Below are 72089 nucleotides of genomic sequence, written 5' to 3'. Positions count from 1 at the left end.
ATTATCCCGGGGCGCTGGTTCTTGTGTGGCAGTGCCTTCGGACGAGCCGGGTTGGGAAGTTTGGAATGGGGATAAAGATTTTAATAGAATAGTGGCAAAGTCAGGGAAAATGGAGGTGGATTTTGTCTCAACAGTCGTTTTCCTTTTTCTTTTTGGTAGGAAGGCAGCAAAATTGCTGCCCTTCCTTTTCTTTGAAAGGGAGGGCTTTTTTCTGGGGACAGGGTTTTCCGGAGGGGTAAGAATTTGAGATGTGGACCTTGTCCGTGGTCTGGAGCCTGCGACTGCTAAGGTTTTCTTCTTTTTCTTAACGGGTGAAGAAGGGGGTGTTAGAGAATCGTCACTAGGGACTGGAATAGTGGGGGCAGTTGGCTCTGCTAGATGAGGCGAGTTCGGGGTTGGGCCAACTGGAGAATGCGGAATTTCTTCCTGTTGTTCTTCATGAGGAATCTCTGGAATGTCATGAGGACTTTCAGATGGTTGAGGCATTTGGTCCTGCTGAGGAATTTCCGGAATATCCTGAGAATTTTCGGGTGGTTGGGATATTGGGGTTTGTTGAGGGATTTCGGGCGGCTGGGGAATTTCAGGTACTTGTTGAGGAATTTCGGGTGGCTGGGGAATTTCAGGTGGGGCATGCAGAGGGGGATTTTGCTGAGCAAAACCCCTCTGTATCAGCAACTGGCATAAACGGCGATGGGTAAGGGATGAAATTGGAGATTTGGCTCGTTTACAATAATAAGACATGTTTTTAATACAACCAAGCAGATAATAGGGGATATTAATCAGTCGTCCATTCCTCAAGTGATTCATCAAAACAAAATCATGATTGTACACTACCTGATAACGCCCCTCACATGTTAAGTAGTGTTTGATGAACTCTGCCACTGATGGCCATGGTTGAGGAAGTGAGTGCAGACTAACCCCGCGGCCTCTGGGTTCCACTTGCTCGTCCGGGTGCAGAAATTCTTGCTGTGCGTTAAGAACGACCTGCTTCCTGCTAAACCAGCGAGTGCCCTCAGCTGGCAACCCTGATACTTGCACTATGTCATCCTCTGTTACTGAAATGCGAACCCCTTGGACCACTGAAAAATTGTCTTCAAGGTTTTGTGCAAATTCTAAGACTTGTTCCTCGTTAAATTCCCCCAACCTTTCGAAATATACTGTCCATCCCGCTTGTTGGAAGATCTGATAGACTTCAGGAAACAATTGAAGAAGACTTATGGAGCCGGGCTCATGTCTAACGGCCGACCCTCCCATGGCTGTAGCTTTGAGTTTTCCGCAGAGGCACAGACACAGTAAACACAGACCCTGATCGCGCTAGTCGTTGCAACAGAGGCTGCATAGTCTAAATGACGGCAGAAATAGATATGACAACGGGCGGCTGCTTGGTTCATGCGAAATGATTATTCTATTTTCGGAATTCCCCCCCCCCTACGTATGGTGTAATAATGATTGGACGTGTAAAGATATGCAATCATTATGAAATGAAATCCTCTCTTTAATATGATTTAACCGAATTACATTAAAACCTTATACCTTACATTTTACCTTTGATTTAATAATTCGAAGTGTCGGTTGCTTCAAAATAGCTTTAATGTACATGGAAGAATTTGTAGATTTTTAGAACGGAGGTGTAATTGAATCTGGTACATGCTGAATAGTTTTCACCAAAAGGATCTGAAGTATAATCGTGGAGAACCAGAAAGCTCATATGACAGCAAAGAGAGATACTGCTTTGATGATAACAAGTTGCTGAGACTACTGTTTGAGCAACTGAAAAATGAACGATACGTTGCTGAAACAGGTGTTTCAGCAACGGGAGAAATCGATAATACATTGCTGAAACAGGTGTTTCAGCAACGGGGAAATCAATGATACGTTGCTGAAACAGGTGTTTCAGCAACGGGAAAGTCAGATAAATGGGATAACTGACTTAGGTCCGTGAATGATAAGGGATTATTTCGGCAGTAAGGGGTGGGAAATACTGACTGAAGGAGGATATTTCAAGGGTGGTGGGAGTGGGAATAATAGAAGTAATGTGGGTATGGAGGGATATTGCTTTAAGAAAGAGGGTAAAATGATGGGAAGAAGCTTCTTGATTTAAAGCTTCAGATCTTCTCATGATGAATCTGTCCTCCTTATTGCTTTTTCCAGAATCTGCAAAATTCAATTGTAATATGCCAATCCTTGACAGGGATTATTAGTGCTAAATCTAATCTAATACTAAAAATATAGTGCAGAAAATTAAGTACAGTGAGGAGCAGAAGACTCCCCTAGAAAAAGATAATGAATATCAGTCATGCAAGCAGTCTTGAAATCCTCTTTAGAAACAGGGCGCTTATATAGACGGAGCCTATGGCCATTGACTAGTAGAGGTGTTTTAGCATCATCAATTGTTACAAGCCTTACCGTTCCGTTTGGAAAGACATCATCTACTTCATATGGTCCAAGCCAACGTGTACGTAGCTTTCCCTGAAAATTTTCAAACCGAGAGTCATACAACAAGGCCCAATTACCTTTTTGGAACTGCTTGTGTTTGATAATTTTGTCATGCCACCTCATCCTTTGTTGCTGAATCATGTTTGTTTGATGAATGGCATCTAATCTCTTTTCATCCAACTCCAAAAGCTGCTGCAATCTAGCTGTCTGCACATCATTCAAATCAAGATTAACAGCTAAAGCAGTCCTTAAAGTTTTAATTTCAAATTCCACAGGAAAAACAACATTTTTACCATAAACCAATTCATAGGGGGAAAAACCTGTAGTGTTTCTCCAAGTAGTCCTGTAAGCCCATAATGCCTCAGGGAGCCTTTGGGACCAATCCTTTCGGTTGTCCTTCACTGTTTTAGTTAGAATGGCCTCTAAAACTTTGTTTGTGCTTTCCACCTGCCCATTGGCCTGGGGGTGGTATGGTGTAGTCATTCTATGTTGAATATGATATTTGTGAAGGGTAGATTTAAAACCATGAGAATTGAATGGAGGTCCTCCATCAGTAACTAGCTCTCTGGGAATTCCAAATCTAGTGAAAATTTCTTCAAATAAGAAGGCTAGAACAGCCTCTTCATTGGCTCTAATAAGTGCTTTGGCCTCCACCCACTTAGTCATATAGTCTGTGCAGACTAATATATTGGTTCTTTGATTGGATGGAGGATTAATGGGTCCTATGAAGTCCAAGGCCCATCTTTCAAATGGTTCAGAAACTACCTGGGGATTTAATGGCATTTGGTCTCTATGATTGGGTTGACCCATTCTCTGGCAGCTGTCACAAGCCCTTACATACTTCTTTGCATCCTTAAATAATGAGGGCCAATAGTAACCCATCCTCAGAATTTTATGCGCTGTTCTTTTATCAGCAAAATGGCCTCCACAAGGGCCATCATGACAAGCTTTCAATATGTCATACACTTCATCTTCTCTAATGCATCTTCGGATCTCCTGATCAAGCCCAGTATAGAAGAGACACCCGCTTATCCAGCTGTACCTGGCACTTTGTTGAACAATTCTTCTCTTTTCTCTATATGACAGGTGTGCTGGTAGTTTTCCTGCAACCAAGTAATTAGCAATATCTGCATACCATGGAGAATGAGCAGAGACTGAAAACAAATATTCGTCAGGAAAACTATCATCTACTGGAATATCATTGTCAGTTTTTAACCGTGAAAGAAAATCAGCCACCACATTTTCTTTACCAGGCCGATCTACAATTGTAATATCAAATTCCTGCAATAGTAATAGCCATCTGGTAACTCTAGCATTTGTGACAGATTTGTTCATTAAGTATTTAATAGCTGAATGATCAGTGTGCACAAAAGTAGGATAACCAGTAATATAGTGTCGGAATTTATTAATGGCGTAGATTACTGCAAGGAACTCTTTCTCGGTAACTGTATAGTTAAGCTCAGCAGAGGTCATATTCTTACTGATAAAGTATATAGCATAAGGAAGATGATTTTCCTCTTGTCCCAAAACCGCTCCCATAGCAATGTCTGAAGCATCAGAAGATATGTGAAACGGAAGATTCCAGTCGGGCCCCCTCAAAATAGGAGCAGTAGACAACTGATGCTTCAGTTCTTCAAAAGCTTTCTGACAAGAATTAGTCCACTTGAATTCAGCATTTTTCATAAGCAATACAAATAATGGAGAAGCTATTTTAGAGAAATCTTTAATAAATCTCCTGTAATAACCAGCATGTCCTAGAAAACTTCTCACATCAGTTTGAGTTTTAGGAACAGAAAGATTCTGAATGACCAATATTTTAGATGGATCTACCTGAATACCTTGAGATGAAATGAAATGTCCAAGCACTATTCCCTCACTCATCATCATATGGCATTTTTCGGTACTTAGGGAGAGGTGAGCTTGAATACATCTTTTAAGTACTTTCTCAAGGTTTTGTAATGCCTCTTCAAAAGACACACCATAGGGGGTAAAATCATCCATAAATATTTCCATACAATCATTCAGCATATCGGAAAAAATTCCTATAACAGCTCTTTGAAAAGTTGCTGGTGCATTGCACAACCCAAATGGAAGAACTCTATAGGCGAAAGTTCCCCAGGGGCTGGTGAAAGTGGTCTTGTCTTGATCTTGGGGTGCAATTCTTATCTGATTATACCCACTGAATCCATCTAGAAAAGAAAAGAATTTCTTCCCTGCAAGACTGTCCAACACCTGATCAATGAAAGGTAAGGGAAAGTGATCCTTTTGAGTAGCTTTGTTTAAAGCTCTATAGTCGACACATACCCTCCATTTCCCGTTTTTCTTAGGAACAATTACTAATGGGGAAACCCATTCACTGTCAGATATGGGGTATATAAATCCTGCGTTAAGCAGTTTTTGAAGTTCTTCTTTAACAATTTCTCGTAAATTAGGATTCATTCGTCTTTGGGGTTGACAAACAGGTAGGCATCCCTCTTTAATGTAGATTCTGTGAGTACATAATTCAGAAGAAATACCTTTCATGTCCGTGTAATCCCAGGCAAATGCCTCCTTATATTCGTGTAATAACTTCATTAGCTGCTGTGTTTCAGCATCTGTTAGATCAGGATTTATGTTTAATGTCTTACCGGGTTCAATTTCAACTGTTATGCTTTTAGATGAGATCGTGGTCAAAGTTTGAGAGGAATCTTCAGATTCAATCTTTTCTTGTGCATCAGTTTCAAAAATTGCAGTTAATTGATTGTGTGTTTCAGCAATGACAGAAGAAGGCTCACAAATAAAATTATTGATTATCTCATCTTATGTATTGTCTTTAAGAGTTAAAGCTTGTCCTATAGTTAGAATCGGCTGAACATCATTATCATCATAATCCATCCATATAGAATCTTCATTATTGACTACTGGCGTAGCGTGAGGATAAAGAGTTAATTGTTTTGTTTCATAACCATTAGAAATTGTCATTGAACCAGATCTGCAACTAATAAATGCATCAGCTGTGGCCAACCATGGCCTTCCTAGAATTAAGGGATGTCCCTCCAGCTTTGTTTTAGTTTGCAATACAACAAAATCAGCTGGATATTTCCAGGATTCAACTGAAATGAGTAGGTCTTCAACAATCCCTTCTGGCTTAATTGTGGAACGGTCAGCTAACTCTAAGATGGTGGGTGTATCTCTGATTGTGTTATTCAGCTGTAACAATTGTGAAGTTTCTAGAGTCATTATATTAATTGCTGCACCTAAGTCTACCAGAACTCGGGGAATCATTGCTTTACCAATCTGAACTGTGACAATAGGATGGCCAGGATCACCATATTTTACAGGAGGGGATTTTCCGGACATTAATGTAGACAAGTCTCCCATCACATGTACTGTAAGGGGATCCTTGGTTTTCCTACCAGGTTTCTTAACACAAATATCCCTTAATGTTTTGGCATAAATTGGTACATCTCTTAATGCTTGTAAAAGTGGAATTTTAATATACAAATTTTGCAATTCCCCCATAAAATTAAAAGCAGGTGTTTCAGCTGTTTTGGTTGAAGGGGGGGTAACTTGTTTGGCCAAAAGCAGAATAATTGTTCCAACGATTAAATGGCATACCAGAGTTCGTACCTTGCCCTTTAGGTTGCCATTGTCTTCTTTGAGTTAGCAGGTAAACTGCCTCAGCTTCTTCTTCCGTTGGCTGCAACGCTGCTTTTATTCCTGGTAGAGATGGACACTGTTCTGTCTCATGATCTTTCTCACAAAGGGTGCAAACTGGTACTTTATCTCTTGGGCATTCCCTTAGTGGATGCTTGTCTCTACATTTCGGGCAAAAGACAGCCAGAGTTGCTTCTGCTTCGGCCTGCTTCTTCTTAACCTGCAAAGTGTCAATCTGCGAAGCAAAAGAACTTAACATTTCGGTTTTAAATTCTTCAAGTAAATTACCTATTTCTGCTCTTGTTGCTCCCCCATTGGCCGATTTCTGCACCCTTGAATAGGTGGAGTCTCTTATTCTGTTTCTTGCAGCTCCCCTAGAGCACCTTTTAGCAAGTTCACAAATCTCATCATATGATTCTTTGGATATATCTCCCTTAGCAAGCATATTTAACATATTTAAACAATCATCCCTTAAACCTCTAAGTAATATTGTTTTACGAATTTCCTTACTTATATCCGGATGATCGGATCTCTGTATGTTGTATTGCAGCCTTTCTATGTAGTCCTCCAGACTTTCATCCGATTTTTGTGCCATATTGAATAGTTCATCCTTCTTCTCTCTCGTCCGGCAGTAGTCTTGATATTTAAGCAGAAACTTTTGTTTCATTTGTTCCCATGTTGTGATTACCTGACTTCCAAGGCTCATGAACCACCTTAAAGCATTCCCTTTTAAGGTGGCTGGAAACAGCTTCAATTTTTGAGCATTAGTAACATAATCATAACTTCTGCATAAAATATCAAATTCAAAAAGAAATTCGTCAGGATCCTCAGTGGATAAACCATGAAAGTTAGGTAGAGCAGACAATGGGATATTTTTCATTGTTCCTGCAGGAAGATCACTGATGGGAAATCCTAAGGTAGAAAGGGAATTTTCATCCCTTCTTTCTTCTTCAGGACCTGCACGTCCTCCTCCAAAGAGGAATGCATCATTGTTATCTTCCATCGTTGGCCTTCCTACTGCACTTTCTCGATCGTCAGAATCCTCTATTGGTTCTTCAATGTTTTCTACCGGTCGTCCAACGCTTTCTACTATTTCCTCAATGTGTTCTACTGATCTGCTAATACTTCCCTCTGACTCTTCAGCGCTGGCTGCTGGTTCTTCTGTATTTTCAGGACCCACAACTTCCTCTGTTCTGTAATCTGACTGAGGAGAGCGCTGGAATTTTGATTTCCGAGAAATTAATCTTTGTGATGATTCAGCCTTCGATACAATCTCGTCAATAAAAGTTTTTCGTCCTCCCCAGCCCTTGCCACCTGTGCGGTTATTTTTCTTCTGGTTTCCTCGTCCTCTCATACAATCTGCACATTAAAAAGAAAAGATGAATGCTTTTGAAATCTATAATTACCTTCCCCGGCAATGGCGCCAAAATGTTGGTCGCTCTAATTGTTTTCACAATTCGAGCTCCACATAAATTGTCAACCCGAGAAGGTCTTTTTATTTCAAAGATAATAGCGCACTGGATATGCTCAATTTCAAAAGCGGGATCGATGTTGTAGTGAAAGAAAGACACACACCTGCTGAATTCATTAATCTACTAATTCACACTCTACTTAATTAAAGTTGAAGTCAATTAAATTATAGCAGAAACGATTTCTCAGTTATAGCAAAGGAAAATCAATCTATAAGGAAAGAAATCATTCAACCATAGCAGGAACAGGACCCTATTCCCTGGTGAGGAACTTCAGCACCTGCTGCCTGGCACTTAATCACACTGTAAGAAAAGTAACTTCAAGAGATCAAGACCCTATTCCCAGGAACAGGAACCTTCAGCACTTGTCCTCTTGTTTCTAATCACACTGCAGGCAAAGGAAAGCAATCAATGGGAGCAAGACCCTATCCCTTTATGCAGGGATCTTCAGCACATGCTCTCAACATCATTCACTCGTGCATTCAATACGTATAGCGCTAAGAAACAGAGTATTGCAAACCATGTAACTAGTGTTTCAACAACAGAATTAAGGGAAGTGCAAACACATAAAGAGATAAACAAACTACAGGAACCAAAAGGGTGAATCTTGTGAGGAAGGCGGGCCCTTTCCTTCTCACAAGATTCCCCAGGAGAAAGAATTAAATTGGAACGCTCAAAAGAAGTTTTTATTCATCTGTCAAAGTAACTGATACATTACAGAAGGAGACTAGCTCCAGTTCTCCACAATACTGTCTTGTAACTTACAATTCAATCCCCCTCTAATGATGATGTCTCCTCTTTTTAAAGAGGAGACATCATTTACAATTTACATGAGAGCGAATATCTCGATTCTGTTTTCTTCTCCAAAACAGGACTATTCTGTTCTTTTAAAAAGAGATACTGTTACAACCGAGACAACAGAGGTGCTATCTTCAGGATAATCCAGGTAACCGTATCTTCGGGCTGCTGCTACTATTCCACAAAAAGTTCTTCCAGAATCGCAAATTACGCATAACGGGATTTGCGTGCTTGATGGCTGTTTCAGCAACTGAGTTAGCTGTTTCAGCAACGGGGTCAGCTGTTTCAGCAACGGAGTCAGTTGTTTCAGCAACGGCCGCTTGTTCCCAACAAGGCATATAACTTATCTGTGATCTTTGACTTGTGTTAGCAACAATGCACTTCAATTAATGATGAAATATAAGAGTATTGCGGAATTAAATGTAAGACAGATTAATCATATAATAAAGAAGAGGTTTCTATATACCTTGGGATAAAGTGGATGAAAAAGACATTGAAGTTCATAGTTTAAGAGTAGAGTGGTGTCAAAATATATAGCAAAAATGGTACATAGTGGAGTCCTAACAGTCACTCGAGCGATACACTGGGTACATGGCCCTGGTTGGGGAGTGTGTAGAGTCCGAACATTCTTCATTCGAGGAGGCAGTGTAGCAACCAGTCTAGGTTGATGCAATGGTAGAGGAGTACAACTCTATCATTTGGAATAGTGTGTGGGATGTTGTCCCAAGACCTCGGGACAAGTCAGTGGTTAGTTCTAGATGGCTTTACAAGGTAAAGCAGGCAGCTGATGGAAATGTTGAGAAACATAAGGAAAGCTTTGTTGCCTGTGATTTCTCACAGGTCGAGGGGATCGACTACGATGATACCTTTGCTCCCGTAGCAAGGTACTCATCTATCAGATCGATGTTGGCACTATCAGCTCAGATGGGTTGGAATATCCATTAGATGGATGTGAAGACAACATTCCTCAATGGGAAGATTGAGGAGGAGGTGTACATTGAGTAACCAGAGGGTTTCGAGACCTTCAATCGTGAGTCGCATGTGTGCCAACTCAAGAGGGCTTTGTATGGGCTGAAGCAAGCACCTTGTGCTTGGTACACCAGGATCAATAGCTATCTCACCGGGTTGGGCTTCACCAAGAGTGAAGCAGATGCGAACCTTTACCACATCATGGTAGAAGGTAAGCCATTGATCATTATTATTTATGTCGATGATCTGATTTTGATAGGTGATGCTCAACTGATTCAATCTTGTAAGGAGGACCTTGCAAGAGAGTTTGAAATGAAAGACATGGGTCTTGTGCACTACTTTCTAGGCATGGAGGTGTGGCAGAAAGATGGTGAAGTATTTGTGTCTCAAGGCAAGTATGCCAATGAGATACTCAAGCGTTTTCACATGGAGAAGTGCAAGCCTATGCAGACTCCTCTAGTTGGGAACTGGAGGAAGGAGGATGCTACTTCAAGTGAGGTAGTAGCTGCTACTGTTTATCGGCAGCTGGTGGGTTCACTTATGTATCTGGTGAACACATGACCCGACTTATGCTTTGCGGTGAACCAACTGAGTCAAGCTATGGTTCAACCTACCAAGCTATTTTGGAAGGCAGCGAAGCATGTGCTGAGATACCTCAGAGGCACATCTCAATTCGAATTGTGGTACAGACAGATAGAGGGAGTGAAGCTTCAGGGCTTCACAAATGTGGATTGGGCAGGGAGTCCATCAGACTGAAAGAGCACTTCTGGAGGAATCTTCAACCTTGGTTCTGCTGCAGTTTCCTGGTACAGTAGGAAACAAAGATCAATTTGAATTATCTCAGCAGAGGTTGAATACATGGCTGCTAGTCAGGCTTCATGTGAGGCCATCTGGATGCAGAAGATTCTAGTGGGATTGTTTGGTCAAAAGATGGATCCAACCGTGATCTATTGCGATAATCAGAGTTGTATCAAACTCTCTGAGAATCAAGTTTTTCATGACAGGTCCAAGCACATTGATATCTGATATCACCATCTTCAAGACTATGTGGTCAAGAGGATCATGTTGTTGTTGTATGTTTTGACCGAGGAACATGATGCATATATATTGACGAAGGTGTGAAGTAGGAAAGTGTTCCCTCTGCGGACAGAGGCAACCCCTCTAGCCCTAAAGTGGGTCTAGTCACAGCAAAGACAGATCAACAATATATTTCCTTAAACAGTCATAGTTGGGGGCCTACCTCAACCGTTGGTCGATGGAGTTCCGTTGCGCTGCTCTAGCTTCCGCTTCCTTCTCCTCAACGAGTGATCAACCTGAAACAATGCAAAGGAAATACAACAAAGCACATAACCAGAAAACAACAATGATCTATTTACTCACAAAGTCAAGAAGTCATGAGCTATCAAGTAAATTACATACAAGACATAGGAAAACATCAATGATTGTATTAATAATGAAATGAGAGAAAGCTTACAACAAAAGTCTTGATGTCACAAGCCTCCTCAGAGAAATATAGCCAGCATGTTCTCAGGCATTCACTCTTTGAAGATGGATCTCCCAACATACAAAATTCTCTCTCACTCATAAGTTTTACACAAAGTTAAGGGCACTTCATAACCTTCCACAAGCTATCAACAATCCCCCACTTGTCACACTCACACCAGCTATTTAGCAAACTCACAAACACTAACAACACTGCTCAATCCAAGAATTTACGAACTAGCCAACTAAGGAACTAGCTGATCATATCAAAAGTGAGTGTTTAAATAGGATAAGGAGTCACCATGAAAGGTGGAAGAGAGAGCTTATCCACAAGGAAGGTAGCACAATTGACGGAATTTCCATACCAGAGAAGGAAGGGTGACACAAACTATGCCAACAACCAGGTCTGAAGTCATCCAGAAGGCTGATTGTTGGAATGAATTCGCCCAATCTGGATCATTGCAGGTTCATCACTATGCTTTAGTGATGACATTGTTGGTGAGCAATGTAGTCATTTAGATCATCGCTAAAGATAGAAATAGACTCACGACGAGACATGAAATCGAACTGGCGCGGAAAACAGATGTACTTCCACGCTGGAAGCATGGCTGGACTATTTATGAGCGCCATTCAGCGCATATATTAAGCCCATAGTCACGATGAGGCAGATAACTTAGGAAAAGTGGGTCAATTGGTAGCATAAGACAACATTTGTTCAGTATGAGCATGTTTGACTTGTACACATGACACAGTAGAAGGATTGGGAATGAAGGCAGTGACAAATTACTGTGTAACAGATGCCCCCTAAAGTATGAAGCCCGAGAGAGTGGGAGGGGTGAAATGATTTACGAAACTGACTAAGCTGGAACACCATCTAGAAGAACCTGCAGGCACAAGTACAACTGATATCTCTGATAGTGAAATACATGTAGTCTAGGCATGGATGCAGCCATCCAAAAGACATATGAACTAGGTTTGTGGTATGGACGCAACCATCCAGCTAATAAGACCACGATAATGATAAAGGTATGGTCGTAGCCATCCATGAAGACTCAACTATGGTCGCAGCCATCCATCAATGGGTCATGTAATCATGAACCAATCCACGCAGCCCGAACATGTGTAATCTGAGTTCGGGGTCTTGAACCCAACCAATCATAGTACAAATTATAGCATGCGAATAGATGTGCTGAAGTCGAGCATGATAGAAAGTCACTTGATTATCGGTCAATGAGTAAAACCGTTAACAAGCGCGAGAGAAACCACCAATAATGCCAATGGTTCTCAAGGTACTATCTAGTACAATCCACGAAGTGTGAAGAAGGAGATGAAGTCGAACACTCATGGAATCACCCAATCGACGACCAATGATGAAAGTTGACCGTCAGGTGTGAAGAACTTGCCACTGAGGCATGCAAGCTCTAAGGTACCAAAGGGGATCTCTAGATCAATCTCCTAGATAATGAGTTGATGTCGACAGGAGATGACCCGTTGCAGGAGGGCCATAACGTTCCCCCCATCAAGGACACAAGATAAGGAACAAGCGATAGATGGTGAAACAGAGTATCAGAGGAGGAGGCAAGGATGTAAAATGCAGAAGGACTATACTCTTGAACATTTTGGCGACACGAATCCAGAGGGTGGTAGCATTCAGGTACCAAGGGACCAGAGGCTCGATGGAGACAGCATGGATTGGATGGAATGAAGCGAAATATCAACCCAAACCCATAGAAGGCCAAATGATGATGTATGGATATCCCAACCCGACAAGAAGCAAAAGTGTCGATGTTCAAGAGTGACTAGCTACCAATGATGATTTCCAAATTTTCCCCCACCATTACTGGTGAGTACCCCAATTGTTTTTGAAAACAAGCTTGAAGGGGATAGCATATGCTTGTAATATAAGTTTGACTGCTAGTCAAATCCAACCTAGTAATAGTTTAACGAGCCCTAGGGAGGAGAAGCTCGAGTCTCATCATGGTGAAGAGTCCAATGTCGTCAGGGTTTAACGAGTTCGACATAGGTAAAACTCAGAGTCTTTTTCATGTTTAGAGTGTTTGAAAAAGACACGGAAAAGAAAAATCCAGGGGGTCCTTTTTCGTAGATTTGTGTCCCTCGAGCCCGAAAAAGTATAAAACGATACCCGAAAGAACCACTCGACCATTACGATCGAGGAATACTTTTCATGATTAGTGACCTTGACCCAAAAAAGTAGAAAAGTGATCAAAATGACGTCATTTCATAACCAATAACGAAATCGAAACAACCAAGGCCCGACAATCTTTTCGTGTTTACACGGTCGGAAAAGAGCTTAAAGCCGACCACCTCTTGTTCCTTTTAACGAGTCAAAAGGAATGAATCGACTATCTTTTCATCTTTTAAGTTGGTAAAGAGCGTTAAAGAAGACTTTACGAATCAAGTGTGCATGAAACATAACTCCACTACCTGTAGTTCTACACAAAACACGTCAAACGTAAACCCATTCGATGTAAAATGATCAACATATGTGGGAACATAGTTAAAAACCCAAAACTTCAATTAACCATGTGATAAAAATTGAGGAAAGAACCCACATTTTAGAATATAATCTTTTAATTTTCAAAAATTACTATAAAAAAGGGGGGTAATCCATTTATTTTTACCATTGACACTGTTTATTTCACCTTGGAGTGTTTTGAAGCACCAACCTGAGCAAAGATGGCGAGCTTCGGCCTCATTCGTCCACTATTCATCCTGAAACTTCTACCAAGTAAGTAGACTTCTTCCTGTGCTTCATTTTAGTAGCTTTTTAATGCATTTTAGCGTAAGACATGTAAATTTAGACGGATTTTTTGAATGGGAGTTCACCGCTTGGTCATCGCGAGTATGCCGCTTGGGTCCGCGATGATCGAGCATGATTTACACGTAATGCCTTCCAATCATCGCGAGAATATGATGTATTCTCACGATGACCGCGAGAAAAATGAACTGTCAACTTCACGCCATCGCGACTGTTTTAAAAACAGTCGCGATGGCGATGCAAAATCATTTTTTGTGCAAATTATGGATTAAAATTTGTAAACGAAGTTCTAATTCATTTTTTCTCATCATGCAGGGCATCATGGCATTTGTTTGGCAGGAACGAACTCACGATGATAATGATGTGGAAGCTTTTGCTGATGCTGGGTGCCGAAATTCTTTACGTGCGTGCGGGTTGCTAAAATTCTTCCTTACTCCACACATTCAGGCCCAACCCGATTTATTAGAGCTGATAATTCGTGTCTGGAATCCAATGGATGAAAAATTCATAATCCGAGGCCGAGACATTGAGTTCGATGCCACGGACATATATTTCTTGACCGGATTGTCCCGTTGCGGTGAGGGGCCAATTCTAGAGGGGCAGCGACCCGAGGGTGAATCTCTAGAGATGTTGATGGCACGAGTGTGCCCACGGGCACGCAAGACAAAGAGCGAGAAGGAGGCAATCCCGATGGTGGAAGACGTGGTTCTTCATGCAGTGTTATTTATGGTGATGACGGCGGCAGGCTCCCAAGCCCAACCTGAGGCGTCGAAGACCCATCTTCGATTGGCTCTCGAATGCCTCAATCCGACCATGTTCAACTGGGCGGAAACAATGACAGCCAATATGAAGAGACAACTTACCAACAGCCGTCGAGGAGAGACAAAACAGTTTGGCTACGGGTCCATTGCTCATTCTAGAGTGGGTGCCATCATTACAGTTATAGGACATGGACCTAGATGTGCCCAGACCACGGGAGACCAGGATCACCCGTTGGGCTCACGTTAGGCCACGAGGAGGTGGCGGCTGTCCAGTGTCATGGGGTACACTGTTCCGTGAGTGGCTGGAGTGCTAGACGATCTTCATTAAGGACTGTCCATACGCTGGCATGGACTTTCTACAGCTGCCTCCTGGCGAGCAGTGGGATGATGGCGGTAAAACACTTGATCACATGATTTTTGTATTTTATGTTTTATGATGCCCTTTTTTTTATTTTTCCATGTATATGTCCTAATGATGTACTCTATGGTATTTGCAGAAGTGGGACCAATGAGGCCTGTTGGATTGGCTCCAGAGGCGCGGAGGGATCCACAGGGAATTAGAGAACTAGCCTTGGCTCTTCCAGCCGGCGATTCTATAGAGATAGTGGCCTGGAATCTCAACGGTTTAATGGCGGGGATCCCTGATTACATTGGGATTGAGGAGGTCCCCATAGAGTTCGTGATACCCAGGGTGCACCTTCTGTTGAGGTGAGTGGCACGAGCGGTGGTGTGCTATAGGGAGCATAACCCACCATAGTAGACACCTAGGTTTTATTTCCTGCTGATTTTTTGAGAGACATGTGTCTCGGATGTACGGAGAACACAGACTCTATTTGGACATATACACTTATTTTTTGAGCGCCTCGGTGCACCACACGAGATATATATATATATATATATATATATATATATATATATATATATATATATATATATATATATATATATATATATATATATATATATATATATATATATATATATATATTCCTATGGTTCATTATTGTGTTTTGCATGCTTCCATATGCTGTTTTGATTACATTTTACACAAATGTCTGTCTAATACATGGTTTGCTAATGCATCAGTTAACGTGTTTAATCTTCTGCGAATGTGTTGATATGTGATAAAATCAAAATTCCTCTCTAACAATTTAACACGTAAATACAACCTTAAAATCTGATGGTCTCTGACGGAATAATGCTGATTAAGCTGATGGACAACAAGCTGAGAATCCAGATTCACAACCAATGTACGAATACTGAGATTGATAGCCTAAGTGAGTAAGTCAATAACAACACTATATTCAGTGACATTGTTTGTGGTACAACCCAGACAAACAACTTGAAGGTCTACTAACTCACCGTAAGGATCGTAGATCACCCATGCCGCAGAAGAAAGATTGTGAGTACTGCAGCAGGCACCATCAGCGAAACCAACGTAAGGTGTACTGGACATCTGTACAAGAAGCAAAAGACACAATAAGCGGCAATTATGCCTACACACCAAGCCAAACATGAAAACACACACACAACACACCTTCTGAAAAAACACGTATGTACAAATCAGAGTGCATGGAGTTCACGCATAATAATTTTTCAGGTAAAGCCCATTTCGAGGCTTATCTAGAGGGTTCCCTTCATAATCAATCAGCTCATAGGCCCCTTTTTGCAACAACTTGCTTTACAATATAAGGCCCATGCCACATGGGCTCGAATTTGCCTGCCCCCAACTTATCATTTGCTTGATCATAGAGCAGGACTAAATCTTCTTCAACGAAAGAACGAGGATGAACAGTATGATCGAAGTGAGTTTTCACTCTCTTCTTCTCTGCTTCAACAGCTAGAGAGGCTAGTCGACGAGTCTTGTCTAGCCGCTCTAGGTAGAGAAGACGTTCTTCTACCGAAGTAGTGTTAGGGAGTAATTCGACGACTAATTTTAAAGAAGGGATCTCACACTCAATCGGAAGGGTAGCCTCCAACCCGTAAACCAATTGGAATGGGGTGAACCTGGTGGTATCCTTCACTAAAGTTCAGTAGGCCCATAAGGCAGAGAATAACATCAATTGCCAGTTTGACTTGTGCATGCCAATGGTGCGTTGAAGCATCGTGACTAGAACCTTGTTAACAAATTCTACTTGGCCATTGGCCTAAGGATAGTATGGTGTCGATATATCATGTCGCAAGCCTAGCTAGGTTGTTAACTCAGTCATCATATGATTATGGAAATGTTTGTCGTGATCAATGACGATAGCCTAAGGGACTCTGAACCATGAGATAACATGATTAAATAAAAATTGCATCGTTGTGTGACCGTCTTCAGATAGTGTAGGCATCGCCTCGGCCCATTTTGTGAAATAATCAAGGGAAACGATGATATATCCATGCCCCCCGGCCGAGTGAGGGTTACAAGTCATATAATCAATGCCCCATTTTGCAAAAGGGTCGACGGTAATGACAAGGTGCAATGGAGCAGGAGGCGTGCGCATCTTCCATTGGTAGATTTGGTATTCCTGACAAGAGCGGATGGCAAGAATGCAACCCTTGAAGATGGAGGGCCAAAAGTAACCAACACAGAGGATCTTCTGAGCAGTAGCATACCCGGACATGTGACCACCACAGGCGCCAGAATGGCAGTCATTTAGAACTCGTTCGACTTCCTCGAATGTTAAGCATTGGCGGAGAACAGAGTCGGCGCTGAGACGGTACAGGGTGTCCCCAATAATGTGATAAGGTTGGGAATGATGGCGAATCCATCGTCGAGCATCCTTAGACAAATCTGGATGAAAAGAGGACGTCTGAAGATAGACAATGATATTCCCGTACCAAGGATTGAGGGTGCTAATTAAGAACAGAGTTTCATCCAGAATATGGTCCTCTAACCGAGATGGCGTGGTAACAGATGGCAGAGAGCAAAGCAACTTAGCAAATACGAGGGAATTCTTAGACTTGGCAGTGGTGAACTCCAAGTCTAACTCTTAGAGGATGAAAATCCATTTTGAGTACTTGCCCCCAGTAACTGACATGACAGAATGTATGTCATCGGGTTGCAATCAGAAACCATCGTCGTGGTGCGCAATAAGATATAATGGTGGAAGTGTTGGATGGCACAAATGATGTCCAATGCCAACTTCTCAACATAGGAATATCGAGTTTCTGTATCTAGTAAATTGCGGCTGAGATAATAAATGACATACTCTGTGCCATCATCATCATGTTGAACTAGAACCATGCCAATAGTGGTATCAGCAGCAGTGAAATACAGAGTGTAGTCACGATGATAATCAGGGGGACGCAACAATGGAGCAGAAACAAGGAGAGCCTTGAGGTGCTCGAATGACTCTTGTGTAGTGGCATCCCAAAGAAAAGGGGTATCCCGCTTTAATAACCATGTATAGCCTTTGGCCACTTCGGCATAGTTCAGAACGAATCGTCGTAAAAAATTTGCTTTACCCTAAAAACTCTACAATTGTTGCAAAGAAGTAGGGGGAGGGAGATTCAGGATGGCTTTGACTTTAAGGGGATCCAGACGGATACCCTCTCGAGAGACCAGAAGTCTGCCTGACTCAACGCAGAAGACACACTTATGAGGATTAAGCCGGATACGGTAGTGTCAACAACAGAGGAAAATTTCACGAAGGTGAGATGGATGGTCCTGGCATTTTGCTGAATGAGCCCGAAGATCATCCAGGTAAGGCTGCACAATGTGTCGAATATCATCGAATGCATAAGACATTGCACACTGGAAGGTGGCACCAGCATTTTTTAAACTGAAGGGGAGCTTTTTATAGGCGAAAGTGCCCCACGGATAGATAAAGGTAGCCTTGTGTTCATTTGTAGGCACAATATTAATCTGGTTATAACCAGAAAAGCCGTCCATGAATGAGTACATTTCACTCCCAGCACACTCATCAATGAGTTGGTCAATGAAGGGTGTAGGGTAGTTATCTTTGGGACAAGCCCGATTAATATCATGATAATCAACACATACCCTAATAGTGCAATGTTTTTTAGTCACGGGGACAATATTAGAGACCCAATCTGTGAGTGGGATGGCGTAAATAAAACCAGCCTTAATAAGCTTTTCAACTTCCGCTTTAATAGCTGCAGCCTTTCGGGGTGCACGGGGCATAAACGTTGCTGAACAGGCTTAGCACCTGGATATGTAGGTATCTCATGCACCACAATGCTAGGATCAATACAGGCATCTCTTTGTAAGACCAAGCAAACACGTCACAAAATACGCGAAAAAAGATCAGTATAAAGCTGAATCTCCTCCGGAGTATAGGTTACTCCGACATGGATGTGCTCAACAATTCCTGGTTTAATAGAGATGTCGATTGGCTAAGTTTGCGTGATGTTTCCCATGTTCCCTTCAGAAGACACTTGATGAACTTGAATGGGTGTCTGAAGGGGTTGGGATGGGAGACAAGGAGCAAGCCGCTCGAGACAGGTAAGCGTTTCCCGGTAGGTCGAAAGAAACGATGAACGATGGTGATGATCGGACAAAGGAGTCTCCTCGAAAGACATGGTCTCAATAATGGCTTCATCAGAAGGAAAAATTTCCCTTAAAGGGTCTGAAGAAGCGCCATCTACAAGCCAAGGGGAATGAGTGTACGAGTCGAGAGCTCTGCTTGAAGGAGCAGATTCAGAGGGTGGATCCAATGCAAAACGATTTCAACATAGTTGAGCTCGGCAGGACTCAACGACATCTCATCGCCCCAGGATTCTATCTGATCGGCGAGGCGAAGAACCTAAGGATAAGAGTGAACAAAAATCATATTAATTGGATCGATGTTGGGAGGTGGGAGTGAAAAAACACCCATGAGGATCTTTAAAGAGTCTAGCTCCCACACTCTCACATGGAATGGCGGTATGCTCCACAAAATGAAAATTTCCATTAGAGGAGGAGGAGGCGAAGAAGGACAGCTGGTCTACTGTGACAATCTTCCCTTGATGAGGGAAACGAATGACACGAAATAGAGATGAAGCCACGGCTCACATGGCATATGTCCAGCTTCGTCCCAAGAGGAGGTTGTAAGTTAAATTAGCATCAACGACTTCAACCTCTACTTCGACCGTCTTCCCTTCCAAAGTAATAGGCAAGTGTTGGAGTATACCGTAAGGACGAGACTCTCTCCCATCAAAGGCTTCCAAGGTCGTAGGAGACTAGCTTAGAGTCGGAGAACCGATAGCCTTCCAACAAGAAACAGACATTATGCACGTAGAAGCACCTTCATCAATGTCGGTACGATGAATCGTTTTAGAATTGATGATGACCTGGATAAGGAAGGGAATTTGGTGAGGCAGTCTCGGTATATGACTGTCTAGGTCAAATGTGATCAAATCCGAGTCAGCCTGGTCAATGCCACCGATAGCTGATAGCAAGGAATTCCTCTGAGAGGGGCATCTCTGGAGAACTTCTAAAGCGGACATAGCTAACAGAGCCCGGGCCAAGTCCTCAACGATGCTATAGTGCTGAGCAGCACGAGGATTAGGGTTTTAAGAAGACTTCTAGAGTACACCTATAGGAGGGGGTCGGATGGTCGTTTCAGTGCTAGGTCTCTCGATATGAAGGGGACCAGAACTGGACGAAGGAGCGCTAGAGGGGACCTGAAGCTCTTTCCTAGTAGGTGATGGATACTCTTTTGCCCGAGTACTAATGTTGAAGGGAATCGTCCCAGCCATAAACACCTGAGAACCAAAGGGAGAAGAGGATTGGGATGGATCAACCACCATTTGAGTTTGGTGTGAGGGAAAAGTCTCTTTGAGTACAGCAGGAGTCCTGGGGGTACCTTTCAACAAATGACTAACTTCAGACCGCCTTGGGCAATCTTTGGTATAGTGATCCTCGTCACAGATAAGGGAAGGATACTTAGGCTTGCGTTTGGTACCTTCCTTGGGTGGAGGTTTAGGGGAATCCTGCTTTGGTTGATAAGCTTTATTCTTCCCTTTTCCCTTCTTTTTCCATTTTGAGGCCTTGTCCACCATGGTGGACTGGACGACATTAACCTCGGAAGTATTACCAGAATTGGATACAACTTGAGAAGTATTTTCATTCGGAGCATTCGACTTTTGCTTCCCAGGGTTCGCGGAATATTTCTTAGAGGACAGATTAACAAAACCAATGATGCCGTCAACAGATGGTGTTGGCGGGGCTTTAGAAGTTCTGGGTCTCGTAGCATCAGGCAAATAATCATATAGTGTACCAGACTGGGAGTAAACCAAGTCTAGGTACTGAGCACGCGCAATGGCCTGCTCTTCAGTTACACATTCCCCCATAGCAATGTCCCGAGCTATCAGACCAACAAAATAGGTCGTGAACCAGTCTGTCAGGAGCTGATCGGGAATCCAAAACTGAATCAAACGGCGATGCCGTCTCCATTCATGGATATGATCGGAGATATGTGTGGCCATAGTCTGTTTTAAGGATGTCAGGAGATGTGTGCCTATTTCATATCGAATCGGCAACTGAAAATGAGTTAAAAATGCCATAGCCAAAGAGTTACAGTCCTGAAAAGATCTGCGAGCTAACTCACTATACCATTTAGCAGCAGAGCTAGTGAGAGTCTGTTGGAAAAGGCGGAGCTAGATTGAATCATCAAGCCATGAATTTGACGAACACCATAGATGATAAGCCATGACGTGGGTTTGGGAATCTTCTCCAGCTTTACCGTCAAACTTGGGACAATAACTGGGAATTTTAGTTTGAACCGGTGGCCAATACAAATTATGAAGACTAGGATGATTTGTCAGTTTAGACACATCCGGTAACTCCAACATTGCTAAAAAGGGTAATTGAGGGTTAAAGGACATCTGAGGCCACAGGTAGGAGGTACCACCAGAGTTCCACCCAGCTGCTTGTTGTCCCCATGGATTTTGTCCAGACGGATTTGGCCCAGAAGGGTTTTGTCCGTAGGGATTTTGTCCATAGGGGTTGTAGTTGTAACTAGACGGTTGACCTTGGATCTGCCCCCCAGCATTCCATTGATTACCAACTTTACCTACAGGAGCAACATATGGTTGCTGGTAATTCTGATAAGGGCTCACCTGCAGTTGTTAATAATTTTTGTACGAGGAAAATTGTGTTTGCCCTTGGGATTGTTGGAAACCATAAGGCGGCTAGGCTCCAAACTGAGTCTGGGGGCCAAGCTTCGGCTGATAGGTAGGTTGAGATTGGGATCCAGCCTGCATTTGTGGACTGGATTGGGTCTGGAGCCCAGACTGGGATTGAAAACCGGGTGGAGCTTGAGAAGCAACAATCATTTGAGTGCCCGGTGTAGCAGGCCCATATGGATGTCCGTGAGAGAACTGAGGCTGAGCCGTCTGGCTAAAAGGTTGACCTAGTTGAGATTGAGATTGACCCATTTGCCCAGAAGGTTGAGCTTGCTGGGTATTAGGTTGTCCTTGCACAACTGAGGGATGTCCTGATTGACCAGAGGGCTGAGCAAACTGGACAGTTGGTTGGCCTGGTTGGATTTGAGACTGACTAATTTGTCCAGATGGTTGACTAGATTGGACAGTGGGTTGGCCTTATTGAACGTAAGGTTGACCGACTTTCCCAGAAGGGTAACCTTGTTGGACACCAGGTTGACCTTGTTGTATGTAAGGTTGTCCCAGATTACCAGAAGGCTACCTGAAATAGGTAAAAGATGAACCACCAGAGGCCGAAGGTTGTCCCTGGAAGGGTTGTCCTTGTGGGCCTCCAGGTTGCCCTGGATAAGGTTGTTCGTAATACTGTTGTCTATTAGAGGGTTGCGCGCAAGACGGCTGACCTTGATAGGGTGGTCCTTGAAAATTGGCAAGGGGTACTTGGCCACCATGATAAGCGGTAGTACCCAGGCAACAGATAACGGGACAGAGACCTCAACCGCAGGTTGAGATGGCAAAGGTCCAGGGTAATAAATATGAGCTCCTCGAGAATCGTAATAATGAAATGGATCTTGGGGATCCGGATTCTGAAGAGCTTGTAAATATTGATCGTATGCCCCCTGCTGGAATGGAACCAGAAGAAGGTGGGGAATTTAGTGTAGGATCAACAACTCTAGATGTAGATGCCGATGGGCCAATATTTGTAGACCCGGACGAAGGTCCAGCAATAGTGGTGACAACTGAGGATGCAGTTTTGGAACTAACAATAGGGGCTGAAGAAGACACACAAACAGTTGGAATAGTCGGGACTGAGGTGACAGACACATTGTGAATTTGAGGGGTAAAAGGCTCCGAAGTCGAAGTGATGGTACGTGACCACTTGGAACTCGTAAGGGAAGTTCTATAACCCATAACATCCCTTAAAGCCTTATAGCGTAAAGGTAGCGTGACACCGAGAGGGGTGACACGGAAGGGTGAAGTTTCCATTGGAATAGGAATTTCACCAATCGTCACAAAGGATTCTTCACTTGTGACAGGGGATGTGTCATCCATGTCAGACGAAGACATTGGGACCGAGACACTAGGAGAAGTAACAGGGATATTTTCTTCAGAAGGCTCCCAAACAGGGTTCCAATGAATGTCGTAAGAGTCGTCCTCTGGAGCACGAGAATTAAGCGGTTGGATGCTCAGAATAACAGGAAGAGTATCACGGTGCCTCAGGAGCAACAGAAGATGGAGACCCTTGGTCACTTGGAATGGGAGACGAGATCGGTGATTCTGCTAGGATGATTCAATTCAAAAATCCTAGGAAAAATTAACGAGAAAGAACCCTACACAAGCTATAATGCAAACAAGATCTAACAGGGTAAATGCGAACGTGGCTGAATAAATTTTAAGACACAGGAACAGAACATGACCTTTTCATCTCTAAAGAGTCGAGAAAATGAAAAAAAGATGACTCTAGTCATCTTCGAATATTTAATGAGCCTGAAGTGACAAGTGCTTAGATGGACCTTTTCTTTTAGGGAGTCCGAAAAGGAACAAAAGTGAATAATGTGGAGAACTAGGCAAAAGGTTTACCAAACAACCCGTAAAACTGCATATACACCTTAGCAGTCGTATGAAAACCAAGGACTTTCCGTACGGCAGTCAATCTTCCAGAATGTTGTGTTCAGTGCGTTACGGTTTACAAGGCGGCAGAAATGGCTTTCTAAGGATAAAGGATGATAACCTAGTGGGGTCTCCCAACATATACTCGACGGTACATGGGAGCACAATTCCGTACTAGACTGCTATTGAGTCACAGAAGGAGGAATCACCCAACCTTGAGTGCAAACAATAGTGACTAGCTTTAGCGACGCCGGAGCACGTCTCTAGCCTAGACCTCTAAATAGTGTGCATTATTTTCCAATGCGTTGTTAGGTTTATTCAGTTCATTTTAAAGTTGATCTTGAATTATGTTTCAGTTTTCAGGTCTTACCGTATGTATACAAAAAATCCTAAGATGCAACTAGAATGAGAAAAATATCCTTTTACTTCAATGAACACCTACCTACGGGAGGGTAGAGAGATCATTCCCAAACCAAGAAAACCAAGACAAACAAATACAGTCACTTAGTGCATACAAACATCAATTCCTAAAGTGCACTGATACTACTAATGAGAGATTTAATCATTTGATTTCCAATATGCAAACTTGAAATGCAAATTCACTTTCACTTTCGTATACTAAATAAATGCAATATTTTCTATTTTTATGTCTTTAAATCTAGAAGAAACAAATAAGCAAACAAGCAAGAGCGGAAAAGACACGGTTGATCCAAACAATTGTGATCTATGTTTGGTAGTGAAAAGAAATCGAATCAAAACCAAGGATTGGTTCAATAACAGTCACTAAACAATCAACCAAAAACGAGCAATGAGGAAGGCTCAATCAAACTAACAAAAAGCTGCAAACGGACCTTGGGCAAATCGGTATCCAAGCCAATTGATTCAAGAAATTTGAAATAATGAACTAGGTCACACAGGCAAAAATGCAAGACTCATTCAACAAAGTCAAAGAAAGAGTGCCTTAACCATAAACAGAGAAAAACAAGCTACTGAGCGAGCAAAAAAAGCAAGGGACTGGCAGGACTGATGGACTCAGGAGGCAAAATTGAGAAAATCAATTCTACAGCAATCAGTGAGGGTAATACACAAGCAACTAGCGCTGATAAAGAACTAACTGCAGCAACAGAGTGATGTCGTTGTGGAAGTACACGACTTTTCCACGGTGGACGGGTTTTCAGAGTCATCGCGACTGTGAGACGTTATTAAGGGACGCACAGGATCTTAAAAAGGGTGAGCGCAATGATAGCACGACTGTTAAATTTTTATCCGCGATGACATTCAAAACAATGACAGGTGAATGAAAACTCCCAAACCAAAACCAATCAATCCTTCAATCAAATAGAGGTATTTCTCAAGTCAACCCAGGAAACTCAAAAGATTGATAGTTAATCCCCAAACTTCAAGATTGACCAAATCAAAATCAAAACAAGAGCAAACAAGAGAAGAACATAGCACTAATTTCCTAGTGGATTCACCAACTTGTGAAGCAGGAAAGTGTTCCCTCTGCAGACAGAGGCAACCCCTCTAGCCCTAGTGTGGGTCTAGTCATAGCAAAGACAGATCAACAATAGATTTCCTTAAACAGTCATATTTGGAGGCCTAGCTCAACCGATGGTAAATGGAGTTCTGTTGTGTTGCTCCAGCTTCCACTTCCTTCTCCTCAACGAGTGATCAACCTGAAACAATGCAAATGAAATACAACAATGCACGTAATCGGAAAACAACAATGATCTATTTACTCACAAAGTCAAGAAGTCATGAGCTATCATGTAAATTACATACAATACATAGGAAAACATCAGTGATTGTATTAATAATGAAATGAGAGCAAGCTTACAACCAAAGTCTTGACATCACAAGCCTCCTTAGAGGAATCCAACCAGCATGTTCTCAAGTATTCACTCTTTGAAGATGGATCTCCCAACATACAAAATTCTCTTTCACTCATAAGTTTTATCAAAAGTTAAGGGCACTTCACAACCTTCCATAAGCTATCAACAATCCCACACTTGTCACACTCACACCAGCTATCTAGCAAACTCACAAACACTAACAGCACTACTCAATCCAAGAATTTACCAACTAGCCAACTAAGGAACTAGCTGATCATATCAAAATTTAGTGTTTAAATAGAAGGAGTCTCCATGAAAGGTGGAAGAGAGAGCTTATCCCGAAGGAAGGTAGCACAATTGACGAAACTACCATACCAGAGAAGGAAGGGCGACACAAACTATGCCAACAACCAGGTCTGGAGTCAGCCAGAAGGCCAACTGTTGGAACGAATTCGCCCAATCTGGATCATCGCGGGTTCATCACTATGCTTTAGCGCTGACATCACTGGTGAGCAATGTAGTCAATCATATCATCGCTAAAGATAGAAACAGACTCGCAACGAGACATGAAATCAAACTGTCACGGGAAATAGATGTACTTCCGCGTTGGAAGCATGGCTGGAGTGTTTATGAGTGCCATTCAGCGCGTATATTAAGCCCATAGTCGCAATGAGGTAGATAACTTAGGAAAAGTGGGTGAATTGGCAGCATAAGGGAGCATTTGTTCAGTATGAGCATGTTTGACTTGGACACATGATATAGTAGAAGGACTGGGAATGAAGGCAGTGACAAATTATTGTGTAATAGATGTCCCCTAAAGTATGAAGCCCGAGAGAGTGGGAGGGGTGAAATTCTTTACGAAACTGACTGAGTCGGAACACCATCTGGAAGAACCTGCAGGCACAAGTATAGCTGATACCCTGATAGTGAAATACATGTAGTCTAGGCATGGACGCAGCCATCGAAAAGACATACGAACTAGGTTTGTGGTATGGATGCAGCAATCCAGCTAATAAGACCATGATAATGATAAAGGTATGGTTGCAACCATCCATCAATGAGTCATGTAATCACGAACCAATCCATGCAGCCCGAACATGTGTAATCTGGGTTCGGGGTCTTGAACCCAACCAATCATAGTACAAATTCTAGCATGCGAATAGATGTGCTGAAGTCGAGCATGATAGAAAGTTGCTTGATTATTGGTCAATGAGTAAAACCATTAACAAGAGCGAGAGAAACCACTAATAATTCCAATGGTTCTCAAGGTACTATCTAGTACAATCCACGAAGTGTGAAGAAGGAGTTGAAGTCGAACACTCATGGAATCACCCAATCGACGACCAATGATGAAAGTCGACTGTCAGGTGCGAAGAACTTGCCATTGAGGCATGCAAGCTCTAAGGTACTAGAGGGGATCTTTAGATCAATCTCCTAGATAATGAGTTGATGTCGACAAGAGACGACCCGTCGCAGGAGGGACATAATGTTTCCCCCATCAACGACACGAGATAAGAAACAAGAGATAGATGGTGAAACAGAGTATCAGAGGAGGAGGAAAGGATGTAAACTGCAGAAGGACTATACTCTTGAACATGTTGGCGACACGACTCCGAAGGGTGGCAGCATTCAGGTACCAAGGGACCAGAGGCTCGATGGAGATAGCATGGATCGGATGGAATGAGGAAAAATGACAACCCAAACCCGTAGAAGGCCAAATAACGATGTATGGATATCCCAACCCGACAAGAAGCAAAAGTGTCGATGTTCAAGAGTGACTAACTACCAATCATGATTTCCAAATTTCCCCCACCATTGCTGGTGTGTACCCCAATTGTTTTTGAAAACAAGCTTGAAGGGGATAACATATGCTTGTAATATAAGTCTGACCGCTGGTCGAATCCAACCTAGTAATAGTTTAACGAGCCTTAGGGACGAGAAACTCGAGTCTCGTCATGGTGACGAGTCTAATGTCGTCAGGGTTTAACGAGTCTGACATAGGTAAAACTCGGAGTCTTTTTCATGTTAGAGAGTTTGAAAAAGACACGGAAAATAAAACTCCAGGGGGGTCCTTTTTCGTACATTTGTGTCCCTCGAGCCCGAAAAAGTATAAAACGATACTCAAAAGAACCGCTCGACCATTACGATCGAGGATTATTTTTCATGATTAGTGACCTCGACCTGAAAAAGTAAAAAAGTGATTGAAATCACGTCGTTTTGTAACCAATAACAAACCCGAAATGACCAAGGCCCGGAAATCTTTTCGTGTTTACACGGTCGTAAAAGAGCTTAAAGCTGACCGCCTCTCATTCCTTTTAACGAGTCAAGAGGAATGACTCAGCTATCTTTTCATCTTTTAAGTCGGAAAAGAGCGTTAAAGAAGACTTTATGGATCAAGTGTGCACGAAATATAACTCCACTACCTGTAGTTCTGCACAAAACACATCAAACGTAAACCCATTCAACGTAAAATGATCAACATATGCAGAAACATAGTTAAAAAACCAAAAATTCAATTAACCATGTGATAAAAATTGAGGAAAGAACCCACATTTTAGAATATAATCTGTTAATTTTCAAAAATTACTATAAAAAATGGGGGTAATCCATTTATTTTTACCATTGGCACTGTTCATTTCACCTTGGAGCGTTTTGGAGCACCAACCTGAGCAAAGTTGGCGAGCTGATTTCGGCCTCATTCATCCACGATTCATCCTGAAACTTCTACCAGGTAAGTAGACTTCTTCCTGCGCTTCATTTTAGTAGCTTTTTAATGCATTTTAGCTTTAGACATGTAAGTTTAGACAAATTTTTCAAATCGGAGTTCGTCGCTCGGTCATCGCGGGTATGTCGCTTGGGTCCACAATGATCGAGCACGATTTACACGTAACGCCTTCTGATCATCGCAAGAATATGACGTATTCTCGCGATGACCACGAGAAAAATGAACTGTCAACTTCGCACCATCGCTACTGTTTTAAAAACAGTCACGATGGCGACGCAAAATTATTTTTTGTGCAAATTATGGATTGAAATTTGTAAACGAAGTTCTAATTCATTTGTTCTCGTCATGCAGGGCATCATGGAATTTTTTTAGCAGCAATGAACTCACGATGATAATGATGTGGAAGCTTTTGCTGATGTTGGGTGCCGAAATGCTTTACATGCGTGCGGGTTGCTAAAATTCTTCCTTACTCCGCACCTTCAGGCCCAACCCGATTTATTAGAGCTGATAATCCGTGCCTGGAATCCGACAGATGAAAAATTCATAATCCAAGGCCGAGACATTGAGTTTAATGCCACAGACATATATTTCTTGACCGGATTGTCCCGTCGCGGTGAGGGGCCAATTCTAAAGGGCAACGACCCAGGGGCGAATCTCTAGAGATGCTGATGGCACGAGTATGCCCACGAGCACGCAAGACAAAGATCGGGAAGGTGGCAATCCCGACGGTGGAAGACGTGGTTCTTCATGCAGTGCTATTTATGGTGACGAGGGCGGCGGGCTCCCAAGCCCAACCCGAGGCATCGAAGACCCATCTCCGGTTGGCTCTCGAATGCCTCAATCCGACCATGTTCAACTAGGCGGAAACAGTGATGGCCAATATGAAGAGACAACTTACCAACTGCTGTTGAGGAGAGACAAAAGAGTTTGGCTATGGGTCCATCTTGATTCCACTCATGCTGGAGTAGGTGCCATCATTACAGTTGCAAGACATGGACGTGGACGCGCCCAGACCATGGGAGACCAGGATCACCCGGTGGGCTCACGTTATGCCACGAGGAGGTGGCGGTCGTCCAGTGTCATGGGGGACACTGTTCCGTGAGTGGCTGGAGCGCCAGACGATCTTCATTGAGGACTGACCATACACTGGCATGCACTTTCGTGGAGACCCTGACATGCAGCTACCCCCTGGCGAGCAGTGGGATGATGGCGGTAAAACACTTGATCACATTATTTTTGTATTTTATCTTTTATGATGTTTGTTTGTTTTTTTTTTTTCCTTGTATATGTCCTAATGACGTACTCTATGGTATTTGCAGATGTGGGACCAGTGAGTCCTGTTGGATTCGCTCCAGAGGTGCGGAGGGATCCACAGGGCATTAGAGAGCTAGACTTGGCTCTTCTAGCCGGTGATTCTATAGAGACAGTGGCCCGGAATCTCGACGGTTTAACGGTGGGGATCCCTAATTACATGGGGATAGAGGAGGTACCCATAGAGTTCCAGATTCATACAGTAGGGCTAATACCCAGGGTGATTTTTTGAGTGCCTTTGTGCACCACACGAGATATATATATATCTATATATACATATATATATATATATCTATATATATATATATATATATATATATTCCTTTGGTTCATTATTGTGTTTCGCATGCTTCCATATGCTGTTTTGATTACATGTTCCACAAATGTTTGTGTAATACATGGTTTGCTAATGCATCAGTTAACGTGTTTAATCTTCTGGGAATGTGCTGATATGTGATAAAATCAAAATTCCTTTCTAACAATTTAACACGTAAATACAACCTTAAAATCCGATGGTCTCTGATGGAATAACGCCCATTAAACTGGTGGACAACAAGCTGAGAATCTAGATTCACAACCAATGTACAAATACCGAGATTGATAGCCTCAGTGAGTAACTCAATAACAGCACTATATTCAGCAACATTGTTTGTGGTACAACCCAGACAAACACCTTGAAGGTCTACTAACTCACCGTGAGGATTGTAGATCACCCATGCCGCAAAAGAAAGATTGCGAGTACTGCGGCAAGCACCACCAGCGAAACCAACGTAAGGTGTACTGGACATCTGCACAAGAAGCAAAAGACACAATAAGAAGTAATTATGCCTACACACCAAGCCAAACATGAAAAAACACACACAACACACCTGCTAAAAACACACGTATGTACAAATCAAAGTGCATGGAGTTCACGCATAATATTTTTTCAGGTAAAGCCCATTTCGGGGCTTATCTAGAGGGTTCCCTTCATAATCAATCAGCTCATAGGCCCCTTTTTGCAAAACTCGCTTTACAATATAAGGCCCGTGCCACATGGGATCGAATTTGCCTACCCCCAGCTTATCATTTGCTTGATCATAGAGCAGGACTAAATCTCCTTCAACGAAAGAACGAGGATGGACAGTATGATCGAAGTGAGTTTTCACTCTCTTCTTCTGTGCTTCAATAGTTAGAGAGGCTAGTTGACAAGTCTCGTCCAGCCACTCTAGGTAGAGAAGATGTTCTTCTACCAAAGTAGTGTTGGGGAGTAATTCGACGGCTAATTTCAAAGAAGGGATTTCACACTCAATCGGAAGGGTAGCCTCCAGCCCGTAAACCAATTGGAATGGGGTGAACCTGGTGGCATCCTTCACTGAAGTTTGGTAGGCCCATAAGGCGGAGAACAACATCAAGTGCCAGTTGGACTTGTGCATGCAAATGGTGCATTGAAGCATTGTAACTAGAACCTTGTTAACGGCTTCTACTTGGCCATTGGCCTAAAGATAGTATGGTGTCGAGTTATCATGCCACAAGCCTAGCTGGGTTGTTAACTCAATCATCATATGATTACAGAAATGTTTTCCGTGATCAGTGACGATAGCCTGAGGGACTCCGAACCGTGAGATAACATGATTAAATAAAAATTACGTCGTTGTGTGACTGTCTTCAGATAGTGTAGGCATCGCCTTGGCCCATTTTGTGAAATAATCAACGGCAACGATGATATACCCATGCCCCCCGGCCGAGCAAGGGTTACAATTCATATAATCAATGCCCCATTTGGCAAAATGACCAATGGTAACGACAGGGTGCAATGGAGCGGGAGGCGCGCACATCTTCCATTGACAAGAGCAGACGACAAGAATGCAATCCTTGAAGATGGTGGGCCAAAAGTAACTAGCACGGAGGATCTTCTGAGCAGTAGCACACCCGAACATGTGAGCACCACAAGCGCCAGAATGGCATTCATTTAGAACTCGTTCGGCTTCCTCGAATGTTAAGCATCGACGGAGAACAGAGTCGGCGCTGAGACGGTACAGGGTGTCCCCAATAATGTGATAAGGTTGGGAATGATGGTGAATCCATCGCCGAGCATCCTTAGACAAATCGGTACGAAAAGAGGACGTCTGAAGATAGACAATGATATCCCCGAACCAAGTATCGAGGGTGCTAATTAAGAATAGAGTTTCATCCGGAATATGGTCCTCTAACTGAGAGGGCGCGGTAACAGATGGCAGAGAGCAAAGCAACTTAGCAAAGACGAGGGACTTCTTAGACTTGGTAGTGGTGAACTCCAAGTCGAACTCTTGGAGGATGACAATCCATTTTGAGTACTTTCCCCCCAGTAACTGACGTGACAGGATGTACGTCATCAGGTTGCAATCAGAAACCACAGTCGTGGTGCGTAATAAGATATAATGGCAGAAGCATTAGACGACACAAACGGCGGCCAATGCCAACTTCTCGACATAGGCATATCAAGTTTCCGTATCTAGTAAATTGCGGCTGAGATAATAAATGACATGCTCTGTGCCATCATCATCATCTTGAACTAAAACCATACCAATAGTGGTATCGGCAACAACCAAATCCAGAGTGTAGTCATGTTGATAATCAGGGGGACACAAAAACACTATAGAAACAAGGAGAGTGTTGAGGTGCTCGAATGACTCTTGTGTAGTGGCATCCCAAAGAAAAAGGGTATCCCACTTTAATAACCGCATATAGCCTTTGGCCACTTCGGCATAGTTCGGAATGAATCATCGTAAAAACTTTGCTTTACCCTGCGAACTCTACAATTGTTGCAAAGAAGCAGGGGGAGGGAGATTCAGGATGGCTTCGACTTTAAGGGGATCGAGACAGATACCCTCTTGGGAGACGATGAACCCAAGAAGTTTGCCTGACTCAACGTAGAAGACACACTTATGAGGATTAAGCCAGATACGATAGTGTCGACAACAGAGGAAAATTTCGCGAAGGTGAGATGGATGGTCCTGGCGTTTTGCTAAATGAGCCAGCAGATCATCCAGGTAAGGATACACAATGTGTCGAATATCATGGAATGCATAAGACATTGCGTGCTGGAAGGTGGCACCGACATTTTTTAAACTGAAGGGGAGCTTTTTATAGGCGAAAGTGCCCCACGAACAGATAAAGGTAGTCTTGTGTTGATCTGCCGGCGCAATATTAATCTGGTTATAACCAGAAAAGCCATCCATGAATGAGTACATTTCACTCCCAGCACACTCATCAATGAGCTGGTCAATGAAGGGTGTAGGGTAGTTATCTTTGGGACAGGCCCAATTAATATCACGATAATCAACACATACCATGATAGTGCCCTATTTTTTAGTCACAAGGACAATATTAGAGACCCAATCTGTGAGTGGGATGGGGTAAATAAAACCAGCCTTAAGAAGCTTTTCAACTTCTGCTTTAATAGCTGCAGCCTTTCGGGGGTGCACGGGGCATAAATGCTGCTGAACAGGCTTAGCACCTAGATATGTAGGTATCTCATGCACCACAATGCTAGGATCGATGCCAGGCATCTCTTCATAAGACCAAGCAAACACATCACGAAATTCATGAAAAAGATCAGTATAAAGTTGAATCTCCTCCGGAGTACAGGTTACTCCGACATGGATGTGCTCGACAATCCCTGGTTTAACAGAGATGTCGATTGGCTGAGTTTGCGTGATGTTTCCCATGTTCCCTTCAGAAGACACTTGATGAACTTGAATGGGTGTATGAAGGGGTTGGGATGGGAGACAAGGAGCAAACCACTCGAGACAGGTAAGCATTTCCCGTTGGGCCGGAAGAAACGAGGAACGATGGTGATGATCGAACCAAGGAGGCTCCTCGAAAGACATGGTCTCAATAATGGCTTCATCAGAAGGAAAAATTTCCTTTAAAGGGTCTGAAGAAGCACCATCTCCAAGCCAAGGGGAATGAGCATATGAGTTAAGAGCTCTACTCGAAGGCGCATATTCAGAGGGTGGAGCCGATGCAGAAACGATTTTGACATAGTTGAGCTCGGCAGGACTCAACGGCATCTCATCGGCCCAGCATTCTATTTGATCGACATAGGGAAGAACTCAAGGATCAGAGTGAACAAAAATCATATTAATGGGAGTGATGTTGGGAGGTGGGAGTGAAAAAACACCCATAAGGGCAGGATCTTTAAAGAGTCCAGCTCCCACACTCTCACATGGAATGAAGGTATGCTCCACGAAAGGTACATTGCCATCGGAGGAGGAGGAGGCGAAGAAGGACAGCTGGTCTACTGTAACGATCTTCCCTTGATGAGGGAAACGAATGACACGAAATAGAGATGAAGCCACGGCTCGCATGGCATATGTCCAGCTTCGTCCCAAGAGGAGGTTGTAAGTTAAATTAGCATCAACGACTTCAACCTCTACTTCGACCGTCTTCCCTTCCAAAGTAATAGGCAAGCGTTGGAGTATACCATAAGGACGAGACTCTCTCCCATCAAAGGCTTCCAAGGTCATAGGAGATTGGCTCAGAGTCAAAGAACCGATAGCCTTCCAACAAGCAACAGACATTATGCACGTAGAAGCGCCTTCATCAATGACAGTACGATGCATTATTTTAGAATTCATGATGACCTGGATAAGGAAGGGAATTTGGTGAGGCAGTCTCGGTATATGACTGTCTAGGTCAAAAATGATCAAATCCGAGTCGGCCAGGTCAATGCCACCGATAGCTAATAGCAAGGACTTCCTTTGAGAGGGGCAGCTCTAAAGAACTTCTAAAGCGGACATAGCTGACGGAGCTTGGGCCAAGTCCTCAACGATGTTATAATGCTGAGTAGCACGAGCATTAGGGTTGTAAGAAGACTTCCAGAGTACACCTTCAGTAGGGGGTCGGATGGTCGTTTCAGTGCTAGGTCTCTTGATATGGAGGGGACCAGAACTAGACGGAGGAGCGCTAGAGGGGACCTAAGGCTCTTTCCCGGCAGGCGACGGATACTCTTTTGCCCGAGTACTAATGTGGACAGGAATTGTCCCAACCATAAACACCTAAGAACCAAAGGGAGAAGACGATTGGGATGGATCAGCCACCATTTTAGTTTGCTGCGAGGGAAAAGGCTCTTTGAGTACAACAGGAGTCCCAGGGACACCTTTCAACAAACAACTAACTTCAGACCGCCTTGGGCAATATTTGGTATAGTGATCCTCGTCACAGATAAGGGAAGGATACTTAGGCTTGCGTTTGGTACCTTCCTTTGGTGGAGGTTTAGGGGAATCCTGCTTTGGTTGATCAGCTTTATTCTTCCCTTTTCCCTTCTTTTTCCATTTCGAGACCTTGTCTGCCGTGGTGGACTGGACGGCGTTAACCTCAAAAGTATTACCAGAATTGGATACAATTTGAGAAGTATTTTCATTCAGAGCATTCAACTTTTGCTTCCTAGGGTTCGCGGAAGATTTCTTAGAGGACGGATTAATAGAACCAATGATGCTGTCAACAGATGGTGTTGGCGGGGCTTTAGAAGTTTTGCGTCTTGGAGCATCAGGAAAATAATCATATAGTGTACCGGACTGGGAGTAAACCAAGTCTAGGTACTGAGCACACGCAATGGCCTCCTCTTCAGTTACACATGCCCCCATAGCAATGTCCTGGGATATCGGACCGAAAAAAGAGGTCGTGAACCAATCGATCAGGAGTTGATTGGGAATCCAAAACTGAATCAAACAGCGACATCATCTCCATTCATGGATATGATCAGAGATATGTGTGGCCGTAGTCTATTTTAAGGATGTCAAGAGATGTGTGCCTATTTCATATCGAATCGGAAACTAAAAATGAGTTAAAAATGCCATAGCTAACGAGTTAAAGTCCTGAAAAGATCCGCGAGCTAACTCAATATACCATTTAGCAGCAGAGCCAGTGAGAGTCCATTGGAAAAGGCGGAGCTGGATTGAATCATCAAGCCATGAATTTGACGAACACCATAGATGATAAGTCATGACGTGGGCTTGGTGATCTTCTCTAGCTTTACCATTAAACTTGGGACAATCACTGGGAATTTTAGTTGGAACCAGTGGCCAATATGGATTATGAAGAATAGGATCATTTGTTAGTTTGGACACATCCAGTAACTCCAACGTTGCTAAAAAGGGTAATTGAGGGTTAAAGGAAAGCTGAGGCCACGGGTAGGAGGTAGCACCAGAGTTCCACCCAGCTGCTTGTTGTCCCCATGGATTTTGTCCTGACGGATTTGGCCCAAAAGGGTTTTGTCCGTCGGGATTTTGTCCATAGGGGTTGTAGCTGTAACTGGACGGTTGACCTTGGATCTGCCCCCCAGCATTCCACTGATTACCAACTTGACTTGCAGGAGCAACATATGGTTATTGGTAATTCTGATAAGGACTCACCTGCAATTGTTGATAATTTTGGTACGGGGCAAATTGGGTTTGCCCTTGGGATTGTTGGAAACCATAAGGTGACTGGGCTCCAAACTGAGCCTGGGGGCTAGGTTGCGGCTGATAGGTAGGTTGAGATTGGGATCCAGCCTGCATTTGTGGACCGGATTAGGTCTAGAGCCAAGACTGGGACTAAAAACCGGATGGAGCTTGAGAAGCAACAATCATTTGAGTGCCCGGTTGAGCATGCCCAGATGGATGTCCTTGAGAGAACTGAGGCTGAGCCGTCTGGCCAAAATGTTGACCTAGTTGAGATTGAGATTGACCCATTTGCCTAGAAGGTTGAGCTTGCTAGGTATTGGGTTGTCCTTGCCCAACTGAGGGCTATCCTGATTGACCGGAGGGCTGAGCAAACTGGACAGTTGGTTGGCCTGGTTGGATTTGAGGCTGACTAATTTGTCCAGATGGTTGACTAGATTGGACAGTGTGTTAGCCTTGCTGAACATAAGGCTGACCGACTTGCCCAGAAGGGTAGCCTTGCGGGACACCAGGTTGACCTTGTTGTATGTAAGGCTGTCCTGGATTACCAAACGATTGCTCGAAATAGGTAAAAGATGAAGCATCAGAGGCCGAAGGTTGTCCCTGGAAGGGTTTTCCTTGTGGGCCTCCAGGTTGCCTTGGATAAGGTTGTCCACAATACTGCTGTCCATTAGAGGGCTGCACGTAAGATGGCTGACCTTGATAGGGTGGTCCTTGGAAATTGGCAGGGGGTACTTGGCCATAATGATAAGCGGTAGTACCCCAAGCAATGGATAATGGGACCGAGACCTCAACCGCAGATTGAGATGGCAAAGGTCTAGGGTAATAAATATGAGCTCCTTGAGAATCGTAATAATGAAACGGATCTTGGGGATCCGGATTCTGAAGAGCTTTTAAATATTGATCGTATGCCCCCCTGCTGGAATGGAACCAGAAGAATGTGGGGCATTTAGTGTAGGATCAACAACTGCGAATGTAGATGCCAATGGGCCACTATTTGCAGACCCGGACGAAGGTCCAGCAACAGTGGTCACAGCCAAGGATGCAATGACGGCACTAACAATAGGGGCTGAAGAAGACATACAAACAGTTGGAATAGTCGGGACTGAGGTGACTGACACATTGTGAATTTGAGGGGTAAAAAGCTCCGAAGTCGGAGTGATGGTACGAGACCACATGGAACTCGTAAGGGGAGTTCTAGAACCCATAACATCCCTTAAAGCCTTATAGTGTAAAGGTAGCGTGACACCGAGAGGGGTGACACGGAAGGGTGAAGTTTTCGTTGGGATAGGAATTTCATCGCTCGTCACAAAGGATTCTTCACTCGTGATAGGGTATGTGTCATCCATCTCAGACGAAGACATTAGGACCGAGACACTAGGATAAGTAATGGGGATATATTCTTCGGAAGGCTCCCAAACGGGGTTCCAATGAATGTCATAAGACTCGTCCTCTTGAGCATGAGAATTAAGCGGTTGGATATTTGGAATAACAGGCATAGTATCACTAGCAACCGGTGCCTCAGGAGCAATAGAAGATAGAGACCCTTGGTCACTTGGAATGGGAGACGGGATCGGTGATTCCACCAAGATGATTCAATTCAAAAATCCTAGGAAAACTTAACGAGAAAGAACCCTACACAAGCTAAAACGAAAACAAGATCTAACAGGGTAAATGCGAACGTGGCCGAATAAATTTTAAGACACAGGAACAAAACTTGACCTTTTCATCTTTAAAGAGTCGAGAAAAGGATGAAAAGATGACTCTAGTCGTCTTCGAATATTTAATGAGCCTGAAGTGAAAAGTGCTCAGATGGACCTTTTCTTTTAGGGAGTCCGAAAAGGAATGAAAGTGACTACTCTGGAGAACTAGGCAAAAGGTTTACCAAACAACCCATAAAACTGCATATACACCGTGGCAGTTGTATGAAAACCAAGGACTTTCCATATGGCAGTCAATCTTCCTGAATGTTTTATTCGATGCGTTATGGTTTGCAAGGTGACAGACACGGCTTCTAAGGATAAAGCATGATAACCTAGTGGGGTCTCCCAACATATACTCGACGATACATGGGAGCATAATTCCGTACTAGACCACTATTGAGTCACAGAAGGAGGAATCACCCAACCTTGAGTGCAAACAATAGTGACTAGGTTTAACGACACCAGAGCACGTCTCTAGCCTAGACCTCTAAATAGTGTGTGTTATGTTCCAATGCGTTGTTAGGTTTATTCAGTTCATTTTAAAGTTGATCTTGAATTATGTTTCAGTTTTCAGGTCTTACCATATGTATACAACAAATCCTAGGATGTAGCTAGAATGAGCAAAATATCCTTTTACTTCAATGAACACCTACCTACGGGAGGGTAGAGAGATCATTTCCAAACCAAGAAAACCAAGACAAACAAAGACAGTCACTCAGTGCATACAGACATCAATTCCTAAAGTGCATTGATACTACTAATGAGAGATTTAATAATTCGCTTTCCAATATGCAAACTTGAAATGAAAATTCACTTTCACTTTCGCATACTAAATAAATGCAATCTTTTCGATTTTGATGTCTTTAAATCTAGAAGAAACAAATAAGCAACTAAGAAAGTGTGGAAAAAACCCGATTGATCCAAACAATTGTGATCTATGATCGGTAGTGAAAATACATTGAATCAATACCAAAGATTGGTTCAATAACAGTCACTAAACAATCAACCAAAAACGAGCAATGAGGAAGGCTCAATCAAACTAACAAAAAGTTGCAAATAGACCTTGGGCAAACCGGTAACCAAGCCAATTGATTCAAGAAATTTGAAATAATGAACTAGGTCACACAGGCAAAAATGCAAGACTCATTCAACAAAGCCAAAGAAAGAGTGCCTTAACCATAAACAACGAAAAACAAGCTACTAAGCGAGCGAAAAAAGCAAGGGACCGTCAGGACTGATGGACTCAGGAGGCAGAATTGAGAAAATTAATTCTACAACAATTAGCACGGGTAATACAAAAGAAACTAGCGCTGATAAAGAACTAATTGCAGCAACAGTGCGATGTTGTCGCCGAAGTACATGACTTTTCCAAGATGGACGGGTTTTCAGAGTCGTCACGACTGTGAGACGTTATTAAGCGATGCACAGGATCTTACAAAAGGGTGAGCGCGATGATAGCGCGACTGTTAAATTTTTATCTGTGATGACGTTCAAAACAATGACAGGCGAACGAAAACTCTCAAACCAAAACCAGTCAATCCTTCAATCAAATAGAGTTATTTCCCATATCAACCCAGGAAACTCAAAAGACTGATAGTTAATCCCCAAACTTCAAGAGAGACCAAATCAAAATCAAAACAAGAGCAAACAAGAGAAGAACATAGGACAAACTCCCCAGTGGAGTCGCCAACTTGTGAAGCAGGAAAGTGTTCCCTCTGCGAATAGAGGCAACCCCTCTAGCCCTAGAGTGGGTCTCGTCATAGCAAAGACAGATCAACAATAGATTTCCTTAAACAGTCATATTTGGAGGCCTACTTCAACCGGTGGTCGATGGAGTTCCGTTGTGCTGCTCCAGCTTCCGCTTCCTTCTCCTCAACGAGTGATCAACCTGAAACAATGCAAAGGAAATACAACAAAGCACGTAACCGGAAAACAACAATGATCTATTTATTCACAAAGTCAAGAAGTCATGAGCTATCAAGTAAATTACATACAAGACATAGGAAAACATCACTGATTGTATTAATAATGAAATGAGAACAAGTTTACAACCAAAGTCTTGACATCGCAAGCCTCCTCAGAGGAATCCAGCCAGCATGTTCTCAAGCATTCACTCTTTGAAGATGGATCTCCCAACATACAAAATTCTCTCACTCATAAGTTTTACATAAAGTTAAGGGCACTTCACAACCTTCCACAAGCTATCAACAATCCCACACTTGTCACACTCACACCAGCTATCTAGAAAACTCACAAACACTAACAACACTGCTCAATCCAAGAATTTACCAACTAGCCAACTAAGGAACTATTTGATCATATCAAAAGTGAGTGTTTAAATAGGAGAAGGAGTCTCCATGAAAGGTGGAAGAGAGAGCTTATCCCCAAGGAAGGTAGCACAATTGACGGAACTGCGATACCAGAGAAGGAAGGGTGACACAAACTATGCCAACAACCAGGTCTAGAGTCATCCAGAAGGCCGACTGTTGGAACAAATTCACCCAATCTGGATCATCGCGGGTTCATCCTTACGCTTTAGCGCTGACATCGCTGGTGAGCAATGTAATCAGTCAGATCATCGCTAAAGATAGAAACAGACTCGCGACAGGACATGAAATCGAACCGTCATGGGAAACAGATGTACTTCCATGTTGGAAGCACGGCTAGACTGTTTATGAGCACCGTTCAATGCTTATATTAAGCCCATAGTCGCAATCAGGAAGATAAGTTAAGAAAAGTGGGTCAATTGGCAGCATAAGAGAGAATTTGTTCAGTATGAGCATGTTTGACTTGGACACATGACACAGTAGAAGGACTGGGAATGAAGGCAGTGAAAAATTACTGTGTAATAGAAGGCATTGTCAAAATGCAAGTTCGAGTTCCACAGAGACAGGATTGGAGTTACTGATAATCCCTTTCTTGTTGAGAGGGAGTGTTGAAAATAGCAACAAGAAATTCTAAAAATAGAAGTGCTAAATTTAGCATTGCTATAAATAGAATTTCGGGATACCTTCCTATTTTAGTTAGTCCCTGAACTAAAATAGAGAAGTAAAATTCGAATTTGATCTTAGCAGTTGTTTGTAAAATAATTAATTAATTCATCTTGAGTTAATTGGTTGTAGAAAATCAAACATGAAGTCTATGTGAATACATGCAACAGTTTCTCCATTCATTGAGGAATTTATCCATCAGTTAAAGAGATAAGGATGACTTGTAATTAGTTAGCTCAGTTAACTGAGTTAAGTCTAGTTAGATTAGTTCAAATAGTTTGTTGAACTAATTGTGAGTTCAGTTAGTTAATGCATGCATGCATGTAACTACTGCACTTCAGATAACTGAATATTCTCTCATAAATAACTCATGCATGTCAATTCAGTCAAAAACCCAGTTGAGATAATATGGAGGGACAATGTACTATTAGTTGTAGGAATATTCCATTGTGAATATCTCTTGCACGCAGAAAGAATTCATTCCTTGAGGATTGCGCAGTTACTTCTTCAGTTTAGTGAGTGTGTGACGAGGCCAATCACACGGGTGGCATCATTAGACCCCAAGAAAAAGTGTGCAAGGAAATAGGAGGCTTGGAGGGCTGAGGGAAGGCATATCTTGTGTCTATTCAATCTGTAAGCTGTATTGTTTGATTGCAGAGAGAGCAGGATAGCTTGTGAGTTGATTCTTTTTGTAATTTGAACATATTTCCAATTGTATGATAATACAAAGATTGGGGTTTTAGGCTGAGGCTTTCCCCAGGTTATTCTTCTGTGTTCATGTGTGATTGATTTATCATTCTCAATTATATGAGTTCTATTTGATCTTGCTCATATTCGATTAAGCTTCCACAAAGTTTGTTGTAGAAGTAGATCTTGTATTTTTCTTTAGTATATTGCATAATCTGTTGATCTACAGTGGGGATTTCTACACAAAGTCACCACCCACTAAGAATTGCAACAGTTTTTTCAAGTGGAATCTCGATGCACAATTTTTTAACATTAAGCATAAGAGGTTATTGTGCAGGTTTGAAGTAAAGGTATTCCAATTTGACAATTTAAAATTATGAAATTAAATCTTTTCATGTGCATGGGTGGTTATATATTAACAAAGCTCTTGAGATTTTTTATTTTGGAGATATTTGAAACATTTGGATTAAAGTTATTTATAAGGTTAATCTTCATGGAAAATTTTAGGGGCTAATATTTGCAAGTGGGATAATTTTCCATGATTTTTCCAAAAAAAAATGCCAATTTCCATTTTTTCTAAAAAAATTTCACCCAAATTTTACAATATGAAATTATTTTACCTTAAAAATCACCAACATTATATAGAGACTATATATAAAATCATCATAAATTTAAATAATTTTACAAATATATCAATAAACATTTTATAGTTTGAATATTAGGGACTAGTGAGATTCGCCAATGTTTTTAAACTTCAAGATAATTTTTCATCCTTAAATTCTTCCCTGATAATCTTTAGAGATCTTTTTTGAGTAATTTTTTAATTGGTATTTATGAAAGTGTTTTTTGAAAAAGGAAAAGTCTTTTTGGTGAAGTTTGTTTTTAAAATTGAAAAAGGAAAAAGGTAGAGATTTTTTTGAAGATTTCAACATGGCTTCAATGAGCTTTCAGACGCAACATCCATCGTTTACAAGGAAGAATTATGATATGTGGGCCATTAATATGGAGTCTATGTTACGGGCTCACGGCGTTTGGGATTACATCACGATTGGATTTGCTAAACATGTACATGAAACGGCGGAACAAGCTCTCACAAATGCACAAAAGGACACGTTTGTTACACATTATTTTGTCACATCTCCTGCACTTCCCCGTGACATACTCTAAAGTGCCCGAAACATGACCATAATGCAGTGTACTCATTCATATATGCAACTCAGATGCTCCCTAAGACATTGATTGGAAAATTCCTTGAGCTTCCCCTGAAGGAAATGGCTCTTAAATCCTAATTTGAGAATCGTCGCTCTTATGAGGCTAAAAACTGCGATGGTCACCTGATGCATTATACCAGACCCACGATGGCATCACTCTGTTTACTTGTATACCCACGATGATCCCAAAACGGAAATTTTCCCAAAGAGGATGAAAGGCTTCGTGATCTAGAAGCTTCCAGAGTGGCGAGCTGGAGGTTGTTCAACGTAGATAAGCTCGAATTCTCCCAACTTGGCCTCTTGGTCTTATCCCTGTGAGTTACCTCCTTGAGATAAGGGCCTAATACTATCTTTGGAGAGATCCTAACTCCCTTTCCCAACCTATATATTCATCCTCTCCCATTCCCAAATGGTTGGTCAGGTTAGAGGTTGGTTGATCTATGTCTATTTGCACCCTTATGCTAAGCTTGTGCCTAGAGGCTATTCATTAGACTTGGGGAAGGAGTGCTTGGAGAGTTCTTGGCTTGGACTTGGATTACCACCTAAGGAGAGCCTTTTAAAAAAAATGATTTGGTTGTAAGCTTCCCTTTATTTCCTAATAATATACAACTGTCGGTTCATCTTCCCAAAATGTATATGTTCATGTATTATTTAGCTTGGCATTCCTTGATTAGTTAAGTAGGTTGTTATTGGATTTGCTATTGGTTTTGGAATGATTTGTTGTCTCTTGATCACTTATGCATGTACATAAACACTAATAGAAGCAGGAAAAAGTCTGTGACACAAGCGTTTTGAGGCCCTCAACAAAGGAAATCGAAATAGCATCAAAATGAGGTAGGCCATCTCCTTCATTCTTATTTTCAATTATAACCTAGGAAGATGTCTAGTTGATTGCCACTTTAGTTGGTAGACCCACTCATTGGGCTAGAGGGATCGTCTATGTCCATAGAGAGGATTAACCTTGTCAACAAAATGGCGACTCCATTGGGGACCCTATGATCATTTCCTTTCAATCCTTCACCCTGATCTTTTGTCTAGTTTGAACAACTATCAATTTTTCAGCTTGTATGCATCAGTATGGGTGTATACCATCACTAATTGTTGCCTTAGAGTGCTAATTTTGGATTGTTTCTTGGAATATTTTTAGTTTTTTCCCATATTCCTCGCCCATCGTGAGTTTAGCCTTAACAGTCGCGATGAAATTTTTTTCTTCATTATTTGGTTGTGATAAAATCATCACTACTTTTTCTATATGAAGTAGTGATGCCATCACAGTTTTGCCTATGAAAAGTACCGATAATCGTGGGTTTGGGTATATAAAGTAGCAATGATCCTTGAATGTGAGAATTTTTTAGGTTTCTTCCTCAGAATCCAGCGTGTCTTGGCCCCTAAGGTCTTTTCCCATCTTGTATGCTTGGATTTGTCAATGTTTTGATTGATTACCGTGATTAATTTGTAAAATTTGTCTCGTTGGCTTCAAAGTGAATTCTGACTGAATTCTAGGTTTCTAGTCAACGGATTACTTCTTGTTGATGTCATTGAGATATTTGTTTTTTTGATTGACTGAGTGTTGTTTTCTATAGAATTCACTGAAAACATCATTTTGCATTTTTTTTAGCCTGTATTTCAAAATTTACTTTTTGTGAAAATGCATTAGATTAATTGCATTGAAAAGTTATTTTTTGAAATTCATCATTGAAAATAGATCACATTTTTCAATGGTTGAAAGGTAAAAACTTTATTAGGTGCACAAATCATTCAAAATGAAAAGAAAAGCATAATTCGTCCAAATGCATCTTAGTAAAGTAAAACCATTTTGTTGTTGAAAAAGTTTCATTTAGGATAGTGAAAACTGAAAATCATTTTTACTTTTGGCATTGCATTTGGAAGATGAAAGTGAAAGTTAGTGGAAGGAATTTTGCATGATGCATTATTGATTAAAATTCCTTACCTTGATTAGTCTAGCTTTCATTGAATCGAAAGTTTTATTTTTCTCATATAGTTGCATCATAGGTGTTCAACTGACATCGTTTTAGGGTCAAAATTGAAACATAATTGAAGATCAACTTTAAAATATATCAATTAATCTAAGGATAATTTGAAACATTAACGTTCATACTTAATTTTATATGCTAGAGACGTGTTTCAGCGTCTATAAAACTTAGCAGATGTCGTTCGCTTTTGCATTAGACAGTGCTAGCGCGGACTTGTGCTCCTTGTACCGTCGAGTATATAAAGGGAGACCCTCATAGGTTGAAAACCTTTATCCATAAGAAGTCGATTCTACCACCCTATAAACGTGATACACCAAACACAACATTCAGGGAGATTTCCTGCACGTACGTCAAGTCATTGGTAAATTTATTTGTTGAGGTGTATATTGCAGTTCATGGTTACTTGGTAATCCATTTTGCCTAGAGTATCATGAGTAGTCATTTCGATCTTTTCTGACTACTTAAACTTGAAAAGATCATCGAGTACTTGCCCCTTCAAGCTCACTAAACCAACGAAAGCGACTAGAGTCACCTTTTTCATCCATTTCTCGACTCTTAAAACATGAAAATACAAAGTTTTTGTTTCAAATTCTAAAATTAATTAACCATGGAAAAACATCATTCCTGTGGAAATACTCCTTAGTAGATTTTAGGTTGATAACAATGGAAACATTTCCTGAGTCTACTAGTCAAGGAATCCCCTCTGATGGGAATTCTAGTTCTTTTCCTTCTTTTGGAAATACTGGTACTCCTTATATGGCGACATTGTCCCTCCCTGGATTGACCATTGGTCTTCCAGTTTGATTATTTTCAACCTCGGTAGTTCCAAGTGTCCAAATTTCTTTTCAACCAAGTTCTCCTCCACCTGAACAACATCAACCTCAAGTTGATCCTAAGGTTGAACCCTCACCTTCTTTTCATGTTTCTTCACCCCATTCTTCCTCTTCTCCTAGTGAAATTATGGATTCTAGTAACCAAGAAGCTAAGAAGAAGAAGAAGAGGATGAAGAATAAGAAGAAAAATAAGCAAGGGGGCAACCAAGCAACCATTGCTACGGATGGAACTGATGTAGAAAAATCTTCCAATCAGCCCCGGAAAGTAAAATTCCCTTGCATGTTATCTAAGGGTGGCCACCTTCTTCGGAATTGTCCTGGTATTCCCAAGGTCTTAGAAGTGTGGTCTACAAGTTCACATCGAACTTTGCCATCAACCTCTAGCGATCATGCTGGTGATAAACCTTCAACTAGTAAAGCACATGGAAAAAAGGGAAAAGTCAAATTTCCTTGTAAGTTGTGTGAAGGTAATCATCCCATTCACCTTTGTGCTCTTGTGGATGAAGCTTCCAAAGAGTTGGAAAACCTTACAGCTTCTCAACCTTGTCTTCCGATTGGCTATCGAAAGCTTTCCCTTGATCCTTCATTAGTTGATCCTGTGATTGATCAAAAGTCATCTTTGGTCAACCCCACTCTCTCTGAAAGTGAGTCTCATGAGTCTATTCTTGATCAACCATTGCTCGAGAAAATGGTAGAATTGGCTCCACCTTCAGTTAACTGTACCTTTTCGGTAGAGAGTGAGCATCATACTTCTCAAGCTCTTCTGGTTTCTTCAGTTTCGAATGAACTGGAGGGAAATCCCATTGTTCCCTAGGTGCATGAGAGTAGTTCTCTTATTCCCATAGAGCAAGAGGGCAGCTCTCATGTTCCTATGACACCCCTTTCGAGTAGTTTGGTCACTTATTTTGATTGGAGCCAACTGGCAGGATATCGTCTTCCATCTTATGTGCCTTTCCATATTATAGTATAGTCTTACCATATGGCCGTACCTAGCATAGCCATAAATGAGGCCACATCTGTTAGTATTATGTCCTCAACTACTTGGAAAGCTTTAGGTTCTCCTTAGCTTGTCCCCGTCACCCAAAATCTATTATCTTTTAACAGAGGAACCAGTCAACCTTTAGGGATCCTTCCTAAGTTGCCTATTACTTTGGGAGGAAAGATTTCCTATATAGACGTGATGGTTTTCCAGCGCCCTTTAGATTTTAATCTACTCCTTGGTCGTGACTATGTTTACGTCATGGGAGATATTGTTTCTTTCCTTTTTCGAGTGATGTATTTCCTGCATGAAGGAAATATTGTGGTCATTGATCCGCTTACATTCATTGGTACTGAATTAACTCCCACTCAACCATCACCCCTAAATGGTTCTTATCTGCAAGTGGTATCACCCCCGCCACAGGTTAATTGCGTGGCTACCTGTTCCATGCCCTCATCTACTGATGATATAGTAGGTGATGTAGTACATCATGTCCTGTGGGAATTGGAGCCTAATTTTTTATTTGGATCCCTGGACATGTATCCCTTCCAAATAATTTTTCTCCCATCTGATGCGAACCTCTTGGAAGCCATGGCCTCTTTTGGTCTATGAAATAGGTGTCCGGAGCAAAGTTCCTTATCTTGTATCAAGCTCCTTAAAAAATGAAACAAGGGCTGGAGAAGAGTTCCCTGTCTTGTGTCAAGCTCCTTAAAAAATGAAACAAGGACTATGGAGTAGAGTTCCTTGTCTTGTGTAAATCTTCTTAAAAAATGAAACAAAGGATATGGAGCAAAGTTCCTTGTCTTGTGTCAAGCTCCTTAAAAAATGAAACATAGATCATGGAGCAGAGTTCCTTGTCTTGTGTCAAGCTCCTTTAAAAATGAAACAAGGGATGTGGAGCAAAGTTCCTTGTATTCTTTCAAGCTCGTTAAAAATGAAACAAGGATCATGGAGCAGAGTTCCTTGTCTTGTGTCAAGATCCTTTAAAAATGAAACAAAGGACATGGAGCAGAGTTCCTTGTCTTGTGTTAGGCTCGTTAAAAAATGAAATAAGGACCATTGAGCAGAGTTCCTTGTCTTGTGTCAAGCTCCTTAAAAAATTAAACAAGGACCATGGAGTAGAGTTCCTTGTCTTGTGTCAGGCTCGTTAAAAAATGTAACAAGGACCATGGAGTAGAGTTCCTTGTCTTGTGCCAAGCTCCTTAAAAAATGAAACAAGGGATATGAGGATAGTTCTTTTCCTATGTCAAGCTCGTTTAAAAATGAAACAGGTCCTCATGAAAATAGTTCGTTTACTATGTCAACCTCGTTAAAAAATTAAATAGGTTATGAGCATGGATCTTTCTCCTGTGTCACACTCGTTAAAAAATGAAACAAATTCCCTTCCAATTTGAGTCTTTGATTAGATCTCGTCAAATCCCAGTCGAGTCTTTCACTTGATATCATAAGTGAACCTTCATTCCATCCACTTAGCTAAATGAAATAAAGCTTAGGGGGTATGTACCTCAAATTGGGTCATTATGTTGGGGGCATGAAAACTTATCTCAACCATAGTTTATCTTTGTTTCAAGCTTGTGTAACAATGAAACCAAATACAAGCATAGTTTTTTCCCATGTTTCAAGCTTGTGAAAAAATGAAACCATCCTCAAGTATACTCAAGCATAGTGTTGAGTCTTGAAAATGTCATTCATTTCCATTACACTTTCACTATTATGTCCATTATATCACCTCCATTTCACCTCCATATCACTACTATGTCACAACATTCATCCCACTTTCATTATCATTGGGCCACATTTATGTTTTTCCAAACTTTATTAATTCTAAGCTTTTTAAGTGAATTTGTGGTTAAAAATTAGAAAATAATGTACATATGCTTATACCTAACAAATGGGTTGAGATTGTTGATATGTGTAGGTTGAAAGGAGGCTTCTAGAAGACCCTTGTGTGGCACTCTAAGGCCAAATTCGAATATGAGTGGAAAGAATCATGGGATCATGAGGATTTGTGTCACATCTCCTAATTATATTGTAACTTTAAGAAGACATGTGTCTTATCAGTTCCTGTTTTGATTAGGACTCTAGAGGTAGAGGTAGAGATTCATGGACTCTCAGTAATGAGATGGATTCTCATCTTTTTGTATAAATAGGAGATCTCTCTCCTTCATTTGTTAGTCTTTTAGCTTGTGAGTCTTAGCTTGTTAGTTCTTAAGCTTGTTAGCTTGTGAGATGGCTTTGGAAAGCTTTGGAGATCTTTGTTGTACTTTGTAATTTTTAAGAATTTGAATAAAGCTTTGATGTTCTCAACATGGAAGGAGATGTGAAGTAGATGTCATGGAGTATATTAGAATGTAAGGTAGAGTAGATTTCATTTTGTAATTTTTCTTTGATTTCATTATGTTATTTGATTGATTTCAAGTTTGATAAATTAGATTTTCCATTCATGCAATTTTAATTCATGTAAGTGTGTTCAACCGGTTGATTGTAGATTAGTTTTTCTTTACATGTTTTTGCATCAACTAGTGACATGAGATATACCACTCTTCTAACTTTGTTTTTCTTAGTTTTTTTTAATTCTAGTTTTGTTTTGATTTCAGTCTTCTTTACTTGCTTTTTTAGTTAGTTTAGAAATCAATTTGCTCATATCATTGACGGTTACCTCCGAAAGCCATAGCGAGACTAACTAGCGAGGGATCAAATTATGAATGTGTGATTTGATTTTAGTTTTACTTTTTTGCAATTAGATATTAAATTGCTCAAATCATTGACGGTTACCTCCAAAAGCCATAGCGAGACTAACTGGCGAGGGATCGAATTATGAATGTGTGATTTGATTTTAGTTTTACTTTTATGCAATTAGATATTAAATTGCTCATATCATTTACGGTTACCTCCGAAAGCCAGAGGGAGACTAACTGGCGAGGGATCGAATTATCAATGTGTGATTTGATTTTAGTTTTACTTTTCTGCAATTAGATATTAGATCGCTCAAGTTATTGATGATTACCTCCGAAAGCCATAGCTTAGACTACCTGGAAAGGGATCAGACTGTGAATTGATATGATTTGATTTTAGTTTTACTTTTCTGCAATTAGATATCAGATTGCTCAAGTTATTGATGATTACCTCCGAAAGCCATAGCTTAGACTACCTGGCGAGGAATCAGACTATGAATGATGTGATTTGATTTTACTTTTTATTAGTTTGCAGTTTTTGATTTGTTTGAGTGCAATAACTTAACTTTTATTTCCGTATTTATACAAGCAGCAGAGACAGTGATTTAATGATCAGTATTTCATCTTTTGTTTGATTGAAGTAGCTGCATACTTACACTTTTGTTTAAGTACTAATTCCATCAATAACATGTTTTGAGATCTTTTGAAGTGCTAAGTTTTGGAAGTTACCATTAGGGACATAAACTTTGTCTTGAAATCTACATCCATACATGACCTTTAAAAGTATTCTTAAGACCTTAGAATACGATTTCCATTTGCATTAGACACTTTAGGAGATCAACAAGAACAAAACCCCAAAACAAGACAAAAACTATAAAACAACGAAGTAAGAAAAATGTTAACTAAGCACATATGGTGCACCACACTTCATCAGTTTATGATAACCGGATTGATAATTTATGTAGAGAAATTTAAGACATTAAATTGACTAGGCACATAGTTTCCCATGTTTCAAGCTTGTGTAAAAATGAAACCATTCCTATTTTATATCTCGTGATTGCCATTTTTATCAGTGGATTTTTGCTAGATGAGCCTTGGTTCTTTCATTCCATCGTCACCATCTCTTTCACCGATCATATCCCTTCACTTGGTTGTTTTACCCTTTCCTGAGGAACATATGTGATGAGTGGTCTTATAGCCAGCCTCTTGACTGTTACATGTTTTGATTAGTTCCATCATGATAGGAACCAGTTGTTATCCTTTTATATCACTTGTTCCTCCAAGAAGAGTCATCTTTCAGCTCTTTTCTGACTCTCTAAAATTGAAATATTGTTGAGTACTTATCATTTCGAACTTGTAAAAGTAAATGAATTGACATCGTCTCAGTATACATTTACCCCTTTTTTGGGCTAAGATTGAATATTTACGAAAAAGGTATGCCTTAGTCGATCATGGCTAGGAGGTTCTCTCGAATATTGTTTTCTACCTCTTCGTATTCGAGAGACAAATTACGAAAAGGTCGTCTCTTTTTCAAACTCTCTAAATGTGAAAAAGATATCAAGTTATTCTTACGTCGGACTTGTTAAAATTTTACAACAAAAGACTCATCACCATGATGAGACCGAGCTTATCCTTCCTAGGACTCGTAAAACTTACTAGGATGGATTCATCTGAAGAGTGAACTAATATGACAAGCATATGGTATCCTCTTCAAGCTTGTGTAAAAATAAATAGGTACTCGGTAGAAATAGTGGTGGAAAACTGAAGGTGAAACATCCTTTGTATTGGTAGCATGTCGCTCTTGAACATGACACTCATCTATTTCTCGTGTCGGGTTTGGGATATCCTCACTTAGTCAATTTTCTTTCTAGGTTTGGGTGATCCATTTTGCATCTCATTTGACTATTCCACCTCGTCATTATGACCCTTGGTCCTATGTTGAGTCTAATGCTACCACACTCTGTAGTCATGTCACCAATATGTTCAAGAGAAGTCCAATCTGTAGTTATTTAACTAAACGCCATTTGAGTCATTGTTACACTCTTGAAAATTATTCCACTTTATTCCTTGTTTTGTTTTGATGATGAGGGAATCATTATGACCCTCCTTCCACTCGTCACTTCCTATCGACTTCAGCTCATTATCTAGGAAGATGACTTAGAAACTCCCTTTCAGTACCTTAGATCTTGCATGCCTTAATGGCAAGTTCTTCGCATCTGACGACAGGTTTTCGTCATTGGCCTTCGATCGAATGATTCCACGAGTGTTCGACTTCAGCTTCATTATCACATTCACGGATTGTAATATCGTACCTTGAGAGCCATTGTCATTATGGGTGGTTCCTCTTGTACCTGTTAATGATCTACATCAATGGGCGGTAATTAGGTGGTTTTCTAGCATTTTTTACTGTGACATGTTCATTCGCATGTTAGAATTTGTACTTTGATTGGGTCAGGATGGAGCACAAGACCATGAGTCTTATATGATATTACTCAGGTTACGTGGAGTTATATGTTATTCATGATTGTACACATGTTTTTGCTATACGGATGGTTGTGACCATACCGTGGGACTTTACATTTATGGTGATCCTTCTATATCGGATGGATGCGTCCATACCTTGGATCTTAGATTTTCAGATGATCCTTCTTACTTGTATTTCTGTGCCCATGCCATAGATTCATGTCTTGATCTCATATATGTATATGTATATGCGTCCTTGATTTGCAAGTCTCCTGACAATGTGTGTCCTCTTCCTTGCAAAAGCTCGTAAAGCATCTCAGCCATCACTCCCCATTCTGCCTTCATGCTTTAGGGGGCATCTGTTACAGAGTATTTTGTTACACCTCCTGCACTTCCTTGTGACATACCCTAAAGTGCACGAAACATGACCATAATGCAGTGTACTCATTCATATATGCAACTCAGATGCTCCCTAAGACATTGATTGGAAAATACCTTGAGCTTCCCTTGAAGGAAATGGCTCTTAAATCCTAATTTGAGAATCATCGCTCTTATGAGGCTACAAAATGCAATGGTCGCCTACTGCAATATGCCAGACCTGTGATGGCATCACTCTTTTTACTTGTATACCCAGGATGATCCGAAAAAGGAAATTTTCCCAAAGAGGATGAGAAGCCTCGTGATCTAGAAGCTTCTAGAGTGGCGAGCTGGAGGTTGTTCGGCGTAGATGAGGTCGAATTCTCCCACCTTGGCCTCTTGGTCTTATTCGTATGAGATACCTCCTTGAGATAATGGCCTAATCCTATATTTAGAGAGATCCTAACTCCCTTTCCTAGCCTATATATTCATCCTCTCCCATTCCTAAATGGTTGGTCAGGTTAGAGGATGGTTGGTCTATGTCTATTTGCACCCTTATGCTAAGCTTCTACCTAGAGGCTATTCATTAGACTCAGGGAAGGAGTGCTTGGAGATTTCTTGGCTTGGACTTGGATTACCACTCAAGGAGAGCCTTTCAATATCAAGGCTTTGGTTGTAAGCTTCCCTTTATTTCCTAATAATATACAATTGTTGGTTCATCTTCCCAAAATTGTATATTTTCACGTATTATTTAGCTTGACATTCCTTGATAGTTAATTCGGTTGTTATTGGATTTTATATTGGTTTTGGCATGCTTTGTTGTCTCTTGATCACTTGTGCAAGTACACAAACACTGAGAGAATTAGGAACAAGGCCGTGACACAAGCGGTTGGAGGCCCTCAAGAAAGGAAATCATAATAGCATCAGAACGAGGTAGGCCATCTCCTTCATTCTCCTTTTCAATTATAGCTTGGGAAGATGTCTAGTTGATTGTCACTTCAGTTGCTAGACCCACTCATTGGGCTAGAGGGATTGTCTTTGTCTGTAGAGAGGTTTAACCTTGTCAACAACGTTAAATAGAAATAAGAATGCACATGCATTGCAACTTATCAACAAGCAATGGATGAAGTTATATTCCAGAAAATCATGACCACAAAAGAAAAGAAAGAATGGGAGATATTGGCAACGAGCTATAAAGGTATGGAAAAAGTAAATATTATAAAGTTGCATAATACTAGGAGATAATTTGAAAGCCTGCAAATTAAAGAAGCAGAGAATATGAATTCATTCATAAATCGAATTCTAACCATTGTAAACTAATTAAGATTATATGGTGATGAGATTAAAGATCAAATAGAAGTTATTGTAGAAGAAGTTATTGAAGAAGCCACGAATTTGGTGATGTTGTCAATTGATGAATTGATGGGATCACTTGTATCCCATGAGGTGAGGATAGATAGAAATAAGGATTCCTCCATAGAAACTACTTTTAAAATCCATATTTCTATCTCAAGAGACAGAGGTTGAGGCAGAGGTAGAGGTAGAGGTGGAAGAAATAGTGGTTGAAGATATGGAAAAGAAGAGAAAGAACAAGCGAGTGGAAGAAACAAAAAACGTTCCAATAGTAATCAAAGATTTGATGAATCAAAGGTGAGATTTATTATTGCAATAAATTTGGTCATTATGCACGTGATTGCGGAAAGAGGATGGTTGATCAAGGAAAGCAAAGAGAAAATGTAACTACAAAAATAGTGAGTCCATGTTCCTAGCTTGTAATATAATGCATGAATCCTCTCATAATGTTTGATTATTAAATAGTGGTTGTAGTAACCACATGACTGGCGATGGGATGGGATCTCATCATTTGGTGAGGGGGTGATAGGTATTAAAGCAGTTGTTCATTATACTTCCTAAGGTATTGATCATTCCACTTGCACTAATTTACCCTCTTTCAATTTTTTTGATTATGGCATTGAAAAAATGGTTAGTGATTATCCTATTAATAAATCTTTGTGTTATTCAAAAGAAAATAATTCTCCCTATATAAAAATTTTGATTACTTCGGGGTCATTGGGTGTTTCTTCCATATTCAAATCTCTCCCTCATGTGGGGACTTGTCCTCCCACTATTGATTCTTCGGTCTATTAGGTTTCATGGTGGGATGTGAACATGACCTGTTGGATGTGAATATTAGCCCTCCTTCAGAATAAAAATCCCCTGGGATTCATTTGGGCTCTTATATTGGTTCCCTTTCCCATACAAATTTGGTTGGTAGTGACATTGATATACTTAATTACAACTTGGCACTAAATATTGAGTCACTTACCATACAATCGTCTATGGTATCTCTGAATTTCTTCCTCATTAGCTCGAGTTCAATGCAGAATGTTACCATAAGGAAGAAGTGTAATGGTATGTCAAATGATGGTTCCTCTCGAGGACCCTAATCCACCTAGCCAATAATTAAAATTCCTAGACGGTTTGGGTTCTCATAGATCCCCTTCTCTTGATGATTCTAATATGCAGGCTCTTAGAGGATATTCACCTGTAGACATCATTCCTCCATGAATATTATGTCCCTAAATATTCAAGAATTGCGGAATGCCCCTAAATGGAATTCCATGTGACACTTGATTATGGATCATAGGCCATCTGTTATTTTAATCCATGAGACTATGGTTAATGGTGATAAGGCTCAATCATATTTTTTGAAATTATACCCATGGTGAATTATGTTTGATTGATGTCCTTAATATCTCAAGGGGTCTAGTTTCATTGTGGGATCCACACATTGTTAATTTCCTAACTTTCAAATCTTTTGCAGGAATATTACTAAAAGAATTTTCAAGGGGATCAAAGGTTATATTTCACATTTTAAATGTGTATGCTCCCTACAATTCCAGACTATATTTCTAGACAATGCTAGATAAATGTGGCTTATTGAAGATTGGGTCCCTTATAGTGGTAGGGGATTCAAAGTTTATTGTCTTTACAGAAGATATATGTGGGTCGAGAAGTAAATTGGGTCCATTATGAGGTTATTTTAAGTATCTTATTAGGAAAAACCACTTAGTGGATATTCTTCTAGTTCCTCTTATTCCTACATACTAGTCTGGATGGGATTGCCAAGAGATTGGATAGGTTCATAGTTCATGAGAACTTGATGGAACAATTTGGTATGATGTGTTCGTGGGTCAACTCATCGATGATGTCTAATCATTCTCCGCATGGTGAATGTGATGGAAGGGTCTCCCTCTTAAGTTTAACTATTCATGGTTAAAATCTTGTGACTTTGAGAAATCGGTAAGAGATACTTGGTCAAAAGTGGAATATCATAATGAGACTTCCTCAATAAATGTTGTTCGTCTGAAAATAAAAGAACTAAAAAACGTGGTCAAAAGATGGAAAAGAGATAAAAAGAGAAGGAATAAAACAGGACTAGCAAAGATAGAATAAGAACTTGAGTTGATATATGACCCATCTGGTCTCAATTTCTTCTCGGGTGCTTAGAAAAAAATGTCATAATTTTGTCTCACATTGTAATCCCTTCGACTGAGTGGCACCACTCTCGTTTGGTGGGAGAGAAGATTGCAAGGCAGCAAAAATGTGGGTAACCTTCTCTCCTCATGGTCAAATTTTGTTTCTTCATTGAAGAATCAGTTTTACCCTTTGGGATATAAACCAAAATAATTAATGGAATGGAAACACCTAAGGCAAGGCAAGGGTCAAAAATGTGCAAAACTTCACTGGAGAATTTAGAGAACAATCATTGAATTTGAGCATTCCATTAGATTCACCAAATATTGTAACTAGGTCTATCGGTTATTTACATAGTTACATAAGGCATTCATTATTATTGTTTGAGCGTGCTACTATCAATGAGGCCAATTTGAAGGCCATGAATCTTGAAAGCAGGGGTGACGCATGAACAAAATGACCACTGAAAAAAGAGTCGCAACAACCAAGAGAAGAGGGGGAAAGCCCTCTTGTACACATTGTGAGAAAGAGGGACATGACAAAGATAATTGTTGGACATTGCACCCTAAGCTGAGACCTAAGAGGAATGGCATAGAGGAGAGGCAGAAGATAGTTGCCACCATGCAACAAGATCACAAGTCTAAATCAGAGGAAGATGAGAAGGTCATAGCTGCAGGATTTGCACGAGGTAAACCAATTGACCTAGGGTTAGATTCCGGTGACGAAAGGAATATTGCAGCTCTTGGGATCGCAGCAGATGGACCTGTCGATTTGGGTTCCAATTTGGGTGATGAAACAAAAGTTTCAATAGATATTGTACCAAATATGAAAATGACACCAAATGTGGCATGGCTATAAGAACTTGAGGAGATCAACCAAAGCATTCAAGCAAATAATACTGAGCTAAGGAGACTCCTATAGGAATTAGAAAAGGAGAAACAAAGGTTGCTACGCCAGTTGCAAGCCAAGGATGAAGCCTTGGAAAAGATACAACATAACCACCTTGAGGTAAAAAGTGATTCTTCGATTTCATGTACCTTTCCTGATGATGATTTCGCTTCTTTTGAAAAACATACTACAGGTATCGGATCCAAACTGTTGAAGAAAATGGGGTATCAAGGGAAGGGACTTAGCATTAATGGCCAAGTCATCATGAACCCCAGTAAAGTAGAGGAATTGCCTCATCATGAAATACTTGGGTATGTTAAGAAGGAAGTTGGGGAATGCTCCAAAATAGCTAGCAACCCACCAACGACAGATGATGAGAGAACCTCATCACATTCCATTGACAGTGAGGGATCCATGAACACTTATTAGAGGCACATCAAGAGAAAGTGTTCCAAGATGATCTGGAAAGTCTAGAAGAGGAAGAATCATTGAAACAAGGATGCACACTAGGAATTTACATATCAAACACTCTAGGCCTAAAAATCACCCACGAAGAATCCATTCATTGAAGATATTCCACAAGAAAATCTGCCAGAGGAAGATGACCCATTTACTTTATTAGGTAAAAGATGGTTTTTTAGAGGTAGTAGGTTGTTATGGCCACAGTTTGTAAATCACGTGCTACAAGTAAATGTAAAAGTGATGATGTGTTTTCCATCACTTCAAAACGCAACGATGATGTTTTTGGCCTTTTCTTATGAGTAGTTGAAGTATTGGTTTTTAATTATGTAATCCTTGACCAAAGAGTGTGTGCTATAAACTCTTTACAAGTGAGGGTTTGTTTGTGTCATGTATGGTTTGTATATGATTGCAAAGGATGTACCAGTTTTGCGCGCAGGTGATTGAAAGTGTGGTTTGGCGAGGACACAAGCAGTGTGCTAGATGTGTTAATGCTTTTGGTGGTCCAAAAGCTCCTTAGTGGGGAGTAATGATCTAGGTGGATATCCAAAGTATAAGTGGCATGGAGAAAAGGCTCAAAATTAAAAGTGGTCAAATTGCAACAAACTTAGCATCATATCGAAGTGTTCGTCGCCCTAATTCCAACAGTGTGAATGACACTCAAATCTGAGCTCCTATGAGCAAGTTAGAGCAAGTCAAAGTTGTGGTCAAAGTTGGAAGTGGGCCAAGTTTAAGTGTTCTAAAATTTGACTAACACCGGGGCATGAAAACTTAGCTCCTGAGATCTGGAAAATTTGTGGATTGGCTAGTGTGCCAAATAACCCCTAAATCAGCAAAAATCAAAAAAGTTATTTTTATAAAAACAAAATAATATTAAAAAAAAATAGGTGGCAGATTGCCACCACCACAAGGATCCACATCACATTATATATAAAACACAAAATGGTTGGGGGCGGACCTGCCCACTGGTCAAACAAACCACGGCAACACAATTCAAATATGGAATCAAATATCGGTGGAAACGCCACCATATCCAAACCGATAGAACAATGTAACGGTCACGATGCAAACCAGAGTAATTGTTGTGTAAACTGCGAAGCGCTGCAACCATTTTCCACATTAATAAAAAAAATCTACCAATTTCGAAGAGGCGGGGGATTTGAACCCAACCTCCGCTGATTCAGTGATATCTGCCACCGTTGGGCCACAGGTCTTAGTTTTAGTGGCTCCGCCCACAAAATAATACATAAACTCTCATTCTGCAAAGGCATGGGAGGAGGCGCAGCGAACTTACACGAATTTCTATGCAGGTGGCGGAACCCTAATCCTGGAAAGAGGATGGAACCTTGCCCCAAGGAATCTTGAGGGTATTAGAAAGATTCTGAGAGGTGCAGAAAGGCAAATTGTCATAATTGGACATGTGGATAGTCAATTTTGCACGATTTTCCACTAGGAACTCAGTGGTGCTATGAATTTCAGCAGTCGGTCTCTCCATTTTTCGACCATCTTCTAGCTTGGAGGTATAAGGGTCTTTATGTAATTTTTCTGATACTTATTCTCTATTGATTCCACTTAATAAGAGAATACCTCCCTATTGTTGAGCAGGGCCCGAAGACGTAGTACAAGTTGGACGAACTCCGTTATCAACCTTTTTGTGTCCTCTTCTTACGCTTTCATGATTTTTTCTTCATGTTTTATGTGCTCTTAAGTTTCCTTGGTTAATATGCTCTTTTACATGTAATTTTTTATGCATCCATAAGAAAAATATATTTGATAACTAAAGGATCTTCATAAGGAGGTTGTCATATATTTTGGGAATCTATATAATTCTAGGGAAGGGGTGGACATTGATACTCAATTGGGGATCATTTACTTATATCCTCATATGTTTACAGCGAAGGACGATGTGGTTATTCAGTGACCTATCACATTGGAAGAAGTGGAATATATTCTAAATTCTTTTGTTAGGGACAAAATCACAGGACCAGATGGGTGGATCGTGGAATTATTCTTACATTTTAAGGATATTATGGAGTTGGATCTACTATACCTAGCTAAAGAATCAAGGAATTCTCGTAGAATCTAAGGTGCTTTAAATTCTACTTTTATTTCTTTGATTCCAAAAATTTCAAATGCTTCTTCTTTCAAGTATTATTGGCTTATTTCTCTCTACAATGTTGCTTATAAGATGGTTTCGAATATTATTTCAACTAGGTTGAAAGATACGCCATCCAAATTCATTACCTCTGAATAATTTGGGTTTTTAAAACATCGTCAAATCCAAGATGTAGTTTCTATTTATCAACAATGCATTTCCATAAAGGTAAAATGAAAGGAGACATTGTTACTGAAGTAGACTTGATTAAAGCATATGGCTATGTGGAGTGCGTTTTTCTGAGGATGGTTTTACACAAAATTTGTCTTTTTGTGGAGGTTGTCGATTGGATAATGGTTTTCATCACTTTGATAAAATATGTGATCTTGATAAATGGAGTTCCTTCAAGTTTCTTTAAGGCCTCGAGGGGGTTGAGGAAGGGTTTCTCAATATCCCCCTTTTATTTATGTTTTTATTGACAAGTTGAGCATATTGGTTGAGGCACAAAATAGGGGTTCCTTTGTGGGTATTAAGATCACAAAAAATATTTCCATAACACACCTTATGTTTGTGGATGGTGTTCTAATTTCTGGGAAGGTATCCATATTGGAATGGAGTATCTTCATAATATCATCTCCACATTTGGCGATGCAACAAATCTTTTTATGAGAAAATCAAAATCTTTGTTAATCGGAGCATCTTTTGAATAGATCATTGTTTCAAAGATTGCTAATATATTTGCTATTGAGGTGGTTGTGATGGATAGGGGTTTGAATTATATTGGCTTCGACTTGAAATTGAACAACTATGGTATTAGAGATTGGTGCTTATTGTTTCTAAAATTTGAAAGAAGACCAACTATTTGGTCACTAAAGTGGATAACACTTGAGGGAAGGTTGATTTTGGCTCGGTCAGTCTTGCAAAATATTTTTGTATATTGGATGCACCTCTATTTGATGCCCAAAATATCATTAAGCAGATTAACTCCATAATCTCAAACTTTATCTGGTCGAGTTCCAAAGGTGTAAACAAGATACATCTAGTTTGATTGGAGGATATTTCTATGAGGAAAGAGGATGGAGGCTGGGGAATTAAGAACATTGAAAATTTTGGATGGGACTTGGTGGTGAAAAGCTTATGGTGTGTTTTATTTGGAACAGGCATTTGGCAAAGGATTATAAAGGGAAAATACCTAAGATGGAAATTAATTTAGGAGTCGATTAAGTCTAGGGAAAGGGTTCCTAACACATTCTCATATATATGGAACCGTTTTATGAAGGTTAAAAATTGGTTGTTAGGAAACCTAAGGTGGGAGATTGGACTAGGCTCATCGGTGGAGATAGGCTTGGACCCTATCAAGGGATTCCAGGATAATCATTCATTACCTTTATCTCTCATCAGGTACATCAATGATAAGGGTATATAGTTTTAAATATGATTCAAGTTGGTAATGATCCTATTTTCCATATATAACTTGGATATGTTGTATAGATTAGGGTTTATATGGAGAATTAGCAGCAATATGGGATAGCTATGTGATAAATTTATATCTGGTTGATATCACTTTGGCGGAAAAGGAAGACAAATTTACATGGGATGGTGAAGTTGTTCTGAAGGGGCAGATTATTATTAAGGAGGCCTACATGTATATTAAACTATCATATCAGACATATGCTAATAGATGGTGGTTCATAAAAATTTGGAAATAGAACTTTCCCCTAAAATTCAATTTTTTTGGGTGGTTGGTTTGGTAGAATAAGATGTTAACTTGGGAGAATTTCTGCGAGAGAGGATTCATAGGTCCTAGAAGATGTGTTATGTGCAAGGCTAATAATGAGGATGTTTCTCACTTATTTCTCAAGTGTCCCTATGCAGTTTCCATTTGGATCGGTGTGTTGAACATTTTAAATTTAAATATTGGATGGAATAACATCAGTAAAATAATATATGAAAGACTGGAAGTCAAAATATAAGGAATCTAAAACTCTTTCATTCTATATTTTTTGGGGCATATGGAGGAGCAGAAATGCATATATTTTTTAAAATATTCCATTGGACATTAGCAGAAATTGCATAAAAATATGTGCATATTTTTATGAGATTATACCTGCAGCACACAAGAGAACATTGAGATGCATTCAGCAAGTGAAGATCTAGAGTAAATATCCTGTGGGTTTTTTTACAGAGCTACAAATCAAAGCATATATGTGGTCGTGGGGCATACATTGTTATAAATCCATGTCATTTTTATCATTTATGTTGGAACAATGGTTCAGGTACAAACACTCGGGTTTATATCATTACTCTTTGGGGATCTTATATTGTGCAAAATGGTTATCCACTGAGACATTGGATATCTTCAGGGATTCAAAAGTTATTATAGACTAGGCAAATGAAAAGACTTCTTTCGATCCTCCAATGCTCATTAACTGGATGAACAGAATTAGGATGTTGATTAAACATTTCAATGGGGTGATTTTTTCTCATATATACAGGGAACATAACAGTATTGTTAATGCTCTCCCAAAGATGGGGTATAGATATCAACTTGGGGACATCAACTTCACCGCATATAGTAATGGAAAACTTCACAAGATTGGAAAAATCTTGTTTACTTCAGTTCCACTTAATTGATGTTGATCTACATGATTTCATGTTTAGTTAAAATCATATAGTTTTGATATCTAGTTATTATCATATATTTTCCTTTTGTAAGACTTCTATAAAGATAGATTTTAAAAGCTAAAATATGTTTTTTCTTTTGTGTTACACTCAAAACATTAAACATAGTGAACTTATATATATTATGTCATATGTAAACGGTGTTTATTAATGCAAAAGCCTATTGGTTTTTTTCATAAATAATATTTATAAATTAATTTATATCATCTTAAATTAGAGACTTCTATGATTTATGATTTAAACAAAGATCTTCAAAAAAATAGAAAAAATCACATAGAATTTTTAGAATCAGCTCTTTTAGAACTTTTATTAAAATTCATTATCATATAGACAAAATTATATCATCATAATTTATATAATATTTAAAAAATAATTATAATATAAATTAATTTTAAAAATATATTTAAATTTTAAATTCTATAAATATTTATTTTTTGAAAAAGTTATATCATATTTAAATAATTATTATAATATAAATTAATTTTAAAATATATTTAAATTTTAAATTTTATAACTATTTATTTTTACAAAGAAACCACCTTTCATACAACATCATCAAATTACTAATACTTATTGATTATACAAAACTTCATCATAAACAACCATAATGGAAGTATTCATTGATGAGGTGGCATCAACTCATTAATAGAAAGTACATCAGCCCGCACTAAAAAGAATGTCTATGGAGTGAAAGGAAGATCTTTTCTCAAACCAAGTTATCAATTCCGCTTTTATATGCGACTGTTCTTTAATGAGAACAGGTCACGCATACCTTGAAAACCCCTGGCCCTAGCACAAGTATATTCTCATATACAATGTATCTCGAAAAGGCAGAAGAAGGAGAAAAGGTAGAAATATCTTTTTCTCTTTTTTGTTCTAAAACTATTTAAAAGTTGACAATATGCAACATGCACTATTCATTTAAAGAATATAAGATTAATTAGATTGCTACTTTTTTGTTAGGATGGTAGAAATATTTTTTGTTTGGTCTAAAATTATTTAAAGGTTCACAACATGCAACAATGCCCTAAAACTATTTAAAGGTCAACAATATGCAATATGCACTATCTATTTAAAGAAGATAAGATTAATCAGATTGCATTTTTTAGTCAAGATTTATAGCAAAAGATCCGACATAGAAAAGAATATGAAAATGACTTAAAGTTATTATTCTCTTGGGTTGTTCAACCTAGTGGAAGTCATTAAAATCATTCATTCATCCCTCTTAACTAATAATGGGATGAGCTACTATTTTCTTAATATCGAATCTTTTGCAAAGGCTAGGGTATCATTCATAACCTATTAGACACATTTATGTATTTTGATCCATTTGGAATGCTAGATCTACGTGAGCTCTTACCATTTAGGAGAGCAGGTAAGCATTTAGTTTACAATAATAACTTATGTTAATTTTTCCAATTATCATATATTTACATGTTATCTTTATGAATTATCCATGTTGTAAAATTTATAATTTCCTAATTTGGATGGTGAATTGTTAATGATTTTATAATATTTTTTTATAGCATTTTTAGATTGTGCAGTGGATTTTTTATGATTTTATATTATTTTTCTTTTTATTATACATATTGAGTCCCCTTACATAAATTTGTTACTCTTTCAAATCAAAATATAGTTTATAATGACTAATAGTTATTTATATGGTTTTGTTTTCAAATCAAGTAATGTCTTAAAACTTATTTGTAAGTCTCTTCTGGATGAGTTGGAATGAGAGAATGACACACATCAATTTTCAATGTCTTTTAGTATTTATTTTACTTAGAATTGATTTTATACCACGGAAATTAAAAATAAATCTACATTTCAAATAGCCGCTAAAATATTGACTAACCTCTAGCAAAGTGAAAACAATATATTAAACTAACTTTAATTTTACAAAGAAATTGGTTAACAACATGAGCCCAAATTATTCTCTTTGTCAATATGGTCAACATTAAGAAACAGCATGTTATGCAACTCCACTGTCCCCTGGGACTAGGGTGAGTTTGATTTGCATTATAGTTGGGATTTGATTTTTCACCTTCTCGTAAAGGAATCAGTTGGCCTAAAGCCAACTTTGTATTATAAAATGCATAAAAATCAGAGTTATGGCAACAAGGAAAAAAATAACCATTTCATGCTCTTATGCAATTGGTTTAAGCTTAGAGGTAGCTTCCTTTTAGGTCTTGGCTCCTACACATTAAATCATGATGTAAAAGGTTGATTTTATTTTAACAAAACATTGCTAATGCCATGTTTTTCTTCTCATTTCTAATGTGTTTCATGGTTATCTTGACTTTGTAATTTGATTTATTTTAGGAGGCAACAATCTGGTTGGGGGGGGGGGCCAACTCAACTTTTTGTCCTCTCTCATCACCACTCCTATATTGTATTTTTATTAGATTAGTTTGTTAAGATGCTAAGGTGTGTGTGATTCTCTTTTAAGGTGTCGACTGATAAGATTTACTTTCAAACTTCAACAAATATGTGTGCGCGATTTATACTTTTCCATTGAATTTAAAGACTATTGATCCAAGATACAATATATTTGAGACTATTTGGAGAAACTCTAATATAAATTTGTCATCATCTGACTTATTCCTACACTAATACAAAATAGAGTTTGTAAACTTAATCAGTGTTTGTTTTATCCAAGAGCTTGCATATTATTGTTGCTATTTAAATCCATAGAGTCTAAAAGATTCAATTTCTTAGAACAATTATCTGTATTCATGATACACACTTGTGACTTTTGATGAAAAATGATGTCAAGAAGGATTATTGTTTGAATATGATGAATACTTATTATGATTACATGTGTTTGTGCTTTAGTTTCTCTTTCACTTGTAATTTTATTCACCATATACAACCAATATTGAAATTCACTGTAAAATGCTATTAAAAATATAATATTAACACTTATTATTGTTTATTTAAAGATATATAATTATTTTGTTGATATTGATAGTTAAGTATGATTTTGTTTGTTAAAAAAAATCAATACTTATCATTATATTTATCTTTAATATTTTTTTAACTTTATTTTGTTTATCAAATATAATTAAACAAAATATCATTTTATTCATTAAATATGATCAATACTTATTATTTTCCACATGGAGTGGTTTAAGGGACATTGTCCCTATCCCATCAAGGATGTGGTAATGCATCCCCCAAATTAATGATGGCTCATTGACTCCCTCACATGGTGTTGCATGGCAATCAATGGTTCTCTAATGGTGGGTGATGTGAGCTCTGGTATAGTTTTTATGGATGAATTCAAGTGGAAAATCTTTGTATCTCTACCACAAATGTTTCCACACACCACCATCATTTCAAGCAAGGGCAAGCATTCATGTTGCAAGTTGGTTATTCTCAGCATGTGAGATGGCTCCATTTGCAGCTCCAAGGTGATTTGAGAGGTGAGTTATAGTTTATTATGGTTTGGTTCCACTCTTTCCAGACTACTTTGCTTTAAGTAACTCCTCTGGCTTTCTATTTTTTTCTCTCAGCGCCAGGTTTTTTTACTTTGTTGTTTCCCTAATTCCTTTGCACATCGTCAGGTTCTTCCAGACTTTATATGGCCTCTGGTTTGATGCCCTTGATCTCACCTAACTAATTTTTTCAAGAAATCTTGGATTGAATCTCTTCAATCTTCCCCTTTATTACTTTACTCCTTGTTTTGTAGTCTTCTTGGAGTGGAAATATGTTTAACCTCTATGTTGAAAAAATCTAGTGCTAACTACGCTCTTTCAAAAAAACACCAAATTTATTTTATAAGTTGGAAACCTCAAATTAAGGTTTATGTAGAAATTATGGTGTAGATTTGCAACTGCTCATGAAGTTTTAATCAAAATCACAAGACACAAACCTACTCTACTACTATGCGGAAAGTAATTCACAGTCCTGAACAAGAATTTCAGACATTCAATAAGAAATAGCACACATGCACACAGTATTTTTCCTAGGGAAAGAAATCTGTTAAAAGCCTCAATGACCGCTTGCATTAATCTGATGAATAGAGACGTATTACAATTACTTTGCTCAAATGAGCACAACCTATAAGTGAAAACCTTATCTCTCTACTCATTGAGAAGCTCTAACCCAGACTTAATCAATTTCTGCCTCTGCTTGAGCCCCTATTTCCTTGTGTAATTCCTTGAGAAATTAAGCCCCTATTATTTAGGAATTTCTCCAAAACGGATTGCACAATTCCTCAGGTTGATCATTAGGTTGCATGCAACACCTATACACTTTAGTATAGTCTACAACTGATGTTACACTACCTTTGAATCTCCACATCAACTGGGTAACCTGATTCTCTGTATGTATTACCTATTTGGGCTAATTGATTAGTTAACTAGATGATCACTGAGTTTGACTAAAGTCCCACTGCGCAACTGACCTTCCACTAGTTCCTCCAACTGTTAGAACTAGTTTAACTGAAAACAACTTGAGATAAATGAATTTGATTACTACAAATTAGCAATCACACATGCTTAACTGAACTCTAACTCCTCCAACTTGAATCTATTGAGTAAAATAGGTGACACAAGCCATATCACACAAGTTAACTGCATCCAAATTGTCTAATGATTTGGAAATTCGAATTTTCTCAATTTAATCAATGCAAAATCAAATTGAGAATTTATTGTTGCATGTTTAAACACTCCCTCTCAGCGAGAAATGGATTATCAACCACCCCTATCCTGCACCTGTGGAACTCGAAGTTCCTTCTTGACAAGGCCTTTGTCAAAATGTCAGCATCTTGTTCATATGTGGGAATTTACTCAAGCAACATTATCCACCTCTGCACACAATCCCGTAAATGGTGAAATTGAATATCTATATGGTTGGATCAATCGTGAAATATAAGATTCTTAGAGAGATTGATGCAAGTCTGATTATCATAGTTGGATCCATCATCTGACCAAACAATCAAACAAGTATCTTTCTCATCTAGATCTCCTCACATGTTGCTTGACTTTCAGCCATGCATTCTACTTCTATCGAGTTGAGTGCCACATATCTTTTCTTCTTGTTGTACAAGGAAACCATTGTGGACCCAACACTAAAAATTCCACCTAATGTACTCTTTCAGTCGGATGGACTCTCTGCCCAATCTACATTTGTGAAGCCACACAGCTTCACTCCCTTTGTCTGTCTGTACCATAGTTCAAACTAGGTAGTGCCTATGAGGTATCATAAAAAAGACTTAGTTGCCTTCCAAAATAATTGGTTGGCCTAACCATAGCTTGGCTTAGTTGGTTGACTGCATAGCACATATCTGGTAATGTGTTCATAAGATACACCAATGAACCCACTAGTTACTGATAAATGGTAGTATCTATTGGAAGTAATACTTCCATGTGTTGTTGTGAGTTGTCATTGTGAGTTCCTAAGTGTCAATATAGATGTTGTTGTTTTGCATGTATGAGTTGCAGTCGTGATCTAGATGTGTCGAAGTGAGTAATTTATGTCCTATATATGTGTAACTATTGTGATCAATAAAATATCGAAGTTTTTTTTTTGGTGTTGTGTATAATCACTCTATGATATCTCTAATTTCTGTCATGGTATCAGAGCCAAATCTAAAAGTTGAGATCCAAGAAGCCTGCTCTCGTATTTGGATTGTTAAAGATATTGTTATCTGGTTTATGTTGCCTAGGCTCTGTTAGATAAACTAGCAGCCATTTCTGGCTTATGCACAGCGCTATAACAGCAAGGTCAGCACTGGCCAATCAAAGGTGAAATCATTGTGATACACAGTTAGTGTTGAATCTATGTTGTTATTTGTGATACAAGTATGTAGGCCTGCAATTTGATTGAATAGAGGTTGCACGAGAGTTGGATTAGATCTATGAAAGGATTTTTCTTGTGGGTGACAACCATGGTCTAAATCCATCTGTATGTCTACGCCCAACAATAATTTCATGAAGAGCCTCAAGGAGTTGCCATGAGTATCGACCAAGAGATGAACGAGATTCGAATATTGGGACATGCTTCTCCACTTAAGGGTCAGGGTTTCACACCATATCTGTGAATATGCAGAGATTTCAATGGTGGATAGGCGTTTGTTGTAGCGGCTGCAACACACTCTAAAATTTTGGCCTGCATTCAATTTCGGAGCCTCCCTTGAAGTTTTTACTTGAAGTCTGAACGCGTTCGGGCTCACTCTGTGGGCTCATGTAAGTATTTGCACCAACCTTGCTTACCATTCAACAGGCAACTTTTGCATGCCGGTAACAATGTCACGCTTGCGACCATGTTCTAGTCGTACACAAGGTCCCCAAGAGGAGGAGTGACAAGGAAGAGATGGAGAGAGAATTTTTATGCTTGGGGGTGAGATAGAGAGACAAAGAAGGAGAGATGGAGAGAAGGGGGGAGAGAAGGAAAGAGGGAGGGAGATAGTGACAGAGTTAGAGGGTAGAGAGAAATAGAGAGAGTTGAGGAGGAGAGGTAGAGGGAGGTGGGAGAGAGAGGAAAGAAGAGAGAGAGATGTGAGAGAGAGAAGGAGAGAGGGTGGGATAGAGAATTGGAGTTGGAAGGTGTTGTAGCGGCTACAACCAACCTCCAAAATTTTGGCTTGCATGCAAATTTTGGAGCCTACCATGTATCCTGTGATTGATCACTCCTTGGTCACTTATTGGTAAGGTGATGATCTCAAGCCTCCTCCTTGATCTTAATATTTGTTCACATTCTTATCTTTATGTAGTATGTGTCATCTTTGGTCATCGAGATTATTGTTTGTCATGCAAGGGAATGTTGTTCTGCTTCAAGGGGAAACCTTGTGCGTATGGGTTGTTCTCATTACATAGACATGTTTCACACTCACTTCACGCACTCTTGTCACGAAGGTTGTTGCATCAAGAAAACTATTTTTTATACATTCTAAATGGTCTATGTTGTATCACTAAGTGTTCGTGTGTGATTATAGTCAATTCCTATCACTGTTTACACCAATTTCATTGATCTCACACTTAGTCAGTTTCCCGAGCAACCTAGCCTCATCTAGATTTTTGTAATTGCACGCTTTGCATCTGCAACCCTCAAGATTTTCCCTCGCCTGTTGGAACTGCGTAATGCATAGAGACCCCAGCCTCCCTTGGCATCTAAAACTATGTAGTGGTTTCTTCTAGTGTCATTCCCTAGTCGGAACCCACTGTCTTCAGAAACTGCACAATGTTGTCCCTTAGTTGCTCAGCCAGCACTGCTCTCTAGAAATGCACAGAGTAGTCAAGGAGCCAACACTTCTCTCCAGAAATGCGCAAAGCAGTCAGGGAACCAGCAATGTTCTCCATAAATGCACAAAGCATTCCAACTTCCCTACATTCATAAATTTCATAGAGGTGTCTTCCCAAGACCCATCCTGCAGCAGTGTCTTGCATCTCAAAACTACATAGTGTTTTCCTAGTTGTCCAACCTGCCTTGCACTCAGAAATTGTGCAGAGCAGGCAGCCCAACCTTGCTCTGGAAAATTGCGCAGATCATCCTAGCAGCAGCCACTATCTTCTGAAACTGCGTAGATCTATCTCTTAGTAACCACAAGGAAAGATGACATGCCAAATGACTCTCAAGGAGTTGAGCATAAAAACTGAGTTATGTCAAGAGATTGGGACCTCATGCAAACTTCGTCGGATGCATATCACCTTGAGGGTAAGTATGGTAAGTAAATAATATATTTTGAAGTATATCTCTTAATGTAGCTTGAAGGACTACTTTTCATTGTCATATCATTCTATCTTCAATAACCTGCATGTTTGCAAGAATAAAGTCATTTCATGTGTTTCCTCTATGTGTCTTGCTTCCTTTTTGCTTGTTTGACCAACTGTCGTCTTTGGCATGTTTATTGCTATGTCATGCTTACTAGTTTATTCTGGAAATTTTGAAGGTTTTTCTTTGTGTGCATGAGTTTCTTTCACTTTTTTGACATCGGTCACACTCACACACAAAGTTTCATGCATTATCGTGCAAGTGTCGTCACGGTTGTTTGAAGACATATCTCAAGTGTCGCACTTGTCACTCGTAACCTTTGAGTCAGTCTCACTGAGCACATGATTGTCTTGTTGGTTTGAGGTGTCTTGTCATCAAGTCGTGCTAAGTGTGTGATCACAATGTCATGTATGCACAAGTCCACTTGCTTTCACACTTAGTCATTTTTCCTAAAAATCTATGGACTGGACAAATCTCCTTCAACCGAACCCTGATCTCAGTAACCTTGCACTACGGCCCAGAACGACGCAGAGTTTGAGGTTGTCCTCCAAGAAGCCCGCACTACGCAATTCCATAAATGAGCCAGCTGACTGTCTCCCAAAACTGCGTAGAAGTTGTCCCAGAACCCGATCCAGTGTGTGTTTCTCATAAGATCACCCATCAAGCCTCCCGCTGGTCAACTGGAAAAAATGACTTGAGTTGTGACCCAAGGCTATATTGATCTCCAAAACTGCACAAAACTTGTCCAACCCGATTTCCTTTCACTTCCTACAAAAACTACGCAGACATGTGGGACAAGTCTCTATTGCCTGTCACTGCATTGTCTCCCAGAATTGCGCAGATCTAACAGGAAGGCTTCCCTTCTGGCCTACTCTGTCATCATCCTAGAAATTGGGCAAATTTTTCTATCGCCTGCCCTTCTGCCCTGCTTTGCAATCAGCCCAGAAATTGTGCAGATCTTGCAGGTAGGCTTCTGTGTTGGTTTTCTTTTCTCTCACTCAAAAAATTATGTAGATTTGTTTGTCACCTGCCCTTTTGTCCCGCTTTGCAATCAGCCCATAAATTGTGTAGTGATGTCTAGGCCCAAACTCTCTCCCAAAATGGCATAATGTTGATCAGCAGCTCCTGCAACACGATCATGTCCTCCTCTAGAAAACTGCATAGATTTTCTTGCCAGTTGATCTGAAAATGGGGCTCTTAGGCTTCTTGTCTAGCTTACAAGAACCTCTCCCACTTCCAAAGCTTGAATTTTACCAAGTCTATTTGATTAACCAATGCGGAATTAAGAAATTCTTGAAAATATGGGTGTATGCTTGTATTTGTTTTCAGCTGATTATTTTCTTTAAAATCTGTTGTTTGTGTTGATATGTGAATGTGCTTAAATTGATATATAAATGCATATAACAGTGAATAATGCAATAGTAAAAACAAACACATAAGACAACAAATTAATTAGGAGTTCACCCATAAATCTTGGGCTACATCTCCGCGAGCTCTAGTTAATTCAACTATGCTCTCTAGGATTATGGTGCAAGTCTTTTTTACAAGCTCTTGGCCCAACTCCTGCTGTTTTGCACAAAAAAAGTGGCTTCAAACACCATTTAATCCCCTCTGGCTCTTGAAGCTCTGGCTCTTAGCTCTTGGCTCTTGGCTCTAGCTCTTTGGCTCTTGGCTCTTGGCTCTAGCTCTTTGGCTCTTGGTTCTAGCTCTTGGCTCTGACTCTGGCTCTTTGGCTCTGGTGCGGGCTCTTGGCTCTGACTCTGGCTCTTGGCTCTAGCTCTAGCTCTCTGGCTCTTCGCTCTGGCTTCTTTCTGCCTTCTGAAACCTTCAACTCTTTGGCTTTTCACCTGAACTTCAAGTGACCCCAAAGGCTCCCTCAGCTGCTCTTTTTCTTCTGCACTACCTCCTTGGCTTCTACGCTACCTCTTTGGCTTATACGCTTCATAGAAAAACCCCAACAATGGCCTTCAACAGGAACAGTAACTCGGCCACTGTCAACAATTCAGTCGCAACACACAACAACTTGGCCATCGTTCAACAACTCAGCAGCCAACAGTCTTTTACATTCATGGCTTAAAAGCCAAATCGCGTTGTCTATTGGTTTCAAATTCTCGTCTCTCAGTCTTCCCGACCTTCGTCCACTTTGAATCCCTCTTCCAGACGTTATACAATCATTTCTTAATGCCAAAAGGGGAGGTGGCCATCATTTCTGTAACGTAAGAGTGCTTCGGGCGTCTGCAGCTCCTAAAACAACCACACTCTCTTAACACAGTGAAAATGTATTTTAACAGAGAAAACTCGCCAAAACTCAATGTATCAAACTTTAAAAGTCCTTAAATCCACCTTATTCTCCTATCGGGTCCTCCTGTAGGTCGCCATCGCATATCGCAATGGCCCGTCCCCTTTGTGTTTCAGAAATATATTAAAAACTGCGAAAATACATTGAAAAATGGTGTTTGACAGATCTCACGATCCATACAATATGGTTTATAATGTTATCGAGTCCAGTCCATCGGATCACTCATATATACATAGAGATGGCCCCGCTCCATTGTAATGCGCCGATTGCGATCCTACAATGTGACAAGTCGCAATTGCAGATTGCACAATTCTGAAGCTTCCCCATATACATGGTTCATGCCAACGCCGATTTCGATTGCCAATCCGCCTATCACAGCTGATGCAATATGCCGATCGGATCTGGATTGTTGATCAGCCAGATCTGACGGCCCTTGTTCAACCATTGTTTAAGCCTCTGATAGCTCTATTTCATGGTTTTTCTTCATGTTTTCAGCGTCTGATAGTGTTATCCACCGATGCGATATTTCCTCTTGGACCAATCAAACAAGGCCATGTGGCCCAATCCTGGCCTACCATGTGTCAGTTATGGATTGGCCCGTGAACCTATACTAAAAATCAAAATTTTAAATATAGTTCAAAATTTAAGGAAATTGCCTCCTTTTCTAAGGACATTGGGCAATTTTCATTTTACAATAGCTCCTTCATCCAGAGTTCGTTTTTGCCCATTCAAGTTGCGTTGGGTTCAGAATGAGAAGATCTCTGCAATGAGACTATTTCTGGGATCATCCTAAGACTTTCATTTTCCTCTGATTTACAAAGGATTTGTGCCATTTGGCACCTTTCACCTTTTGCACGAAGTCTTTTAGACTTAAAGGTTTAACCAGGATCCATTTTTGGATCACACCTTCCCACTAAGAGAAATTTTGGTCTCCAAAATACTGATATGCTGATCTAAGCAGTAAATGAGAGTGACTCACCCTCTTCTTTCAGCCTTCCTACAA

This window comes from Pinus tabuliformis, chromosome 5_2 (assembly GCF_031772625.1).
Source record: "Pinus tabuliformis cultivar Carrire ecotype Pingquan chromosome 5_2, CPIR1, whole genome shotgun sequence".
Taxonomy (NCBI): Eukaryota; Viridiplantae; Streptophyta; class Pinopsida; order Pinales; family Pinaceae; genus Pinus; species Pinus tabuliformis.
This window is presented reverse-complemented; position numbering follows the sequence as displayed.